We start from the raw sequence: 60,948 nt of genomic DNA, 5'->3' as shown, positions 1-60,948 counted from the left end.
CTTAGTATCAGGCAATGCATAGTGAAAGAGAGATTTTAATGGGAGAAGATTGTCACCAAGAGGTAACTACTCTACTACCCTGCTTCATCACCTGGGGATAGAGTTGGACTGTGTGTGCTGAAGAGGCCCTGGTGCGTTCCTGAGTGCCACTGGCACTGGTGATGTCAGAGAGTGGACAGGTGGAAATCATTCCTGAGACTGTTCCAGGAGGGAAAACAAGGCAGCACTTCCTTGCCTGTGCAGGAAGCAGCTCTCCTGCTGCTGAGAGGGAGCCTTTACAGTTTACCTGATTTGTGTGTGCACAAATGATGCTAAATGATGTTTAGATGCCCTAAATTGAGTCCTGTTTGCAGCAGTGGGGGTTTTGCATCTCTTGTGATTTCCAGATCACACATGGCCGTGTATGGGTTAATAATTTAAGTAAACTACCCACCAGCTCAGCCTGAGATTTAATGTAAACTGCAAAATTGCCAGTGGCAAAAGTTCAATAGATCAACTTTCCTCCTTGGTGACATCTTTACAGCCTATCTCTTGAACGCTCTTCTTTAACTGTGTGTAGGTGGCTGTGTAATTGGAAGTTTCTGTTGATGAAATGGAGGCATCTAGTTTAGTGCCTCTTTCTTTAAACCAACAATGCCAGCACAGCTGATAGGAATGAAAAAAGAAGCCATGAAAGGTAGCAAACAGGCTTTAAATACTCCAGGGAAGCCGATCTGGAGAAAAAGAAGCCCGGCTACAATCACTGCAGTAGCTGTTAGCCTCAAGAGCAACTTGACTATTCCTGGACTTTTCTGGTTCCTCACACGGAAAAGTTTTGCCTAATAGCCACCTTCCACACCCATCACCACAAAGGAAGAGAACGGAAAACACCACTTTGAACTTCAGAACAGTTATGTTGCATAAGAATTACTGACTGGCATTTTTATTTATTATGAAATGTTCAAGATACTTTAAAACAATCCCTAGTCACTAAGATAATCACAACTGGCTTTGCAAAGTGCTGCATCTCTTGGCACCCCGGGTTAATTTTCCTTGTGAGATGTCTTGTCCTGTGGTGCAGGATAGGGCTTCTCTAAGGCTGACAAGAGCAGGATTGCTTGAGAGGCTTTGCTGGGGGCTGTGGCTGTGGCTGCGCCACCATTCTTGCAGTTGGAGTTATAAGCAGAGAAATAGTTCATCCTGTAGAGCTCTGCTCGGCTCTTGCAGCAACCAAGCTTGCTCATCAGCAGAAAGAAATCCCTCCGAAACGCTTTGGTGAAAATCACATAGAGAAAGGGGTTTGCGCAGGAGTTGACGGGGTAAAATAAAACCAGCAGGATCTTGGAGTTGGTCACTGTGATGAGAGGAACTTTGAAGGCAGCGGATATGGCAAAAAAAGAGATGGGGGCCATGCAGGTGAAATCTGTGAAGATCAGAATTGCCATTCTCTTGGCGACCTTGGTGTCTTTATTGGCAGCTACCAGCTCCGGGTTCTGCACGGCGATGTAAATCTTGATGTAGCAAGCACAAATGACAATGAAGGCGACAACATTCAGCACCAAGATCAGCAGGATGTAGGCTTGGGACAGGCCCGTTTCGATATCCATGGGCAAACAGATGCTGACCTTCATGTAGCTGCTGACCCCGAAGAGAGGCAGCACGGCTATCCCGATGGAGAACAGCCAGCCCCCGAGCATGATGGGCACGGCGTGCCGCAGCCGCAGCTTGCGGTCCAGCTGCATGGCGTAGGTGATGGTGTGCCAGCGCTCCACGGTGATCACCGTCAGCGTGTACACCGACAGCTCGCTGGCAAACACCGTGAAGAACCCGGCGGTGCTGCAGCCGCTGCCCGTCTGCCAGTCGATGGCGTGGTTGTAGTACTGCCCGCTGGTCTGGGCGTCCACGGAGGCGATGAGCAGGAGGTACAGCCCCATGCAGAAGTCGGCGAAGGAGAGGTTGCACATGAGGAAGCGAGGGACGGTGAGCTTGTAGTGGCTGGTCAGGAGAACGAGGAGCACGGTGAAATTGCCGGCGATGGCGAGGATGTTTATAAACCAGATCAGCACTCTGAGGAAGCTGTATCCCAGGATGTCTTCGCAGGGATTAAAGGCATCTGGTTCTGGAGTGCACGTGAGGACTTTAGGCTGACAGAAGTCGTACTCAAAGTCAAAGCCGGCCATTTCGCTGTCATCGAAAATGGTTGAGTAGCTGTAGGGAGAACTTTCATCATCTGTCACAAAGGGGTGCGTGTTCCTCTCCACTGACCACAGCAATGTGTTGTTGGAGTCCTCTCTGTAACTGTGAAAAACCACCCCCCCCAAACAGAAGTGAATTATTTGTTACATGTTACTCGCATTCTTTTGCAAAAGGCAACAGATAACAGTTGTTTTAAAACAGTGACTTCCTCCATGTGTTTCCACAGAGTGTTTACAAATAACGAAGCCTTGTAAGAATGCTTTGTGTTTGTGAAGCAGCCTTGGAGAGCAGCAGGGGTCACAGTCCTATCCACAGAAATGCTCTCTTATACAACTTGCTTATTTGTAAGTACTTCACTTTTATTGCTTTGTGAAGGAGCCATCGTTCTCATGCTGCTGGTTGGCTGCAGTCCAAGCTACAGTAACACTTGGGCTGATGGATTACGGGTTTGATGCACAGAGGTTTCACAGGCAGTTGTAGAAGCCATACCAAAATAACCTATGGATTTTAACCGTGCACCTTTGCTCTCCTTACGAAAGGCACTTAGAAAATGAATTCCTGAGACTATGTATGGCCTGGGAGGTGCTGAGGAATTTGCTGTTCGCAGTGTTATAGGGCAAGGAGTGCATGGTTAACTAAATCACATTGACAGCTAGGAATTTATTAAATTTAGGCTGCACCCAGTGCCTAATAAAAAACGTTGTAGGTTTTTAAGATAGACTTCTAAAATCTCTAGGTCATCAAGAGTGTGATAAGCCTACCAAAGAAGAAATGTTTTAAAAGCAAACACTGTCTTTCCCTGCCATAACAGGTGCCTATTTCCCAACTTCCCAATCATCCTGACTGGGAGCGTTTGGTGGGAAAACAATCTGCAGTGTGAGTCCTGGAAAATATCTCTATTGAGGACAACTCTTGAGAAAACTGGTAGCTTTAGGATAATTTAAATACATGCTTAAGCTCTCACATCTACTGAAGCATGTCCATTAAATGATATTTCTGGAGTAGGGTCTTTACTGGCAAATGAAACTGAGCTGCTTTTCAGCTATTCCTGTGGGGCAAATAAAGTCCCAGACTTATTATCCTAACTCTTCTCTCTGTATATGGAAAACTGCCCAATGTATTGCATTTACTAGCCTGGCTCAAACTGGAAGAGCAGGGAATGCATTTGACTCTATTTACTTATAAAAATAATTGTGATTTTCTAAGAGGCTGTGTGGATGTGCTGCTATGTGAAAGTTGGATTTTTGTAGGTTTTTTTTAAACGAATAAGAACTTGGGACTTTCAGATGATTTCTGCTGTGGTTCTGTAGCCATTAGGCCCATGAACCATAACCTTCCTTTCACTTGCTTATTTTAATGCCTGCTCAGAGAATTGCTGGGATTGGGATTTGCCAAAGCAAAAAGCTTCAGGAGCCAATAGGCTGGGCAGACTATTTAATTCACAGCTGGAGTTCAACAGATGCTAATCCAAAACAGACAGATAAAACCAAATGGTTAAGTGTAGGAGGCCTCACCAACCAGCAAACAAAATAATGTCCAAGGAGGTAATTATTCCAATGAATCAATCACATCTCAGCTCTATTTAGCCATTGGAATTTTGTGACCATAACCTTGTTTCTTCTAGACTTTAGAATGCTTTGACGCCACGTCAGGGCTACTAAGAAGTCCCAAGATCTCCCATTTAGCAGCAGAGGGATGAAGAATAGCAAATCTTTAAACTTCTCTCTTAAAAGCTGAGTTAGAGCCTGTGTCATCCAGGGCAGCCAACCCAACAGTTTTGATATTAGCCTTTCTCATTGTCACACTGAACACTGTCAAGCAAAACTGTGATGATATGAAAAGACATGTTTAGACGGAGTAAACCACTGACACGGGGTCATCACACCTCCAGCTCAGGGACTCCATACTACCATGGAAAACTATTGGTATGCAGAGTTCTAATTACTCTTTCTATAGGAGGAAAAAAAAAGTTAGTAATAGCAGCTCTTGTTTGAATCACACCAACAAATGCATTTGTTTCGGGGAATGGAAAGTCTCCATGTAGGCCACCAACTTCTGTAAATATTCAATCTTTGTTTTGAAATCCTTTCAGAATTCAGGAGACAAACTGGAATGCATAAAGCTTGTGAAATCACAAGGGTTTTTTATTCCCCTTTCCTTTTGAACATCCAAATCTTGGTTTAATGATAGTAAAATTACCACTGTGCAACTTGTAGGGGTGACTGAACTGGCAGGCAAAGACCTGCCTATTAGAACAGCAGAAAGAGGACGAGGTCCGTATTTGCTACTTCCATAATCTCTGTGCAGAGAGGTACTTACAGCATTTCGTTAGTAGGTTTCCTCATGGTGCTTTCACACTCCTTGGAGAAGTTGTCAAAAATGGAAAGCAACAAATTCTGTCTGCAAGAAGGATGAGAAGAAAGTTAAGTTTCAGGCTGCATTTTGGCCAAAGCCTTGTCTTCTCTGCAAGTGATCTCCACAGATGTGTAAGGTAAGCCAGCGCTGGCCTCAAGGCAGCACAAACGTTCCTGCAGACACCTGGAAGTGGGAAGGAGAAGACTTCAAATGCTGTGAAAATAGGCAGTGTAAGGTGTGTAAGGATGGTCTTTCAGCTTGGTTGTTGTGTAGGTTGTATTTTTTTTTTTATAGTGAAATAACTTGAATTAAATGGTGCATTTTGAAATATTGAAGTGGCACACATTCTCCACCAGGATGAATGGAAGCAGTTTGGCTGGCTTTTGGAGAAGTGCCTATTAACAGCTGCTGGAAACTGGCCTGATACAGAACCACAGAATGGGTCAGATTGAAAGGGACCATGGTGGGGCATCTGGTCCAACCTCCCTGCATCATCCTGGAGCACATTCCAGACAGTTCTGGAATATCCCCAGTGAGGGAGACTCCACACCCTCTCTGTGCAACCTGTTCTAGGTTACCCTGCTTGGTTACCTGCACAGAAGGAAATTCTTCCTCATATTCAGTTGGAACTTCCTGTGCATCAGTTCCTGCCTGTTGCTTCTTGTCCTATTGCCCAGCACCACTGAGCAGAGCCTGGTCCAGCCTCTGACACCCTCCCTTCAGATGCTGACATCCATGAGGTTCCCTCTCAGGGCTGAACAGCCCCAGCTCCCTCAGCCTTTCCTCAGAAGGGAGATGCTCCAGTCCCTTGATCATCTTCATAGCCCTCCACTGGACCTGCTCCAGGAGCTCTGTGTCTCTCTTGTACTCAGGAGCCCAGAACTGGACACTCCAGATGCACCTCACCAGGGCTGAGCAGAGGTCCAGGACCACCTCCCTTGACTGCAATGCAGTTCCTAACACATCCCAGGACACCACTGGCCTGCTTGGCCACAAGGAAACACTGCTGGCTCAGGGACAGGTCCCTGGGTCCTCTGCAGAGCCATTTTCCACCAGCTCATCCCCATGCCCATACTGGTGCATGGCTTGAATCTTCCCCAGGTGTCCCTGTTTTAAAAACTGTCTGGGATCTGGAGGTGGACTTTGCATGCTTGAAGTAAAGCAGTTTGAATGGTACAGGTTTGAAAGATGATTCATTTGGCAAAATCTCTGTATCTGAGGCTTTGAAAGGAGCAGCCAGGTACTCTACCAGTATGAATGGAAATGGCTTTATCTCACCTCATTGCTGATGGCCTTGGTAGAGGAGCAATCATTTCCTAATTTGCATGGGATTTTCTCCCCAGCAATTCATTAGGAAAACAGTCACTTAATATAAGAAAGTGATTTACTAAGGCGCTGTTTTTATAAACCATGCTTATGATGCGAAGTCAAGCACCCAAAAAATAATACAGGGTTAGAAATATGGTTATCTTTACCAGAATATATACCTTATTTTCTCTGCTAGAGTTGCTTCTGCATTTAATACACTCAGAGATGTGATCTGTGACTGAATCAGTTCATTAGCAATGGAAATGATTGACAGTAGAATCTTTGTTCTGTTCTTGCTGAATCAAGAACCCCTTAGTAAAATGAGGTAGGCAGAAAAAGCATAGATTAACCCTGAATTTTACTGTAAAGAATTGGAATCTATTCCTGCCTTTTCAGGGCATCCCTGAAGCGAAGGCATGGGAGTGACAGCAATCAAGCCCCTCACAACTGCCTGCTCAGTGCATCATTTCTGTGGCCTTCATTTGAGATGGATGAGAAATAAGGCACCTTCATGGCTCAAACTAGACTCATTTGGGATTTCTTTGGCTGCCTTAAGCCAACTGGGGTTTGGTTTCTTTGAAACATAAATGCTGAAAAATGAGCTCCAGTTGTCTTGGATTAGCTGTCCCAAGTTTGTGGATGCAAAGCTCTCCCTGTTTCCAGTTGTGGGGAGAACAATACTGTCTATTGCTTGAAATGGTTGGAACTAAACCGTGTAACCTCTCTCTGTAGGCTTGTGGCAGGCCCTAATTTTGGTGGGTAATTGAAAGCTTGCCCTTTCTACTATGTCATCATATCATCTGTATTAATTAAGCTAAATGCTACAGGGGTTTAATTTTTTTTTTTTTTTTAATTAGGGCAATGAGCTATTGATAAAGGTCTGTCTTCTGTGTACCAGTAGGCTTTTAATTGAGGTTACAAGAAAAATATAAGCTTTAAGCAAACTTAGAATAATGTTTCTGCTGGCAGATCCAGGGCACAGGATGGGATCCATTTCTGCTCTAAAATAAATGGACATAATTTTCCTGGTCTTAGCAGAGATTTGCTGTTTCCTGCAAGGCCTTGCAATACACCACAGCTTCCCTGTAACTGGAATAAAAATAATCAAACCTTGTGAGCTGAATAAAGCAGAATTGCCATTTTGGAGCTTCTGAAGCACCGCAGTACAATAATGAGCAATTTGGACTTACTTTTCTGTCCTTAGATTTCGAAAAGCACAGCAGTGGCTGGGATATGTTAGGACAGCTTCCAGAAGACTGCTGAATTTATCCAGTGGTGGCAGCCTCTTTAACGAGTAAGATGACGTTGCATTTAAGACCTGAATGGCCTCAAGCCCGTAACTAGGCAGGGACTCCAGCGCTGTTGAAGAAATATCCCTGCAAAACAAAGAGAGCATTCATTTTTCTATTTATCCCTATAAAAATGCCACTGAAGCATGACAGTAGGTAGCAGCAACTGGTTTTTCACAAAGGTTGAGATCTACGAAGCCCCTTCGGCACCTGATGCCCAGCTCAGAGACATGGTCTGTGAAATTACAGAGCAGCGGGGTAAGAGCATCCCTGTGGCTCAGCAGTTCCAGCCAGGCCAGGAGCTCCCTTGGTCCTGGGGAAACTGAAACCCACCATGCCAGGGGCTCTGTCCTGGCCTTTCCATTTGAAATCCATGCTTGGGGTGAGGGATGCCTCTTTAAGCCAGAGACAGGGAGAGAAGAAGGTGGGCAACAGTGACTCTCCAGCCAGCTAACAGGTAGGACACCCTCCTTGGTCTGAAGCCTCTGAAGGGCTGTTCTAGGCGCTTTAATTAAATGGCTATTAATTAAAACCTCAAAATAATCTGTCATTCTTGCCAACACAAACTGAAGAAGTTTGGCCAACTTCAGAGGGGCTGTTTGTGTGAAGACAGTCCATCAGTGATTAAGGATTTTCAGAGTCAGGACATTAAACAAAGGAAAATAGGCCCACAGTTCTGAAAGTGATATCAGTAATGCCATGTTCCATAAAGCACCAATAAAAGGCACAAAAAAGGCACATGCAGCACAGAGTGCTATTTACAGAACCACACTGTGTTTTATTGCATGGAGTTAGAGCCAGGGCACCCCTCTAGTAAGTCCTTGATTAATAAATCATGAGGATGATAATAATGAGCTTTATTCAGCATGAGCTTACAGCAGGCAATCAACTAGCTCACTATTATAAACAAATTCTAAACCAATATATATTGCCAAAACATATCCATTCTACCAAAGGACAATGTTTACAATATCAGGAACAAGATCAGGAGAATCTTACACAAATAAAGCAAAAGCCAAAATGTCTAAGAGGTGGAGATCAATGCCAACACTGGAACTGATATGTGTTTGCCAGGGTGCAAACTCCTTCCATTTTGGCATCTTTCTAATTTCATGGCATGTTGTTGACACGTTTCCACTTTGTACACAGAGGGTAAGAGATCAAATCTCCTTCCAGCCTCGAAGCCTGTGTTTGCTGTGGTGACACAGCTCTGGTGGCACAGTGTTGTTCCCACAGGACACTCAGGTAATGGAGCTGTGGATACTTACAGGACATCTGGCCCTGTGGCCCCTCTCAGGGCATCGTTGTGTATCCGCCTGAGGTTCTTGTTGTCCTTCAGGATTCTGTGGAACCAAAAATGAACTCTCTTTACATGTCTATTTTAAAAATAGCTTTTTTAGTTTCTTCTTCACACCTGTTTCAATTCTTTCTCCCACCACAGCAGTGGTTGTTGCACTGCCTGGCTGGGGAGTACATGTATTTCCCATGTGACTTTTACTTCCTCCAATGCAATCAGATCATTATCATCTACACTTAAATCTGATAAATTCCAGATTCTTCTGACTTAAACCAGGAGAAACCAGGCTGATTCTTTCACTAGAGTAGCAAATATACATTTTGCCGAAACCAAAAGACTAGTCCACCAGCGTGTGAGAGGGATCAAAAACTATTGATATTTCCAGATATAAACTGTAGATTCCTTAGTCTGGGCTACTGATTCAAGTTTTACACTAAATTATGAAATCTTATTAAGAATGATGAGATTTTGTCACAAAAGCTATACTATTTTTAGGGATGTTGTTTCAGGAAAAGCAGTGAGAGCTGTAGGATTAACAACTGAGTCACAATGACACTGAAAGATGCAGTTTTCTTATGGGTATTGGGAAACAGAAGACACAGCTAGTTAAATGAAAGAACCTCTGATTGTATTTAAATTGTTATTTATTGTTTAAATTACTGAGGAGGGATAGCATACTCACAATTGATTCAGCTTTGTCCCGTTGAAGGCATGGCTGTGGATATCTTCAAATCCATTTTTATACAACTTGCTGGAGATTAAACATAGGGGAAGAAGATATGGAAAAGATGAGGTTATGTTATGTACTACAAGTTTCAAACCTCAGTGCTGCATTCATTTTAATGATTAGAGGCTCTGCTTATAAAGAATGAAGGTAACTATAGCTCTTAAATTAAGGAAGATGCAGTTTAAATTCTGTAAGCTCCTTGCTGTTTAGCTCTTGAAGCTCTTGAAGAGAACTTCTCTGAGGTACAGATCCCCCCCTGCTGGGGGGCTCACCTGTGCCTACCTGGGGCTGAGATCCAGAAAGAAGACATTAGTCCAGGTAAGCTCCTGGCACACACACAACAACCCAGAGGCAGAAGACCTGGATTTTGGGGTGTCAGTGGGTGCAGATGGAAGACTGCAAGCACTAGAGATATGTCAGGTGGAAAACAACTGTAAAGCCTGGAGGGAGCTGCTGGATTGCAGATCCTGTGTGGATGAGCAAATCTTTCAAAAGACAGCTTTGCAGAGAGGCAGGGGTGAGTTGTGCATCATCCAGCAGTCAGTGAGTTATCAGCTTCTCCAAAGTGCTGCTGCCAGGCTTAATTTGTGCTGTGGAATCCCTGCTGTCCCCTGCCCTGCACAGGGACACTGGATGCTACCCTATCTCCTGATTCCCTACCCTGGAGCCAGACACCTAAAGCCTGGCCTCTGCTACACCTCAGGTCTAGCTCTTTTCCTTCATTAGGAGATGTAACCTATGAGTCTATTAATATCCATTTGTGATATTAAGTTCATGTATCCAATAGAAATTAAATATAATCACCTGTATATATTATTCTTTCTTTAATATTAAGCCCTATTAGCAAATTTGGAACTGTTTATGAATTAAACAACATTTCTGTTGCTTTTCCACTTGCTTTTGGGATAGCACAAAACAGCCCTATGAAACCTGGTCCCAAGTGCTCAAGTGTGGGGAGCACCTGGCTCCATTTGATAGCTGGTGTCTACCTCAGCACAATGCTGAAACCAGTGATAGCCTTAAAGACCATGACAATATGTAGGATCAATTTCCCAATCCATAAGAAACATTAACTGCTGGAAAGGCTAAATTAGCTATTTGCAGTGCAAAGTATGACTGCAGGGTGACTTTACACCTCCATAGATTACTTGTGTTTCACCAGACCATCCTGTAGCAAGAGGAATTACTCCACCTAATTACAACTAACCACATGGGGTGGAGTTAACATGTAGCTCTACAATTAGGAAGCTGCTGATAAGATAATTCTTTTCTTTTTGTGGTGAGCTCCCAATCACAAAAGGATGGGAGAAAAATGACTGCTGACTGTTTCCTGGCTTAGACTCCCTCCCATTTAATACACTTTAGGGTTACAGTCAAGACTTTAAGCACCTTTCTCCATCTCTTTTATGTTCATTTTCTTGCACCATTAGCAGAATCATAATTTTGCTGAAGTTATTTTGAGAACTTGTTGGGAGGATAGAGGCTCATAAGATGAAATGATGCACTAATCCAAGCAATTTCTCCTCTTTAGCATCACGTAGGAGTAGCATTCAGTCACATTTATGCCCAGTTCCTCTCTCGTTTCCAGAAGGTATTGGTCAATACATAAAATCTGGGTTAAAGTTACTACCATGCTGGCACATCAGCCTGATGAAGAGTCCATCAGCTGCAGTTCTTGCTCATGTGCAGGGCTCCTTTGCAGGTGCAAATACCCATGGAGTTTTGGGCAGGATGTCCTGTTGGACACATCCTGTTGGATGTGTACTGGAGCCTGGCCCCCAAAGGCTGCCTTCACTGGGCTTCCCTGGGGCTTGTGGCCACCACACCAAGTGGGTGTGCCTGCTGCTGCTCTCTGTGGCTCAGAGGGTCCCACCTTGGGAAACCCAAATTTTGGCCACATCTTGCCGAGAGGCTCAGCTTGTGATTTCTCCTCTTCCAGCACTACTTTGTGGAAGTTGTTCTGCAGACAAGTGAGCTGTGAAATCCATACAGAGTTCTTGCTGTGCTGGCAGAGGGCATCTCACCTTGGCTCTCTGCTGCTTCCTGCATTCCTCAGGTGGGGCATCTCCTAGCATCAAACCACCCACCTCACAGGGGGCTGAAGCAATGAACCCACTGTTGGCTAAAAGGAAAGTCTTGGGTGTGGAGACTTATGGGGATCTTACAGGAAAGTAAGCTGAGGCAAAAGAAATCAGTGTAAGAAGTGGCATCGGTAATTTGTACCAATTTCTTCTGTGTCTCCAGCCCTCCTCTTCAGAGGGACCCTGTGCAGCTGAAGCTCAGCTCCCTCAGAATGCTTGGTCCCTGAAAGCACTGCTTCAAGAAACTGCATCCCTGAGGTAAGAACAGAGACTTTGGCCTCCAGTGCAGTTTTTTGTAGTTTATGTCCTGCTGATGGCATTTTTAAAAACATCGGATGGAAGATTTAGATCCCTGGTCCTGTTTTCCTTCCTAAGTGAAGTTATCTTTTGGATAAAACTCTGCTCTTCATCTTGAAGAACATCCCTATGTTTCTTAGGCATTTAAAATTCAACACACAATATGTATGTATATTTTATAGGGCTTAATGTCAAGATTTTCATGAAGTCAACACACTTTCCTCAAGCAGAAGTGTTATCCCTGCAGAAGGAACTGGAGCTAGGATTATTTTACTCACAGTGTCAGTGATTCATTGTTCATCCCTTGGAAAGCATTTTGTGGTATAATTGTCATACGCAAGTTATCACAGAGCTCCCTATGGAAGGAAAGAAAAAAGGCATTTTTGTCAGTGACTCTGGAACAAGATAGAAAACACTCACAGCTGGGTTAGGATGGGTCTCTACTTACAAAATAAAATGAGCTTCCAGTGAGAAGATTTGTGTCAAGTCTGGAAATTGTCTTATTCCAGTGTTACAAATGCTCCTAGAGAAAAGCATAATTTCTATTTATAGAAGAAAATATTACCAGAGTGGATGCAACAAGAAGCCAACTTGGTAGGTGTAGGTTTAACAGTGTTTTAAAAAGTGACTGACAAATATATATTTTTAAGTAGGCTCCAAAGGAGTTTCTAAGTCCTGTAAAAAGCAAGTTTTTTAGAATTCTCAAGCAGTGTCCTGAAGGAGCAGCATATGTTCTCACTACATTAGGCATGAGGGAGAGATTTTAGTTACATCTTTTGTTTAGTACCCTGTTAGTCTGAAAGCTTTATTCTAGAAATAAGCACTTACTAGAACTACTTTGCAGACTTCTGTTTTGTCCATCACTGCCCTGCCCTTGTACACTGAAAGACCTCACTATTGGCTAATTACAGATTAAAGCTAATGTAAACAACGTATGTACTTCTAGGATACTGTAATGCATGAAAAACCTTTTTCCTTACACTCCTTAATTTGAATTGTCTACTCCTTTGGAGAAAAGAATAAATAAAGCAGACAAATAAAGGAATAGAACTCTTTCTTACAAGTATTTTAGCCTTGGAAGATTCCTGAACGCTCCGTCCTCAATGTGCAACAGATTTTTTGTGTTCAGGATTAATCTGCAATGAGGGGAAAAATATTTTAGTATTACAATCACTATAGATTTGGGAGGGCCCTGAGTTTTGCTTGTGATTTACTTTCTCAGAAAACAGCCTGCAAATATGCTGCTGGATGCATTTTGAGGCACTGCTGGTAATAAAAATGGCCTGCAAGTTTTAGGCAGCCAACAAAAGATAACACTGCCTGAAATCTCATGGTTCTCTGAGCTGGTCCTGTTTGGATATCCTGGTCACAGGTGGGAGTTAGCACTTTGGGCTTGGACATGGGGCCAAGCCTGGACCTGAATGTGTGTGTGTGTGTGTGTGTGTGTGTGTGTGTGTGCCTGGTCCTTGCTCCACAATCATCAGATCCTTTCAAATCATCTGTCATTTCAATTACATTACAAATGTTCTTCCTAGCTGGGAAAGGCAGTTCCTCAGATAGGTTAACCTCTTAGGAACACCATGGACTTCCTTAGAGCAGTGGTTGGTAGGAGGGGATCAGCAGCAACTGGGAGAGAAGTGTGAGAGAAGTCCTGTTTGCTAGTGGTCACTCAAAAAGTGGGCAGATCTCTTCATCAAGGAGCACTCTCTGCAGCTGAACTGTCTGGTAAAGCTCTGTTTGCCCTAAAGGCCAGTAACTGTAGCCCAGCTCCCTCCCTGTGCATGACTTACAAAATACAAAGGTCTTAGCATGTGAAATGGCAGGAAAGCTGAATTTCAAGGATGCCATTGAACTCTACCCTGATCATCCATTGAATGTGGACTTGAGTGCAGCTTGGGACATCAAGCCCTTGCAGTGTGAGTCCTGTACAGCACTCAAGATTCAAGGAGGTTTTCTTTCCACCTTCCTGGAATTCCATTGATTAGCTCATTAATGGTCTTTCCTAGGTTTTGGGTTTTGGAAGACAGGCATAAGACAAGCTATCCATAAACTGCAGGTGAATGCATGGGTTCTTTAATTCCTTCCCTAAACACACCACTGATTCTAGTGGAAGTTGGACTCAATTAGAGGTTGACTAATCTGTATCCCTTACTTATGTGAGTAACTGGCTTCAGTGATGTTCACATATTAAAAAAAAAAAAAAAAAAAAAAAAAAAAGGATGAATTTGTCCTCACTCAGTTGCATAATTTTCAACCACTCAGTGGTCAAACTGTGCAAAAAGAGCAGTAGTGAGGTATTGAATCAGATTTAGAGTTTCCAGTTTCACTAAATATTTCAGAACATTCTGCTAGTCATTGCTTTTAACTCTCTCAGATGCCTGTGCTGTGCAGGTCAAGTTTAAAATCAGTGCGTGTTCTGTTTGAGTAATATTTTAGTGCTCCACAGAAGAGCTATGCATACTAAACAGCTTTATTTAAATAACATAGGGCTTTAAAAACGGCATGTTCAAAAAGAAAGATTTTTCTCATCTGTTGTCATCTCAAATTATTTTCCTGCTTAGAAAACCTGGCAGTGCCAGAGCTCCACTCCTGCCACTGAGCTCAGTGAAAGCAGTGGGACTCCGTGCAGGGATGTCTCGGCATGAGCTAGATCTTCAAGGCCAGGCCTTACAGAGTGCTCACTATTTTATACACTGCTTTGGAGAGAAATGTTTCTCATCAAAGATCTCAGTCAAAGTAACAGATTTGGTCCAGGAATACTTCTCTGCAGACGGTTTACTCCTCGATGATCCAAAACCACCACAGGAATGCCTTTTTTTAACAGGTGCTCACATTTCAGACAAGGTGGGAAGGCTGTCAAAGGCACTCGCTTCTATTCTCTCCAGGGAGTCGCTCTGAGAGATTTCACTACAATGAAAACAGCAGACACAAAGCAACACATTACCAGAAAAGACCCCAGCAATTGGCTTTCCACTTTGTATTTCCTCCTTTTATGCACACTTGTGCAACCCCTCCTATCAGTCTTGTCTGTGCCTCACCTCAGACATCCTGGCCAGTGGGGTTTCAGAGGGGATCAGCCTTTTTCTGTCTTGGCAAAAGGGAAAGCCAACCTTTAGGCATAAGTACTGCTGTAACAGCCAATCTCCATTTCCTCAGTGAATTGCAGGTAAGCAAGTTCTGAGGGCCAGAACTAATGTAGACAGAGTGAGCCCAAGCCTCGTGAGCCTTTTCTTCCCTCCCATCGTTGGTTCTGCTTAGTGAATTTATTTGTGGGGTGAGGACATGGAAAATGTTCATGGTGCTTCATATCATATCATCAAGTCAGAACTATGGTCATCTAAACCACAGATACAGAAATACACAGATAGGGATTCAGCATACTTTATGAACAATTTTTGGACCTAAATGTCATTTTCATTACACATATGCAAACTGCAAGGAAGTGGCTCTTTTCATCATGACACAGACCAACACGACTGTATTTGGTGCCACTCTTGGATTGTGATATACAGATGCTCCTATTCCACATGTGTACTCAAGATTAATTAATACTGACATAGAAAAACAAAATCCACTTTTCAGATGCTTGTTAAATGCTTGTTAGATTAAGATCTAGGAGGCTATGCAAAACTGAGTCCTGAAAGTAAATAGTGTACATATATGCATATATAAGGGAAAGATCTTCAAAATTTCTCATCAGAATTGACTAGAAGGGTACACAAAATAAACCTAAGATTATACACTCTCAAGAAAAAATATTTTCCAAACAACTGGAATGTATCTACACCATCAGGGTCAGTATTGTCACAGTCCTGAGTGTTAGCTTAATTCAATTACAATTATAAGAATACAACTCTATTGCCGATAAAAACTCTCTTAGACCAGTATGAATTCTGTACTTCATTTGTAGTGGCAAAGGGGGATGCACACTAAATAACACAGTTAATGTGTATGTGTGTCTTAAAGAATTATAAATTATTTTTTTCATCATCTTAATTCAATGAGAATGTTATTTTTGGTATTCCACTGGTTACTTTTAAATGAAAGATGGATGTAAAGTAAGTGGCATGCTGGGCAACTTATCCTCAGAGATTCACAGGCTGAGAGGGATCAGTGACTGCTCACAGAACTTTGAAACATGATTCTTCCATGGGATCCTCCCATGTGAGCCAGTTTTTCCATTTACATATGGATGACTTATGAATGACTTATGGCATGAGAATAATTTTTCGTCTTTCAGAGAGTGATGAGTTGCCAAATAGCTGACTCAGAGATTTATAATATAAAATAATAATTATAATTTTTTTTCAAAGTAGCACTAAATATCAATAAAATTATAAAGTGTTTTACAAAATAACTTCAGAAAAATACATTGATTATCACAGTTAATTTGGAGAGAGTCATTAGAAGCACACAAAAAGATCAATTACATTCTTGTTATGGAAGGGAAAATATCCAAGAAAAATCCATTCTTTGTGGAGAATATGACATGTGTACAGTTTGAGAAAGTGTAGCCTCAAGTCATGCAGGTAGGAGAAATTTTGTAGATTTAAGTTGGTCTCCAGTGTGGAAATGAGTAAATTCTCATTAAACATTCAGATGCAAGTGAATGCCAGAATACAACACCACTGGATTCTGCTTTAGTACTGTAGTGCAGTTGGATATGTGCAGCAGAGAGGTACAAAAAGTGCACCTTGAAAAGAAAGTAACATGTTCTGTGCTGCTGCTTAAGTTCTGAGGGAGGTCATTCCCCTGTTCTTCACTGCATTGCTGTGTCATCAGCTTTGTCCTTTAGAGGCCACTCAATGCAGACAAAATAAAAAATAATAAATAATGGAGACTCAAACATGCCATTTCAGCTGGAATAACAGCAGAAATGAGGGCAAGAAGGATGAGAAGAGCCTTGTGGTCTGAATCCTTGATGGAAAATAGGTACAATGCTGAGGGTCAAGAAGCAGCGCAGACCTGGAGTGCAAAATTACAGCATTTGCAAATGGAAAGATCAAAGGAAGGGCTCAGTCCTACTGATCCCCTGCCAAGCTTATCTCTCACTGCAGAGTGATGAAGAAATGTCTTATTTGGGTCTTCTATAAATGTATAACAGAGAGTGCCATGGCTGTTACTGCACAGGTAATGTCTGATGATAGAAATCCATCTCCTCTGCTAATCAAATGCTCCTCTCATCAGTTAGTAAGCTGTATCCAGTTCTCTCTGACATGATTAACATTTCATTATTTGATCTTTAAACAGCTGTTAAAAATCACACATTTTCAAAAGATCTTTTGTATACTGTTTACATGAAAAGGAATGCTATGTTTATCCTTCCCCTGTGTTTTTTTAATATCAGTAAAGTGTATTAGCCACACATTTTGACATTATTATAAAAGGATGATTTTTGTAAGAAATTAAGGAAAATCCTATAGAAAATATTGACAACTTACATGATGAAGGCATCTTGAAGTCCTTCAAATGCATGGGATGGGATTACTTTTACAGGGAGATGAGTAAATGATCTGAAAAAAAAGAAAAGAGGGAGGAAAAGGCTGTAAGGCATGGGGTTTCCTTGTTTATAATTGTACCATTATGGTAGGGAGAAAACCAATAAAATATAATACCACCCTATTTTTCCTGCAGTTCTCTGTACTCTGGGGCCTGATCCATTTGTCATTGATCTTAGTTAAATGGAGTTCAAAAGATATTGGGTCAGTTCCTCAACAGCATAAATTTGAGAGTAATCACCATCAAATCAATAATAATCATAACCTGTTAAGTAAATTTATAGCCTGATGAAAGCAGGCTGCTATGTTCACAGTTAAAGGAAGCTACAGGCTATTTAAAGTTAGATCCTCAGAAGAAGTGGCTTTCATATACAGCTTTCTGTATTAAAACAGTATCTTTGTGTTCAGTGCACTATGTTCTCCTCCCAGCAATATCCCTGTCATGTTGCAGTGTGGCATCATGAATGTGGCTGTGCACAAAGTGTAGAAGAACTTCAAATCAGGCTGGTGTAATGAAGTACTTTTTTTTAATAAATTGCATCAGTGTGGTTAGTTGATTCAAAGCAAGTGTGGATTTTAATTTTTAATTTTTTAATTTCTCTGATTGAGAAATTAACAATCAGTGGGAGACAGAGCCATATTTTACCGTTCTCCACATTGGAACCACAGTATTTTTACCAGCCAATTTATCTACCCATGACCACGCTCTCCCTGATAACGGCCATAGGAAAATATTTAACATATTTCAAAATGTTATCTCTGTGAAAACAGATAATTGTTCCATTTTGCTTTAGAATGACAAATATCTAGTCAGAGACATTTGTTTCCCATCCTTAAACTCACCCTCTCAAGGCTTTTTTGACTGAAATGTTTCTGCACTATTCACATAACCTGTTTTTCTAAATTGTTATCATAATCCTTTACATGAAGAAATATGTTTACTATCAATATTTATGTTAAATGTTCATCAAGTTTTATATATATATGTGTGTGTGTGTGTGTGTGTGTGTGTATATTTTTATATATTTAAAAAGATGTTATACCTGCACATTATAAAGGCAGGCTGTCATATATACTGTGTCTAGGGGTTACAAATCTGGATGTACCAAGGAGCCTGGGAGTCATTTTCTAGCAATATTCCAAAAAGTCTGGATGATTTGTGGCAAATAATCTAGTTCCCTTGGACCTTGTCTCCCTGTCAGTAAACTGGGAATAACAATGCTTCCCTACTTAACAAGGGTGATATAAGGATGTATGTTTGTCTTGCCATTGTGATTGGGTCATACCTGTCTCTAGATTGATGCTGGCATGTTTTGCTGTGTGTGAGGTTTGGTTAAATCAGAAATGAAACTAAGTCATGCAGCTTGAAGATTTTTTCCCTGAAGGGTAGCGACAGGTAGAAGTAATCTGATGTAGGTTTTAACACTCTGAACCAAAAGGAAAAGAACTTCAGGAAGAAACAAAAAGTACAAGCTGAGAAATTCCTTCTCTGTAACCCTATAACTGCACCACCAGCTCAGTCTGCTTGGAAAACAAAGCATACATTTTGTGAAACTGCTTGCAAAAACAAAGGAAATAGAAATGTGACTGAAGGTGCAAAAAATAAAACCAAATCTGGGTTTTCAATTACATCAGGCCATGAGCCTACTACCTCCCTGTGACATGCTGGTGGGTGAGCATGCTGGTTGTAATGGCCATGGCTTGACAGGTGATGATCTTCAAGGTCCTTTTCAACCCAAACCATTCTATGAGTCTATGAATATTTACTGAGCAATCCCAGCTCTCTCAGCCTGTCTCTTTAGGAGAGGTGCTTCAGCCCAGTGAGCATTTTTGTGGCCTCCTCTGGACTCACTCCAGAGAGGCCACATCCTTCTTATGCTGGAAGCCCTGTAGCTTGGATGCAGCTCTCCAGGTGAGTTCTCACAAGAGCAGAGTAGAAGGGCAGAATCTCCTCCCTCTCCCTGCTGCCTATGCTGCTTTGGATATACTTTATATATTTTGAATACCATTGGCTTTCTGGGCTACCATCAAACACTGATGGCTCATGTCCAACCTCTCACTCACCAGCACCCCCAAGTCCCTCTCAGGGCTGCCCTCAATCCATTCTTGGCCCAGCCTGTATCTGTGCTTGGGATTGCCCTGGCCCACATGCAGGACCTTGCACTTGGCCTTGCTGAACTCCATGAGGTTTGCACAGTCTCAAGGCCTCGAGCCTCTCCCACCTCTCAAGGTCCCTCAGCTCCAGCATGCTGATCCCACCACACAGCTTGGTGCCATCGCCAAACCTGCTGAGAATGAGCTCTGTCCCACCAGCCACGCTGCTGACAAGGATGGAAATCAGAGTTGGTCCCACCCAGTATGACCCCTGAGGAATGTCACTTGTCACTGCTCTCCACTCAGGCATCGAGCTAAGTGCCACCACCCAGCCAACTCCTTATCCACCAAGCTGGCCCACCCATCAAACCCACCTCTCTACAATTTTAACACAAGGATGTCGTGCAGGCAGTATCAAATGCTTTGCACAAGTCCAGTTAGATGATGTCAGTGGCTTTTTATCATCCACCGCTGCTGTAACCCCGTCCTAGAAGGACACCCATTTTTTCAGGCGTAAGATTTGCCCTTCACGAAGCCACATTGGGTGCCACCAATCACCTCCTTAGTTTCCAGGTGCCTTTGCATGGTTTCCAGGAGGATCTGCTCCAGGATCTTGCCAGGCATTAAGGTGAGACTGAGTGGCATGTATTTCTTTGGGTATTCCTTATTTCACTCCATAAAAATGGGGGTTATGTTTCCCCTTTTCTTAATTCTATCAGGGTGTTAGCTTTCCTAACCTGATCCCATCTACTTAATTTTTCTGTGTTCCTCCCAGGCTACCTGTACCTGCTTCCACCCTCTAGTCCTTCTTTTTGTGTTTGAGTTTGTCCAGGAGTTCCTCGTTCATCCATGCAGGCCTCCTGGTGGTTTTCCTGACTTCCTCTTGGTTGAGATGTATCACTCCAGAACCTGGAGCTGATCTTTGAATATCAGCCAGCTTTCTTGGTCCGCTTTTCCCTCCAGGGCTTTACCCCCTGTGACTCTGCTAAGCAGGTGCCTGAAAAGACCACAGGCTGCTGAAGTCAGGGATAACGAGTTTGCTGTGTGCCCTTCTCGCTGTCCTGAGGTCCTCCAACTCCATCATTTATGGTCCTGGCAGCAAAGGATGCTCTTGGGCTTCACATTCCTCACCAGCCCCTCCTTGTTGGTGAGAAAAAGGCTCCCACTGCACCTCTCCTCTTGGCTCCTTTATCACTTGGAGACAGAATTTATCATCAAAGGATTCCAGGAACCTCTTGGATTGCTTATGTCCTGCTGCAGTTGAAGAGCTCCTGAGGACCAGGAATTGTGAATGTGAGGCTGTTCCTCTCTGTCTGTAGATGTCTCATCTGCTCAGTCTTCCTGGTGGGGTGCAGGAAATCTGTTCAGATTTCTTTCTGACAGCACTCAGCACTCAGATATGGCCATTCAGCTGAGGAAGCTTTTGGCAAAAAATGTTTTGACAAAGCTACAAAGCTTTTATTCATCTAGCTTGCCCACACTGACTTCTGTAGCTCATAAAAGGATGGATGCACCCATCTTTAATACAAGTTGCCTGCACTGTTTTGAAGACTATTAAAGGATGAATGTTTGCACTTTTAAGAAAACCTGTGAAGTTTCTGTCATATCTAATGCATTGTAACTTGTATGGTTGTACTCATTGCTGTCATTCAGCACTAACAATGCTGCAGCTCCACAGAATTGCAGGACTTCTCATCCTTGGAAAAAAACAGAAAGAAGTGGAGAGCCAGACAGACTTCCTGGCATTCAGCAGCCCTTGGCATTTCTATGTTATCAAGATTGGTTTTCAGGTTACATAATTCTAGGCAGTAAGGTTTGAAATGGCCAAGCTAAATGCATTTAAGGCTATCCAGGAAGATTGGGAAAGACAGGAACTGCCACCACATAGACTTGAGCCCCAAGAAAAGCTTTTGAGAGCTCTGGATGCCCCAAGATCTCAGGACCACTTGCAGTCCTGCTGAGGAGGAGTCAAAGCCCAAGCCCACTCACACCACTGGAGGAAATTGCTGTATTACAGAACTGACCTTTTGCAAAAAGTGTTTAGTTGAACTGATCAAAAATAATAATAGCATAAAGGGCAGAGGTACAATAGCAATAGGTATGAATGAGTATGAGTTATGGTAGCTGGATTGGCTGCTATATTTTAATATGTCTATTTTATAGGATTACTTATATTTTTAATGCCCAGAAAGTGAATGCCTAAGGTAGACTCTTGCTGGCAAGCATTTCAATCTGTAGCATCCTTAAACTTGGGAGGATTTGGAATATTGATTGAAACTACGGCTGAAAACCCACTATTTTCCTAGGATTTTTATCAGCTTCTGGGGGGGGCAGTGTAAAGGGTTGGCATTGATTTTTAAAGCCCTGCATATTGGGCATTACCTACCTGAAATGTTAACTGAGATATCACACAGGCAGCCAAACAGCATTTGTCACTAGCTGATGATGGGTGATATAATCTCCTTTTATGGGAGACACTTTCTCCCTGAAACTGAATTCTTTTGACAAATATGCCCCAAGAAGACATGGTAGCACTGTCTGCTTCTTCAGGCTTTTGCCACAAAGTTTTGTATTTGATATTTTGTAATTTGTTGCCTCATCACATGTCAACTGCACCCAACTGCAGAAGCTCTGCACACAGGGGCACACATTCAGGTACAGCAAAGGAAACTTAACGTGAAGTTTTTGAAGGTGCAAAAAGTCTTAAGGTATCCAATGCCCATTGCTTCACAGCTGGAGTTGGGTGCCTATCCAACCAGACTTTGCTTAAAAACCCAAAAGTACATATGAGGTTTCAAAAGAAGGAAAATCGTGTTTTGTTTCAAAATATAATGGTGTATTAAAGATTATTTTTCTGCTGAGACTAAGAGGACATATAGCTGATGTAGCCAAAGGGCATTCAAAGGTGTCTGAATAGTGGAGGTTCTATATTGTTTGTGTAATGTCCAAACTAAGAACGGGAATTTGAGAAAAATGCAGTCAATTCAGGACTGTATAAATCCCATCATTCTGCAACCTGACAGAAGCCTAATAATTTTGAAAAAAGTTTTAAAGCAATAATGTGACATGGCAAGGATAACTCTGGTATAAAAAAGGGCTGAAATTTCCCTATGGGATATATACTATGGCTATAACAAAGTATCAAAAGTACATTTGGAAGCACAAATCATTACAGCGTCAGATTTTGCTCAGATATAGCTGGAGTTACATACTGGAGCTTATTTTCTTGACTGACCATACAATTAAGAAGGACTTTTCTGAGGTCTGGTTTCTGTGTTACAATGACACTGATGGAAGGATATGGGCATCCCAGGAATGGTGCTGGAACAATCTAAACCAGCATTTCCCCCCCACCAAATTATTAATGCACTCACAAACATCACACTGCCATTCCCCTGGTGCACATGGGTACAGATCTGGCTATGAGGGGACAAAATCAACATTCTCTTGCTTTCTCTCATACACAGAGCTGTGCAGGGCAAAAAGAGAGCTAGGAGGACAGGGAGAGTATGGAAAGAGAGGCAGCTGGCACTAACAGAGCTCCAAAAACTGTATGAATAAGAAAGAGGGGAAAGAGTAAGAGAGAGGGGAAGACAACAGCTAAATGGATAAGAAACTGGTATGAAAACCAAAGGCAGAGATGAAAGAAAAATAAAAGAGGTTGAATAACAACTGAACAAATGAGTGTATGCCCGTAAGGTCAGCGACTACATTCATATGTACAGCTTTGTAATTGTATGATGAATGCAAACTTTCTATTAAAAAAATACAAAGAAGTGGAAATTTTAATCAAATAGGTTCAGGTTCAATATAAATCAGGTTGGAAGCAGAAGGAGCTGAGTGTGTCTGTGAAAGACAGGTTTTTTTGGTTTTTTTTTACCTCTAAGTGTAAATATTTTCTCTGTAGGAGTATTGAGCTAAATCTTGGTTGAACTCTTTTCTGACTGTAAAGTTGGTTTCTACAGCCAGACTAATAGCGGGACTTTGTGTACAATCATCAGGATTAAATGTTCTATTGAAGGTGGAAAGGAAATGTTTTTCTCTTCTTTTTGTCCATTACCTAGCCCTGTTGCTCTCAGTGAGGCAGAACTGGCAGCAGCCATAAACCCATTATCTGTCCTAACATGATCACTGAGATTGAGATGTGGTTTCTTCCTGGGGTGACAGATGGAAAAAAGAGAAATAAAAGATGAAGCCAAAACAGAGAAAGAATAAAATCACGTACATTTAGGGCTCTTGATAACCTCTCTGGGCTGTGATGTGCATTGTTCTAATAACCATGCTTAGTCCACTGCCTGCTCTGTGTGGGCTGTGAATACTGGGGAAGAAATGTGATGGGAGAGTCTCCTGCTCCCATGGGCTCTGCTTTCTCTGACAGTAAGGTAACACAGGGAAATAGAGAGGGAACAAATCCAAGGCACAGATTTTTCTAAAATCTCTTCCTTTGGAAGAATGGTTTACATGGCTCTAGATTATTACAAATTAGGTTTTCTTGCTCCTATTCGTTCTTGAGCGAGGGAGAAAGGGGAGATCAGGGTTAGTATCATCCCTAGAGAATTTCAAGAGCAAGCTAAATTTACAAACAAGACAGATGAAAATGGAAAACACAGGCTTGTTACCAAAAGGGTCATAATGTGAAAACCCCAGCTCAACTCGTGCAGAGATAACCAAGGGATCCTGGAAATGGCAACCATCCTATCGGCTGCTCCTCTAATCCCATATTTTGACACCATGGTTGTTTAGATCAGGGCTGTAACTGAGCCCATAAACAACACAACACTTGAATACCTACATGTTTCAAATATTTGGTCTGGTCTCCTAGATCATGAGCTTGGACTATGGTGTGTGAGTGGGGAAAGGGAATGCCCAAGATGTCTTGTTATTTTAATTTAATCATAATTCTCAGAAAAGCATTAAGCAGAAGGTTATGATGGACCTCTCACCCCGCAGAGATCTAAACAGCTGTCAAACTCACAGCAGCTTTTTTACTAAAATAGGGGAAAAAGAAACTAGTCAATAACTTGTCAATGTGCTGAACCTCAAGAAGATGCAATGAACACAGTGGAAACGATTTTGACACTTTAGGATAGAGCAAAAATTAATCTTACAGACTTTGGGAGAAGAGGTTACAGGAAGTCCAACAGAGAAACAAAAAACCAAACCCTAGAACTGACAGAAGGCTCAAGGTGACTTCTCAAGATTTTAATCAGGTTTCTTTAAACCTAAGCATGGCAGCACAAGGCGTTAGGAAAGGCGGGTTACGCATCCTGCCACAGCGAGAGAGCACAGACAGCCCCGACACCTGCACCCCGCTCCTCTGTCACTGAGGCTACTGGAGCGTGAGACCGTTCGCCCCTTGACAAAAAGCCCCGAAAGGAAGCGCGTCTCCTTCCCAAGGGGAAAGCTCTGCCTCCGGGTTTGTCTGAACTTGGAAAGTTTGAAAACTTCATCCCCACGTCCCGCACCTCCGCGCGGCCAGGGATGCTCCAAGCTGTCAGGGCAGCCCCGTCCCCCCTGGGCGCTCCCATCCCAGCCCCCGCGGTACTTACGCGCGGGCGGGCGCGGGCAGCGCTCCGTGCGGCGGCGGCGGGCAGCGCAGCGCTCCGTGCGTGCAGGCACAGCGCAGCGGGCAGCGCCCGCCCGCCCGGCCCGCCCGGCCCGCCAGCAGCAGCAGCGGCAGCGGCAGCAGCAGCAGCGAGGGCACCATGGCCGGCCCCGCTCGCCTCCCGCCGCCTCTCGCTCGCCTCTGGCCGCCCGCAGCCCGCGGGACGCGGCCCCGCGCCCCCGCCTCCTCCGCCCGCCCCGGGGCGGGATCGCCGCCCGCCGCCGCGGGGATGCCGCGCTCCGGGCCCCGGCGAGCGCCCTTCCTCGGCTGCTCGGACTGGGAAAGTCGGCTGCAAAGCCTACAGGTGGCTGGCAGAAGGTTTCCGTGGATTTTCAGAAGTTCTGGTCCCCTCCGTCCTGCCTAGGAGGGACCGCGAGCGATGCTGCCCGTTCCTAGCGCAAAGGTCCCCAGTACCCCCCCTTCCTAGTGGGAAAGCTGTGAGGAGGTGTGGGCCTTGCGAACACCCATTTATCAGGCTGTGAACGTCTTTGAGAGTCCGTGCCTGGAGGAAAATATGCCGCATTTCCCTTAACGGGGTAAATACTTACTGTGCGGGTAGAGCAGCCTCGTTAGAAGATGGAAGTGGTTGGGATACAAATGTCCCAAGTGTCAAACGCTCTCGTACAGCTCCACACACGGTCCCTGTATCGCTGATGAAGGATTGTAATTTGCCTGCTGGGTGATCGGAGAGGCATTTCTGAGTGCGTGACTTGTTACTTTGTGATCGATTATACCTTTTGTGTGGAAGCAGCAATCATGTTCTCAGCACTACTTCTCTTCACAAAGGTCCATCCATTTTGTAAAGGACTGTTTTCCACGTAACTATCATTATTGCTGTTGTTGTTGTTATTGTTTATTGCTACAACTGTAGCTTCGAGAAGCTAGAAAGAAGCTAGTTAGAATCTAGTTAGAAATCAGGACTTTATTCTTATTTATGGCGAGTGATGGACCAAGCCACCAAAAAGATAATTGTTCCCCAGAGCAGGCTTTGTAAAATATGGTATGGGTACATCATCCTATCCCTCTCTTCAAGATTATCCAATAAAAGACAGAGTCAAGGAGGGAATGACCCAGCACCACAGGGGATTTGCCTGACAACAATTTTTCCAACTTTAAAATAATGTAATCAAATAATAAGGCCTATACATTTCAGGAATAAAATGTGAGAGAGGAAGGAGGCGTGAGACGTGTGTGGTTCAGGGCATCCCTGTGCTCTCAGCAGGGACTGAGTCGTGGGGAATAGTTAGCAAATGCTAAGAACTCGCCTGGACCGGCCTCAACAGCGTGACCTGTGTCCATCTGGACCAGGAGCCAGAACCAAATCTTGCACAGGAGGGTAGGGTGGCAAAGTCCTGCTTTGCTCTCCCTTCCAAGAGCCCCACCACCCACTCAACCCTCTTCCTTCAGTGTCATCTGCTCCACTTTAGCTGATAGGATGTTAGCTTTTATCCTGACCTTGCAATGGTTATGAAGTGCACTCTGACACTTTATTCCTCTATGCTTGGCACTCCCTTTCATCCAACACTGCAGAAGGCTTATTCTGATTAGCTTATTCTACCTAATTCTTAAGCTAGCACTTGCCTTTGTAATGATCTCTCCTCCACCTCCCCCCCACCTCCCCATCATCTTTGAAATCAGAGAAAGTGATGGGGTTGTGGAATCAAGGGATCAACTGAACTGTGCCAGCTGACAAATGTAGGATAGCGTTGTGCCCTTGTGAGGACCTGCAATTTCCTTGAGATCTGTCTGTGTGGCACTGCTGACCCTTTCCCCACACTCAGCTGCCAGGGCTGAAAGCAGCAGGTTTCTGGGTTCCTGAAGCTTGGTTTCCTACAGAAGGAATAATCCATGAGGAAAAATCTGGTTATACTCTTGCGTTATTTACATGTGCCCACATACATTGATTTGGGGAGGAGACAGTCAGGGGCAGGAAAGGAAGTCCCATCTCCAGACTTCTACCAAGTCTCTGGGTCCCAAGCTTGGTTACTGACTGACTGCACATGCACTTGATGTGAAGAAACAAACTCTCTTCTGCTGGACAGTTTGCTTGTCCACAAAACTGCCTATACTCTCAAAATCAGGCAAAGTAGTGCATCATCATAAAAAATACCCCAAACCCAACAAAATGAAAAAGAAAATTTGTTTGACAAGCCATCCTGGAAGAGCATGGGGCAGCAGCACGGCTGAGTGACACCTGCTGTCACTCTTTGCCTGGCAGGTGTCATGGGGCGTCCCCATTATGCACAACATTTGATGGTTTGCAGGGTTTCACTGGTGCTCAGATGCCTTTGAGGATATTTTGACCGAGGGTGTTAGAGCAGTGTGTGGTGTTTGAGGACATGACTACTTTCCTCAGCCGAGTCCCTGCCAGGAGAGGTGGCACTGCTGGGAGACAAGGCACTGTGAGTAGCCTCTGTGACCTTCAGGGCTTGCTGTTGGGTTGTGATGTGAGTTGTAGGGACAGCCTGGCCTCGCTGAGATGTAACCATTTTGGGCAAAGGTGGTTTTTTGTGCTGCAGCTGTATGAGAGCTGGTTAGCCCAAGCTGGCTCAGGTATGAGCTGCACCCTTGTGTTTGGCAACAATGCCAACGTAGCACAGGCTGCAGGGGAATTTCTCTGTCCTTACTTTCCTCTGTCCTAACTGTCCTTTCTTCTCTTTTGCCTTCAGTGTTTTGATCTCCAAATAAAGTGCCAGTGGCTGTGAGGTGTTTTGTAACGTAAGGCTCACTGAGGGCTGGGTTTGTGCTGATATCAAGACATTTCAGATCTCTGAGCCTCCTCCTGCCCATTCAGCAGGTTTGGCAGAGCACCACAATCAGCAGTGTAATTATAAATCTTGTATTTGTAATATATGTGTTGTTATGCCCATGTGTGTAAGAGTATATATCTTGTGATTAAATGCAAAAGCCATTTAATAATATAAAAAACATACTTAATTGCATTCGGCCCACTGACTTGCATTCATCCCACTTTTACCCCCTGAAAGTGCACCTATCCCTGGACACCGTGCCCCCTGAAACTGAGAAATGTTACCCATATATATCAAAATGTTCTGATGCCAATTTTTTTTTAACATATGTAAATTAGAATTGTAAGCAAAAACTTTATTTCTGATGGAAAGACACGATCATTAATCATGCTGTTTGCACATCTGTTCCTGAGCTAATATCTATTCAAGATGAGGCATGAGATTATCTGTAGTATAGGCATATGTTCATGTGTAGGTGTTCAGGTGTTCAACCTAAACTGACAGATTCAGGAGTAACAGCAGTTTATACGTGGAGGAGCCTTCTACAGCTCTGTAAACACTACAAAACTGCTACAAAGATTTTCACACCTACATTCTTACATGGCTATATAATCATAATGAATGGCAATATATGTATTTTATAGTTCAAGGAACCATCTTTATTCTGGCAGTACTTAAGTGGGAGCTTGAGTTCGATGGGTTGAAGATTCACTGAAGTTACAGGGAATTAAAGATATGCCTGATGTTATTCTTCTGCTCAAGTGCTGGCAGAGGCAGGGATTGCTTTACACATGTTGGAGTGCTCTCCCGGATCCTTGCCTCAAGGCCGCTGTGCAGAAGTGTACGTGAGCCTTTCTGCACAGAGGAATGGTAGGAGTGATAACAGCTGCCAGAGCTGCAGCTGTAGGTTGTAGGTTTTCTCTGCACAGGCAAAAAATGCAAACAGGAAAACCCCCTCAGCCCATACTCCTTTGGATCTGCCTCTGACCTGAAATGTGGGGTTGATGGAGTAAGGACTGGCAGATCCGGCTTGGAGGAGCTGCTTCAAGGTGTCTCACTCAGGGCTGCAATCTGTCAGCTCACTTTGTTCATGAGTAACCCAGACCTTGCAGTCATTGTAGACCCAGTTTAGGCCAGTTATTCTAATTTACTATCTTTCCTTCTCTTTCCTCATTTATTAACCATAACATGCCTTTTTACAGTTCCTCAGAGAAGTGGTGCCAGTGGAATACTCCTGTGCAGAAAAAATTGCTTCTGAGGTACAGAACACAGCTAATTACAGTGCTACAATTAGCTGAATGCCCTTAACAGAGTCCAAGGGGGGAAATCATAGTGCAGCATCTGCTGTAACATATGCTTTTCTAGTTTCCAGAAGATAACAGTGAGCGTGTAGGCTGCCACGGACTGTGCTTTCTGCCTGAAAAGCTGAGCAGCCCGCAGATGCTCCAGTATTTCTTCTACCCAGACTCTGTTAGAGACGTCTGATGCTGAGTACATCTGTCAGGAGGAATTATGGTGGGTTTTTTTGGCTTCAGTCTCCTCCATGCAGACAGACCTATGAAGATGCAGTGGTGATTCAGATCCCATCGTTCCTGAGTGCACACTTCATCCTAAGGGCCGGTGTCACACCAAGAGCAGCACAAAGGTAACAGGCAGCGTGGCACATCACAGGAGTTTGTGCTCACTGCTTTCTGTGTGAAGCTCTGTTTTTTCACTGTGGTGCTGGAAAGATGAAGTGCTTTCCTGTGTACTGTTTAGTGAAATAAACCTAAAGTGCCTCATTATTTTCTATCCTATAGATTAACTTGGCCAGAATAGTTGATAAAGCGCTGCTAAAATACCACTCAATGTGCTGAGCTGTGTTAATTACAGGTGAATTAGAGCTGACAATGATTGAGCCAGCCTAGTAAAGTACTGCTTCCCATTTAACACAAACCTTCAGCTCCTTTCCATTACTTGATTTTTTTTTATCACATTTTTAACAATTCACTGTCTTTTGCTTTAACCAGGCCCAGAACTACAAAAAGAAACGCATTTGTAAAGGTGCTGTTAAAAATATGTCATTGCAGTCACAAAGCAGCAAGCAGTAAGTAACTTTGGACCACATCCATCCTCCTGAGTACTGATTAATAGGAGGGTTTGTTTACAGAAAGTGGGTCTCTGTTATTTAGCCAATTACTTAATGATCGACTCCTTCTTCCCGGTTTGTCTGGCAGCATTGAGCAGTGATTTGTGGCATTTCCCTACCAAAATAATATTGAATTTTTGGGAAGGGCTTTGGCCTGGGTATGTAAATCAGTGATTTACCCCCAGTAAAGGCTGGAGGAAGGATGCTGAGAGAGAAAGAAGCCTGTGGCTCGTCTATAAGCAGTTGGAAAATAATCTGAATCTGGTCAGGTCTCTGTGTACAATTGTTACTGTGCCTCAGGGCTTCACTGTGTGTGCTTGCAGTGTAATGCCAGAGCTGTCGGTTCTTCATGAATATGATGACAGGATTAGTGCTCATGTCTTTATGAATTAGGGGACTGTGACTATTTTGTGGGTGTTCTGCATCCTTCTGTGGAGGCTGTGTTACTGGGGAAAAAACCCTGGGCTCTCAGCAGTGGGACCAGCTCTGCAGGGGAGGGTAAATAACAGAGTCAGGGGAGTGGGGTTCTTCCCACTTGGGCCCTAGTATTGGTCCTCTGACTGACCCATCAGTTAAGTCTGGCTTTGCTGGAACTGTGTGTGAGCTACACTTACAGGTGTTGAGGCCAGTGGGGCTCCTCGTCTGCACCAATGTCTGAGTGCCTGAAAGGGGCACTGAACAGAAAGGGCAGGCTGTGAATTCATACAGGTACAGTTACACAGCAAAGCCTAAAGGCTGGGTAAGCTTTGAAGCAGGATGAGTTGTAAGCTTTATTCACTAGATGACAAACCCCCAGGTCTTTGATCCGGTAATCCATGTGTCAGTTGGATGATAAATCCAATAATTATGGCCAGCATAGTCTTACAGACTCTTCCTAAGACTTTCTTTCACCTTTTTATTTATTTTTTTGTCTGCTATCTCAAAATGTCAAAAGGGGGTGGTACAGCCTTTTGCAGAGGTTCAAGCCATTCACAGTGAGGTCTGAGCTTGATTCTTCTGTCACTTTTAGCACATAATATGCACTGATCTAAAGACTATTTTAAAATAAATTAAAGCCATCATGAGAAATTAAGGGAGCCATGCTCTTTCTGGGTTGTGTTTGATGCTTACCTTGTTGCATTCAGGAAGAAGGAATTATGAAAGACATGAAAGCTGTCTCTGTATCAGGAGCTTAAAAACACTGCAAGGGAAACAAAATCTGTTGTGCTTAGCTGCTGTAATTTAAGAGCCAAATTCTGCTCATGTTTGTAATGGCATAAATTTGAATTTGATTGAACTCTGGATTACCATTGCTGCAAATGAAATGAAAAAAGTTCATGAGGTAAGAAGGAAGTTTTGCACCCAACCTTGTTAATCTTACATATGTAAGCTCTGTGCTGTGGGATGCCACCTTGGACAAAAATACCTGTGGCACATTTGATCTCTTTTTAATGTTCCTAGTCAGAAAGGGTGTTTTTTATTCTATCAGTAGATGTGACCAGATTGGTAAAATTCCACTGAGTTACTTTGCCATTCTCATGATATTTGGATACTGAATGAAAAAAAAAAAAATGGCATGCTGCCTAGATCCTGAGATTTTGGTTCAAGTATTTCATGGACTTTCAGGTTCAAAAGGGCTGCAATTACATTGTGTTTCAATTTCTACATAAGGCAGGCCAGCTTGTGAGATTCTGACAGTGCAGAGATGGACAGGGGACAGTCCAAAAAGACTGCAGTGATTTCAATAATTAAATATTGGTTTAATAGTCAATACAAGTTCATTACATAAAAATAATAGCTCAAAAACTGTTGATAAAAATCAAAATGCCTGTACTGTATTGATTAAAAAAAAATTTCTTTTTGGTAATATTGTTAAATGGTTTGGAAAGCAGTTAACACTTCTGTTTTTCCTGGGACTTCATTAAAGTAGAAGTTCTTGAGTTAGGCAAAGATATGTAGACTTACAAAGGAGAATAATTTCAAGTCTTGGTGCTCATTTCAAAAAGTAGTTGTGTTACCCATCTTCAGCTTAACTTTCTTACCTCTTCCCCTGACATCCAAGAGGGTTACATTATTTCAAGGTCAGTATTTCCAAGGGTGATCCTCTCCAAGGGTGCAGGACCTTGTGTAATTGGCCATCAGTCAGAAAATGCATTAATAATGATACAGCATGTAGGAATGATTTCTGCTTGCCCTTATATAACTTACAAAGCATACAGCTCTTTTTTCCCCAACTCAGTGTCAAATTAATGGAGTCTGTCAGCTGTTTAGGTAATGAGCTAGAGCAGATATTATGTTTTTGGAGGAGATGTGTGTGTTGTATTGTCGGGCCAGAATCCAGAAAGATTAATGCTTTCAACCATCTTGTCAACCAGATTATCTCCCTGAATATAAGCCCAGTAGCCCTAAAGAAAGACTATTCTGTAAAACCTTTTAATGATTACTGGCAGAGATTCAAGAAGAAGACATTTTGATTTACACCAACATGAAGTGAGATAGAAATCAAGATCTAAATGATAGGAACTTTTGGTTTGCTTGTGATTAGCCTCATATGCCTCTTTTTTTTCTATTCATTTATTTCTTTTTTTCTTTTCAGTAATGTTTCACTGGTGTGGATAAGGAGTAATGCTTGGGAACAGCCCCAGGAGATGACTGACCCCAATTATTTCATTTCATACCTGGGCTTAGCTGTGATGTGTTTTTGCAGAAGACAACAGCAACCTGAGGCTGAAGAGCTGGGGCTGATACCGAAAGTCTCTGCCCTGGCTATTACCTCTCCAACCACTGCAGCATCAGCTCCCATCTCCAAGGTTTGGTCTGTAACCGTCTTGGTAAAGCTCATGGAGGGAATGCAATCCCACCAAAAAAGCAATCCCAAGTCATGCAAACTGTATAAGGAGCCATCCAGGTCAGCCAGGGAGCTCTGGGCAGGGACAGGAATATGAAGCCCAGCTCACCCTGGAGCTGGGCTCCTGGAGGCAAACAGCTGCATCCATTCAGGATGCAGAGCTGCAAAGCACTACACCTATCATTTGGGAGGAGAAAATCCTTGCAAACTCATCCTTGTCTTTTAAAGAGCTTCCACAAAGGGCAGAAATGTTGCTGCCTGGAAGGGGAAGGGAGCCTGGGTTTGGTGCCTTTCCTGATCAGAGGGGGCTTGGATTTGTGCCTGCCACCTTCCAGATGAGTGGTGCAGCTCTTGGTTGGGGCTTGAGCACCTTCATGCTGCTGCCTGGAGTAAAGGAAGGTAAGAGGTAGTTTTTCTTATGTTTTATAGTTTGCTATAACTTTTGCTTGCTTTTTTTTTTTCTCTACAATTTCTGATTCAGATTAACTGAGAGGTCTTTGCTGCTGTGGCTTTATTGTGTTTCTCTGTTCTGTACTGTAATTGCTAATGTCCTTCTGAGATGTGTTCTCTACCTGCTGTCTCTGGAACACTTCTTGACTTTCCCATCAGAACACACTCTTGCTCTCCCACTGAGCTTAGCCTACTGTGGATGAAAGGAAGTGTTTTGTCAGGCTCACCAGGGCCAGTCTTGTTTGAATACCAGCCAAAGGAGATTGAAATCGAGTCCTCAGATGGTGGCTCACATCACCAAAGCCCAGTGAGGTGGGGAAGGGCCACAGAGGTTCAGTGCTTCTGATTATTTACTTGTTTGGATTTGGAGTAATTGTCTACTTCTGTAAGTTAATTTGGGATGTCCCACTGCCATTCTGGAGCTGTGTTCTCCCATGTACAGCCTCTCAGCAGCATATTCCCTAATGTGCTTCAGATCCCATCCCTTGGCCTCCTCTGGGTGGTAAGAGCTTCCTGCTCTCCCAAAAGGCATTTGTACCAGCAGAGCAAGCCTTGGTACACTTCAGCTCTCTCCAGGCCCACTGCTCCTGCCCTGGCCCTGCCAGCCCAAGGTGACCAGAGGAGCAGATCCCTAAGGCTCAGGGAGCTCTCCCCGTATGTTCACTGCCTGGATAACAGGCACTGCCATCCTGAGACATGTAGGGGACTAGATTTTTCCTCCCTATTTCCAGCTCCCACACAGCATCCTTTCCTACTCCTTTCATTGTTGCTCTGTTCACACTCTCCTACCTCCCCACACCAGCCCAAGAAGCCAGAGGTGTTGCCAGCTGTAGGTTTGGTGCTGCCCTTGCTGGCTCCCCTGAGCACAGATGGAGGCTGTGTGTGAAGGGGAGCTGGAAAGAGCTCTGGCTTAGGCAGCCAGCAGTTGCTGCATGCCCAGATCACACAGTAAGCACCCTTTGGCTCAACTCTCCTGTCTCCAGCTCGTTCCTTTTGGCTCAGAGTAAGTGTGGGATTGTGTACATGGCTGCCAGAGGAGAGTGTTTTCCAGATAAAATGAGGCAGAAGAATATGGGTGGGATAAATATCAGAAAGATGTTTCATGGATATGCCCCTACTTTCATTTTTCTCTTCTTTCTCAGCGTTCTATGTGCCTTTGCCAAGGGCAGGCTGGCCACAGGATCCTAATCTTTCTTTGCTGTCATGGGGGCAGTCCTTGGTGTAGCTGCTGAGAATGGGGCCAGGTTGTATCAGTGTGGGATGTTGCTTTAAGCCTCCACTTCAGCTGCTTTGGGGTCAAATAAATGGGAACAGAGCACACTTCTTGTGAGTTCATATGTAATTGCTGCAGCTCCATGGATGAAATTTGTTCAGCACATCTCTTGGTTGTGAAAAATGTAGAGGTCAAGATAGTCCCTTTTCACACCTTTCCTCATTACTTTTTGACACGTGTCTTGTTTAGATGAGCAACTGAGAAACTTGAAAAAAATAAGCAAATATTCTCTTTTTTTAAAAAAATAAAGTTCTGTTGCTTTGATCTTTATTAAGTAGGTATTTAATTGATTATCAAATCCTAAAAGGCTGAGGGAGCTTCAATGCTCCTTATGTGTCCATGAAACCTTTGTACAGATTTGTGCTCTGCTAAGGGGAGTAAAGGGCTCAGAACGAAAATAAAAGCAAACATATTAATTTGTGACAAATAAAAACTAAAGGAAATGAGTAATTTTTTAATTCTATACCTTTTAAATTTGTAAGCATGTGTGAAGAGTGAAGTACTTGTAATAACAACAAGTTATTTTCTTTTTTTTTTATTTGTCTCTGATGTCTGGGATGTCTTTCAGTTATTGAAATTGCATGGGTGTGAGCAATCTCATGAAAAGCAAGTTGAGCACATTCATAAGACTGAAGTTAGTTGTGTGCATTAATCCCCCACTGAGTTTAATGAATGGTGAAGGTACAGCTACCTGTGGATCCTCTTGTCCTGAAAAGGTCAGCTAAAAAGGTAAATACTTGCTGAAGCTGCCACGGGAGGCAGGTGTGTATCCCATCCTCGATCTCTCCAGAGGAAGCAGTGAAACCAAACTTTTACTACCCAGTCCATTTTTCTATGTTCAGTTACTCCAAGTTCATGTAGTTGTGACAGGGTGGAGTTTGTCCCAGGGTGTAGTTGTACATCTGTCTTTAGATGTGACTTCTATATAGTAACTAATGCAATTTAGGTGTGCAAAAGAAACCTGAATTATGGATGGTCCAGGAAAGTGCCTTTTGGGCAGACCAATTTTTGAGACAGCACTGGTTTAATGAACCGGCTTGGTGCCAACCCAGACCTAACCAGATTATCCTCATGCCAAAGTCGAGGCAGATGGCTTGTGAGAAATGGCTTGCAGAATGGAAAAAGAACAGCAGGAAGTTTTCACTAGTTTGGAAAGGCTCACTCTTGATTCAGGAATTGTGTTCCAGAAGAAAAGCACAAGCTGGTTGGGTGACAAAGATAGGTCTGAGGCTCTCCCATCCCCTCTGCCTCAGGCTTGGGTTGTCATGGGAGAGCTGCACCTCAGCACAGGGGGTTCAAAAGTGACATTATTTCACTTGTTCCACATACCAAAAGGGCAAAGTGAAGATCCCTCTGTCACCTCTCAAATTTGGCTGACCCAACCTGATCCATTTCCCTAAGGACTTTTTCATGGGAAAGCAATGTTAGTGTGGATGACAAGCCATTGCAGAGGGCAGTGTGGCCAGATCTGTGGCATGACTGGAGTGTGGAACCCCTCGTGCATCCAGTCATGGTCTGACTGAGTGATGAGTGTTGAGAGGCACAGCTCATTGTCACTGAAATCAAAAGTGCTTGGTACCAGGCCAAGATGTATCTGAAATGGAAAAATCTTTTGAAATCACATAACAGTTACAGCCCATCCAAATGAAAATTAGCTCTAAGTTCAATCCTTAATTACCCCTGCTCTTTCTTTGCTCATTAACACTTAAGCTGTACACAAATGTATATACTCTGTGTGGCTTGAGGCCAGCCTTTAGATATGTTAAACCTTGCAAAGGGTGAGAAATGCACAGGGCAGAAATGTGAAGATGTGATGTAAAATGCGAATAACTACCAGTAACTTGCACCATTCCCTGTCACCCCGCTGCCATTCAAATTAGCACTCACAAGACTGAGTAGGGATTCCATTTCCATAGTTTAACATCAAGGTGTTCCTGAATACAGAACTTCCCAGGGTGGATCTACTATTTCCACAATGCTGTTGGGATAATCCAACATAATCAATACCTAAATAGATTGGAAAACAATAGCAAACTTTTACACAGTGCTTTTATATTAAGCTCTTTCCAGTCCTTCAAGCATCCCTCTTCACAGGCCAGTGTTACAGAAAGTTAAGAGCTGAAGCATCTGGAAGCCAACTGACTCATCAGTGGCATCTGGGGACTTCAAGTCATATTTTAATCCCTGGTCCTTCCTTATTTTGCAGGGGTAAATAGTGATTTCTGTGTGAGCTGGTACTTTGGATGCTCAGCTCTTCTGCAGGCTCAGATGTGATGCAACTAGGAGCACATCCACAGCTGGATCTGCTGCAGCCCATTCAAGTCTCCAGAGTAGCCCATTGATTCATCTGGCTCTCACTTCCTCAATTTCCCAGATTGTTTTTTGTGTTAAGAACCTGGTGCTTAGATATCTCTAGTAATTTCCTGCCCAGTAGGCCAGGTATTTAAATCCCTACTCAGAGACATTGATATTTGTATTTCTGCACAGGAGAAACACCCACTGATGCAAAGGAAATTTTCCCAGATAAATTAAAGGATCAGCTTTGTTTGTTTTTTACAGTGCTAGTTGCTCACAAACTCTCCTGTGTCTGTACATCTGCACATTCTGTAAGGACTAATTCTGCACCTTTGCATCCTCAGTGAGTTTCCTTCATGCCTGCCACTGAAATACATTAAAGCACAAGTGAGATCACTCCTATATGCTGTGATGTCATGTTACTACTCTTGCTCCAAGAAAAACCCAATGCAGTAATCTTGAGAAAACATTTATGATGTATACAAGTTTAAATGCATCTAAATCCATTCTATTTTCTGCTACAAGGAAGTTGTGATTTTCTTGTTTTTTGTTTTTGATCTCATTGACTTGATTTTTTCCCTTTTGTTTTCAGATCTTGTCACAATACAAAAGTTGCAAATGAAGGCACAAGTCTTACAGTTTTGTCTTTTCAGATTTATTTTTTTTTTTTTTTGCATAGAGACCCCACAGTGTAATGTGCCTTAATTAACAGAAAGCAAGAATGGATTGCATAAACTCCCAGTGAATATTGTCTTAGCAAATTAAATCTGATTTAATGCTTTAAGCTGAAGACATATTTGCATAGCTAATGAAACTGATTAACTTGGAATTAATTTGCAATGTTTAGTCATAAGGCTTAAAACTAAAGTGATGTTAGTAATGTGTTGATTATTATTAGTACTCAAGATAATCAGGCTTGCTGGATGATTAAATGTAAATACATAGTAAAAAAATTGGTTCAGGTTAATAAACAATTTCAAATAGAAAAATGCCCCATGATGATAAAGTGAAATGAAAGAGTGTTAATTGTACAAGCAGAAGTTAGGAAAGCTCGAGTTCCCTCTTGTCTGCTGGAAGTGGGTGAAAAGCTGCTTCTTTTTAGCTTCCCAGTGATTTGATAATGATTTCTTTGTGGTCTGTGTTACACTTGTGCCTGGGAACACTCAGTATGGGCCATGGACCTGACGTACCCAAGTGCTGTACAAACAGATCTCGGTGAGCTCAGGGAAGTGTGGGCAGCAACTAATGGGTGGAGGAAATGGTTTTGTGCATGGACAGCAGGGACCTTGGTTTGCCAGAAGCTTCACTGCAGCTGTGATTTTTCTTTTTTTTTTTTTTTTTTCTCTTAGTTCTGCCAGCTTTGTAGGAAAATTTTGGGATGGCTTTGCAAGGAGGACAATGTAGAGGCTTTCAGAGATGTATAGGGAAATTCCCCTTTAAGATAAGGTGACTATGGGACAAAGCATGGAAGTGCATGCTTAAAAATGAAGTGTTGGTTGTGCTAAGAGGTGGTACTGCTGACTTGTAAGGATGCAGAGGTTGCCAGTCCCTTTGCATAAAATTGGCTATTTAAATAGGAGTTTCTGCTGTGCTTTAAATTTTCGTAGTGTGAGAGTCAGATCAGAGTCAACTAGACAATTTCTTCACTTGGTTGCACTAATTTAAATACCAATTAAATGGATGTACAAATTTGTTTTTATACAGCTGTGAGCAGAATTTGACCCAGAGGATCATCCTTTGACCCCACATTAGCACAGTCTTATGCTTTTTCTATAAATCAGGTGGAAGAAGTATAGATCAAATCAACTTTTGCTCATCAAGAAGAGCTGTTATTCTGTTTGAGTTCTCTCAGATTCTTTCTCAGACTGGAGTGTTCACAGAGCTTTTAATGAACGAAGATAATGTTGGGGGATGGCAGATATCCTCTTCTGGGTCTGATAAACATGCCAGTTTGGGCCAGCTGACTGTTGTGGCCAATGTGCTGGAGTCAGGATAAAAGATCAGGTATGCTTTCCTCATCCACTTCATTGTGAACTCTTCAGTAAGCTTTACCTATGTGTCCAAAGCAAAACTAATGGTTGTATGATCATTTTTGTTTCAGAAAGTGCTGTGGAAACTTGCAGCAGAAGGGTAGCAACAAGCATGTGGTGATGCACATGTGGTGGTTGTTGGAAGCAGAGAAAGAGATGGAAAATACAAAACTACCTGTTCCACGTCCCACTGCATCCTCATCACGTCTCCTTTACACTTCAGTGGCTGGGTCTCATCCCTCTATGACTCTCTCCTTCCCAAGGACCAAAGATATTTGTGCTATGAATTTTTTGTTTTCTATTTTGCTCTCCTTCCTTCCTACCACTAGATTTTGGTTCAGATCATTTTGACCTAATTCTCTCCTTTGACTCCTTAAGATGAAGTTTTGCAATGCCTTTGGCTTATAATCCTATCTCTGTTATGGCTGGTGAAGTCTGGATAGCCACAAGAAAAAAAGCTAAATTTAACTGAGCTGAGAAATCCTTCCTGCACAGTATCACAGTGTGCTGTCACTCATTCTGATATCTCAGGAGGCCTTCCCTAGAGGATATCATTCCTAAGCCCCCAAAATTCTCTAGGATCCCCAGCTGTCAGTAGTTAAACAGCATAAACATGAGTTTTTGGGGCTGAGCAGTAACAGTGTGCAGCTCTGTCATCTCTGTAATTTAGCAGGGCTCTGGTCACATCCACACCATACAGATCCACTTCTTGTTCCCTACATCACTCTTTAGAGGTGACAGCTCTACCCTCCTGGATAATGTGAATGCATTCATGGCATGTTTCAGGAGCTGATGTTTGTGTTTGCTGTGGCATTTTAAGTAAGTCAAGAGTGACTCAGAGCTGGATAAGGATAGGGAGACGTGTCCTGATGCGAAGGCAGATGACCCAGGTTGTGTGGGCACGTCATGTGGCTCTGCCAGATGCTTCTGTGTGGTCATCTTTGAGTCTGTCAGCTGAATTCTTCCTCTCCATCAAATGCTGGTAATACCTCTTCCTTCGTGACGTTGTCTCCAGGGGTTTTGTGTTATGATTTTAAAGTAGCTGCCACGATAGCGCCCTGGCCTCTGGCTGGATGTTCGAGGTCCTGCTGTAATAAAATTTAATAAAATAATATGGCTTTCATGCATCATTCACAAGTCCCACCAGTTTCTCTATATCCAGGGAGCCCTGGAGGGGCTACCATGGGTGGTAACCTTGTTCCATGGAAGGTTATCAGGTTTGTAATAGTGTCCAAATTCTGCTACAATATAACCCACACGTACACACATGGATGGAGCTCCCAAGGGGTGCTCAAATTTTCTTGTTGTAGCAAAAATTGAAAGGAACTGTGGTGAAAACCACTTAATTCAGGGCAGAATCAAACCCATTGTGAGCTTCAAGACGTTGTCATATTTAGGATAGTTCTGTACACTGATAATGTTATTAGAAAAAACTGCCTCTATTGCCTCCATTACTGCATAAAATATCTAACTTTGCACTGTGTATAATGCATGAGAACAATGTTTACAGTACGAGTTTTCTGCTTATAATGTGATAGTGTTCTTGGTCAGCATCCCTTGATGTTTTACAACCAAATTGTAAGTCCATTTAAATGATTTAGTACGGCACAGCCTGGTTAGTAAGCACAGGTAAACAAGTTCTCTGGGAAGATTTAAACTGTAAGGACAGTCACTATAAAGTCTATCAGAAATTCATTGCACTTCACAGATGGAACAGATAAAAAAAGGCCTTAACTGCAGACAGCAGGGAAAGAAAGTCCTAAATTATCAAGATGCAATGAAATCTTCTTGCAGGGTGCAAATTGTTGGCGAACAATTTTTATCTACTATTTAAAAGAGATGAGGAAAACTGGTCTTGGTGGTGAGCTATTTTATAAATTTCCAGATGACCTGTCCCCTGGTGGGGGGTTATGTTTGGGTGGACAGTGAAGGGGAACTTATTGTAATGACTTTTTGTGCTGCCAAAACCTGACACCCATCTACAGACTGAGAAGTATCTGTTCTGATAGCCCAAAACATTTAAAAATCACATGTAGTTTCATGCAAACCAATCCACCATGAAAAAGAGTAAATGTCAGGATTTTTAATTTTGTTTCCCATTGTTTGGCTTTTAGGGGTTGCTCTTTTCCTGCTCTCCCAAGTTCTGTCTGTGACCTTGAGCGTCAGATGCTTATTTTGTGCATGGTGAAAAACACATCAGCTATTGAAAGATTTGCCATTTAGTCAATCAAGATGACAACACTAAATTGAAAAGGAGCAACAACCACAGTTGCTGGCTATGAGCATGGACTAGAAAATTTAGAGTAAGTGATAGTTTTCAGAGCTGTGAGGTGCCAACAAAGTATAGAAAAGCAGGACAGAGCCAGCAGAGAGGCTCAGAGCTGGAGGGAAGGAGCATCTGTGAAATGGCTGTCAAAGCCACAAGTTTGAAATTTTTGGAAGTCTGTAAAGCTACAGTTAGGAAAGCTTTTCCTGTTAATGCTGGATCAAGATCTTAGTTGTCCTCCTTAAACAGGAATTCCTCTCCTTACAGACTGGCTAAACTGAAGCAGTGAACTTGTTCTTGGTGCAAATTTATTGTGGTGGCCCAGAGTGATTCACTGGAGTCAATGAAGTTGGTGTCTGAAATCAGTGCTGAGCAGTATCTCATTCAGAGCTGTTGGCTTCATCCTCCAGTTTTGTTGCAAGCCAGATTTTGAGAGACAGGGAAATGGAGTAACATGCTTAACATAATTTAAAAAAATTTAAAAATTTTAATAGTTTTTAATAAATTTAATAATTAAAAAAACTATTTTTGTCCTTTAATCATGAAGAATTTCTGGTTTTACTATTTTGCACTAAAGAATTTTACTAAGACATAATTAAATTACTCCAATACCATCATGCTTGCAGGGAATTTTAATAGCCTCCCAAGCTGTACTGTGTTTAAAGGAGAAACTTTGCTTTGCTGAATTTGTGATCCTTTAACATTGATCTTGCTCTGGGAATATGGGAACTAAAGTGCCACCTACTATCAGTTTTCCCTCACCCTTTATACAAATACATATCAAGTCCTTCTTCTGTAAAGAGACTTTCTCTAACTTAGTAACTGCTTATACAGGGATGAAATGAGAGGCTGAAATATTTTTTTTTTATATTCCTGACCCCATCACTTGCCTGAAAAGAAAGCAAACCATTTCCCAGTGTCCTTTCATCTTTCTTCTGCTACACCCAGACAATGGATGGACATGTTCTGTTGAGTTCTGGGCAGGTCTCACCCACTGTGAAAATGTATATAATGATCAAATAGATCAGGTTACTGACAATAGGTGTTAAATGGTGTCTGAATTCTGACTGTTGGCTGGCTGGGTATTGACTCTGTGCAAATAAACAAAAGGCTCTTCCCCCAATCTTCCTGTCAGTCATTTGTAGTGCACCATTGCATCTGCTGCAGGAGTCCTTATGTGGACATATATTGCACATGCCATGCAGGAATATTTAGTCTGAATTCCTCCTGAAGCTGCAATTTGAAGTAAAGTTGTTTTAGGATGGCAAATGTAAAGAGATCTTTGACTCTGTAAAGAGATCTGAGAGCTTAGGTCAGTGTTTGTATGATACTTGCAAAAAAAAGGCCTTTTACTTTCAAAAAGAGAGCACAGGAAAGGTAACAGTGACTAATAATTAAATATTAATTATTAATATTTAATTATTAAATATTAAATATATAGGATTTTGTCATATTTATATATGTCTTATTGTCATTTTCAGTTAAAACAAATTGCATTTTCATTTCAAAAGTCTATTACTGATGATGAAATCAATTTATGCCCTCACTAAAGATCCATACACCAATCCTGACCCTCCTGCCAACACCTGCTGCCTGAAGCCCATGACACATCAAAGCAGTGCATCTTTTTGAAGTCTGCAGTCATGCATTTGCTTGGCTGCTCTTACTTCCAAGGGAATGTGCTGCAGGGACAGTGGGAAAGTTCTGGCTTTGCTGCTGCAGACTAACACAATTTGTGCAGGGCACGAAAATTAACTGGCTAAGCAAGCTGAGACAATATTTTTTTCCCTACTGAAAGGAGGGATATAAAATTTCATGCTTGTATTTGTAGGCTTTGTAGATGTGGAGGTTCTGTCAGCTAAAATTAAAAAAAAAAAAAATAAGATAAGACATTACTAGACAGGTGATGTGGCTGGATCTTGTTTTTACAAAGCTGTTGATTCTCCTAATGCAGTAGAAGTTATGTAGCCATCTCATAACCATTTGTTTTTGGTGGTCCAGATCTTTTCCACTGTGAAGTTTAGATGGTGTTCAGCAAGAGAAGGTGGTGATTTCTACAGTGACTGCTCCTTTACATAGGAATGTAAATTGCTGATAAAAATATTCCTCACCTGCTGAGCCTGTGCTGGGTTCCCAGTGGCCCAGGGTCCTGCTCAAGACCCACAGCCTGCAAACCTTCCTCTCCCTCTCTCCCTGCACGTGGCAGGCTGGAGGATGGCAGGGCTGTTTGCTGCCTGGATGGTGCTTTTGGTAAAGACACAGACGGCATCTGTTTCCAAAATATTTTCTTCCTTTCACCATTCCCCTCCAATCCACGCCCCTTTTCTTCCAGGGTAGCATACAAGGAGTTTTACTTTGCCAAAAAGCAAAGTACACATGTGCAAACTTATTTATTTTGTCCTTTTGGGTCAGCTGAAGCATGCAGGGGCGAGCTTCACTCACCACTTCTACAGAAAATGTGTAGAACTGACTGCTGTAGGAATTGCCTACAGTCAGATTTAAGGAAAAAGAATAACTCCTGAATGTCTGATGCCCATAATATGCTGGAACTGGATTGGGAGAGCAACAGTTCATATTTCAATCTGTGAAGTGATATGCTTTGGTATCAAATCTAGGAGAGTGGAATTCATGGTTCGTGTATTAAATCAGGTTTATGCTTATGTCATGCCAGTGTCCCTTTGAGGATAACCAGAGCACAGTTCTTGCTCAATAATAAAGGTGTAACTAGAGAATCTGGTCCCTTACAAGTGGTATTCATTTTGCTTTTGAACATTTTACCATTTCCACTGCTAAGGTTGGGATAGCAGATGAAAGAGTTCAGCAAACCTTATTTCTCAGTGATGTCTTTTCTAAGTAAGCACAGCATTTCAGTTTGATTTACTGCCATTTTTTTTTTCTCCCATGGAAAGATTATAAACTAGAGAGCATACTGACTGGAAGAAAATGGCTGCTAATCTTCTGAAACTAATGTTTAATCAGTGATGGAAAGAAAATAAGTAACTAAAAAGCTTCATCCAGCTAATTAAATAAAGCTGGTTATTCTGCTGGAAACAGTTAATGAACCTCAAGTAATATAATTATTTTCAGAATATTAAAGCAGGAAAAAAGTGATTACTTATTTAAGACTAAATAATTACAATGTATTCTTCACTATAAGAGGTTATAGATGCCAAAGACTAAATAACCACCGTGCTTCTGATTCTCCATAAAAGGGTGTTTCTCAGGAGTTATTACATCTTGTGTCGAACTTGTACTGAATTTTCTTCTCTTAAGATAATCTCCAATGATCTCTAAGGGAATTTGCTTCCCTTGGTGCCTGTTATTATTCTCATTTTTAGGGACTGGCTGTATTAGATTGCCTTTAAAAAGCGCTGAGATTGTATTAACTGTGCAGAAGGGATGGGGTGCAGTGGCTCTGACCGCAGCAGGAACAGCTCTGAGGCGAGCCCTGGGTTCTGCTCCGCGGCTCAAACACCGCTGGGACAGCCGAGTTCCTCCTCACGGGCTCAAATCCTCCCTCAGCTGGAGCTCAGCTTGTCTCTGAAATGCTGCACATCCCTTCTGTTCCGAGATTACAGATAAAGGGGAATTTCTCTTAGAAAGGCAGGCTGCAGCCTAATTACCCCTGAAAATGCTGGGAGCTTCCATTTTGGGACAAGAGTCTGCTTAATGCTGGGGGCTTTGGAAAAAATCCTGCCTGGCTCTGTCCTAATAATCACTGTAATTTTTTTTCCTTTTAGCATCTGAGAGCTGGTACGTGAGGTGGTTAAAGAAACCAAACTCCAGAACCCCCGAGCTAGGAGGGGGAAGCTCATGCAAAGCTGCCATCCCAGCCAGCTCCAGACAAATGACTTTTATTTATGAGGCACATCCCTGAGGATGGGGCAGTTCAGAACAGCCTGTCCTGGGATGCATCCCTGTAGGAAAGCGTTCTGTGCCTGCTCTGCTCCCATGCTGGCATTGCCTGCACCCTTCTCAGTCCTCCTTGTGGATTTAAGAGCTGCCTCTGCTCCCTGCTGCAGGCAGGTAAAGCCCAGCCCCTGCACCACACCAGTGATGGGTTTCTCTGTTTGTAAAGGCTGTTTGCTGAGGTGGAAAGCTCCCTGGTGGTCCAGCTCTCCCCTGTTCATCTCTGCAGGGCTCAGGCTCAGTTTGGGGGTGTGGAAGGCCAGAAAGCTGTGCACATTGTGGGGGAATGGGACCGGGTTTCCACCTGCGTCCCTAAGCCTGCCTCAGCGCCCTTTCCCATCCAGGCACATCAGATAAAACCCACCAAGGGCAAAACATGTCCTCTGGTTCCCACTCCCTCCCCTTTTCTGAGTTGTATGCAGTGCCCCACACCACACATGCCCTTACTGACTGCTCCATCCGCTTGGCCAGGAGCAACCACCTAAAATGTGGATCCGGCTCATGTGATCACGGAAATAAACATCTCAGCCATTTAAAATTATATCTTACACTTGAGAGACACATGCTGAGGACATAGAGAAACAATAGATTTAATTAGGCTTTTAAAATGTGACACATCTATTATATGTTCCATTACAGCTTTAAAAAAGTCTCAGTTTCTGTATAATAAATCTTGCTGGAGTACTACCATTTAATTAAATGGGAGTCAGCTCTGGGAACAATTAAAATGAGTTTATGCACTTTCAGGGAAACCCTATAGCAAGATGAGCAAAATAGCATACAATAAAATGAAAAATTAAGCCCTTAGTGGGTTTGAGCTGCTGCATATAAGAAATTTGATAAAAGGCATTTTAAGAAAGTAGGCAATTTTACAGAGTGGCAAATAGTCTGTTCTGCCTCAAAGGTACCAGCCCATGTCCCTTGGATTTTTTGTCATTGGCAAAAGACTCCAGTGGACATATGCATCAATACTAATAAGTGAAATTCATCCCTGAGAAAAAAAAAAAATTCTTTGAAGCCCTGAATAGGAGTGGATGTAATCTAGCAGAAAATATGCATAAATAGGTGAAAAAGAGAACTCTGTTGTGAATAGTTTTTGAGTTGTTTCAATCAAGAGTTTCTCTGCTTATGGGATTTAGTGAAGGCAAATTTAATTTTTACGATATCTATTGTACAGGAACATATGTAAGCAAATCGTGATGCTCTCTTAACTAGAACATGATATATACATTTTATTGCATATTAAAATCCATTTCAACATTGCATTCAGCCCAGAGTTTTGTGTTTCCCCCTCTCTGCCTCAGTATAAACAAGCAGCCTTGAAATCAAAACTAAATGGCATTGAATATAATGAAGCCACATTGAGTCTAATGAAGCAGAATTGCTATGTAAACAGGGATGCTTTTATCTCATTGGAATTTTTATGTCCTTGCATGTCTCTCAGCTACATTTTTGTAACCTGATTCTTAGGAAATGTCTGATATCTCTTTATGATTGTTAACAGAGACCCAGACAGCGCTGTAATGTGTGCTCAGCTGAGTGGTGTGAAAGTACCACATCCAGTTTGTTGCTTCAGAAGCAAAATGTTCATCGCCCTCTTCTTGTTACAGGGGACTGGCTGTGAAACTTGGTAACCTCTAAGTGTGAATAGCCCTGCTTGGAAAGGCAGGCTGCAGACACCCAGTGGTTGGGTGAAAGTGCCACTTGGAATCTCCCTGCCTTGTGAGCATTCCAGCCTTTTCCTTGTCTGTTAACTCCTTTGTGAAGGCACAGGCAGTAATAACACAAGCAATAACACCAAACCCTGTAAATCTTTGGGCTGAGAACCGTGCCTTCCACTGTCTTGCTGTAACATAAGCCTTAGCAGGACATAAGCTGACCTTCCTCTGCCAGGGAAGAGTGAAACACCCAGCTACCTGCTCTTTGTCACCTTGGGCTGTTGCAGTAGCTCTGAGAAAGTCTGTGCTTCCTCCATTGCAAATTAAAATACTTGTAAAGACCTCCCTCAAATGCACTTTTTATTCTCACCTTCTTTGATTCTGCACTTGGAAGTCACGCTCTTTAATACGCATTGGCTTGCACCTGAATGTCTCCCACTTCCTCACAGAAATGAACTTTTTGCTCTTTTGGACAGCAGCTCCAAATTCAGCATTTCAAATTAATCTGCTGAAGCTCCTCATATAAGAGCTGGGTTGAGCAGAAGCAGGTGAATAAATGCTGCTATTTGGCAGTGTTGGACATGGAAGTATTTGTCAGAGTACACTGATATACAATGCCCTTTCACATTTTCCACAGACCACTTCAACTTAAAAAAAAAATATGATGGCAAAGTAAATGAATGGAATCTTGTCTGAAATGTAGTCACTAGAAGAAAGAAAAGGAAAGCTCTGTGATATCTACTGCTGTAAACTGTCCTGTTCTGCAATAGCTACTTCATCTAAAATACCATCAACACTGCCAAATCTTGCAGCTGTTCTTAAACCTCTGGTGCCTGGAAGTTTATGTAGGTTTTTTTGTGGCTTTTATTTGTTTGTTTTCTTTGCCTTTTTTCTGAAAATTTCAGTTTCACTAAAAATTCTTTCTAGATCTTTGACCTGTTGCATTTCTCTGTGTGCTGCCTTTTAGTGTGCACAGTGCTTAGAAGAGCTTTGGTATAAGATTCTCCATATCTGTGCATTTACACAGGCTGAGAACCTGAGTCTTGAAATGTATTCCTCTCCACGGGTTGTTAAGTCTGCAGTCAGAAATTTAGGAGAATGGCTAGCTGGCCCAGCTTCCAAATATTGAAAAACCTCAAAGTAATGTAGCCCATAACTGAAATCACATAAAGTTTGGGTATGGGGAATGAAGCTTCTGGCACCTCATTTTCATTATGAAGATGGCAACAAGAATGGAAAATGTCACAGGAATAATTCACATGTGTTTGGTCTTTAGTACTATAATTAGTACTAGACCTTCTTGCTTTGGGCTCCCCTTTTTCCACATAGCGTTGGGGAAGGGTGGGTTTGGTTTTTAATGGCCTAATAAATACAAGTAAGAGCTTGTGATTTGTTTAATATTTTGAACTGAAAGGTCAAGGGTAGGAAGATTAAAAAGTCATTGGGGGAAATGCTCTCAGTAAAAGCCATCTCTTGCTGGAAGTAACACAGCCTTTTAAGAAAGCATAAAATCATTTTAAGGCAGCTCCAAGCCCAAATTAAAGCAGAAAGGAGAATAATGTTAGTGTATAGATACTACCAGCTATAGAAGGGTAAGTGAAATGAAAAACCAGACAGGGAAATCATCCTTAGTATCCCCTATAGGGTCTCTGCTGCAGTAATTATAATATTTTTGTTGGATTTCTGAGCATGTGCATCTGTCTGAAAGTCTGGGAATCTGAAATAATGACTGAAGTGTTCTTGAGTCTCTCCTCTGCTTGCAAAGCCTCAGATGGGACTGAGTCATGGAGCATTTTACAGAAAGCTACCTGCTGCCAAACAACTGTCTTAAATTCCAGCATCTGCCCACAGCCCATCTCCTCCCCCATCTCTGAGCAACCCCTTCCCTTCACTTTTGAATGTGGGAGAGATGGGGGAGAAATTAAAGGACTCTTTTGCAGCAACTTTTTTCCCTGCTCAGTTATGGAGCCTTGCCCCACTTCTCTCCTCAGCAGTGCTGCAGCATGAGTGATGCAGTAAAGCAGCTCCGATGATTCAAGGCTGCTTCTGGAAGTGTTATTTGTGCACTGTGAGAAATGGAGACCTGAGACAGATGGGTCCTTTTCTTTTCTCAAGGATACTTTGGAGGGTTTGCACATTTTCCTGGAGCCCCAGGCAAGTGCACTGCTTGCTTTCCTCCAAAATAGGCTCTTTCCATCACAGAAAATGGGATTGTGCCTGCAAAGATCTTGAAATACGCTGTTAATTTTGCATATTTGTTCTGAGTGACAGTGTGGGAGCCTTTTCTCTGGAATATATTTTCATTAAAGAGAACAGGCTGAACAGATACATGATGGGGGTGTCTAGTTGCGTATTTGGTAGGTAGAAGTCAGGCTCTTCATCATTTTGGTGAAAAGAGGCGAGGATCTGGGGCATTGTTAGGAATTCATTGTGCATTTGAGGATACCTGCATTTTTTATAATACAGCACTGTTGTAGCTCTGGTGAATGTGGAAGCACAGCTCAGCTGTACGGGGCTGAGAGCCCAGGTAAGGGCTGCCTTCACCACTGCCACAGGTCTGCTGGTCCCAGTGAAAGACCCTGGGGGCCACACACACAACTGCTTGGTGCTGAAGGTGTGATTAATACCAAGTGTGGTATTTTCTCTTAGCACTGGAGGTGGAAATGTACCTGTAATTATCATCCTCTAAGTTAAAAATGTTACCGCAACAGCGCTAGGTCATCCTGACCTTCCGCGGTGGAAAGAGAAAACACTATTTAGTACTTCTTTTATAGTTTTTTAAGAGCACCTATTTTTCCCTGGGATGTTCTGAACAGTTAAAGCCAGCCCTCCCACAGAGTAGGATCATGCTCTTCTTATTTAGTTGCAGAAAACGTTTACCATATACTACGGCAAATCACACAATCAATCTTCATGCTAATCATTCTCTGCTGGAAGCTATTTACTACAAAAACTTCTGAAATTTTCTTACTAGCTGGAGAGCTGACTGTCACAGCCAAAAGAGTGATTCATTTATGTGGGTTTTTTTTATTTTTTTAAATAGAACCAAAATTGAATACTTTGAAATAGGCTTGAGTATTTCAGATTAGATGGGTAAAGGCTGAACAAAGAGACACTCGGAAATTGTCTTCTTCAGTAGGGCTTCTCTTTTAATCCTCCCAGATCTAATTCTAGCTAGTCACTTGCCTCAACCTTTATTTGCTCCCATGCTGCCATTTAAATGACAGGCCTCTGGTGATGTGCATTCGTTCTGTGGCAGTGATTTCCTTAGTGCTAACTCTGATTTGCACCAGCAGCTGAGGCCATGCCGGGCTGTGCAGTTCCCTTCGTGCCCAGAGCAAAGCCTCCAGAGAAGGTTTCTGTATCATACTGCCTCTCAGCACTGTGGCAAGTTCTGCCTCTCATGCACAGCTACAGAGCTGCCAGCTGGTTATGTGATTTAGAGATGAAAATGTTCTGCTGAGCCCCCAAAAGCTGCTGTTTCTGGTTTTTATTTTGTATGAAGCACACTATCCTAGTCTCTTGTATATTGCTGAATTCAGTTCTGAGATGCAAATGCTTCGATTCCTGTTTCTGGTTCATAGAGTCATAGAATGGTTTGGGTTGGAAAGGACCTTAAATAGCTTCTAGTTCCAACCCCTCTGCCATGGGCAGGAAAACCTTCTACTAAACCAAGTGGTCTAATCCTGAAAGCCTCATCCAGCCTGGCTTTATACACCCCCAAGGGCACCCACAACTTCTCTGTCAGACTGTTCCAATGCCACCCTCACAGTAAAGAGTTGTGGCACATACCCTTCTTCTAGAATATTTCTCCTCCTGATGAAAGCAGAGAGCTTTGGTCTACTCACAAAATCTCTGGTGCCTGTCTCTGATGTTCCACTGCTTCCCCAGAACATTTCAGTTTGCAGATGGGGGAAAAATTATATACCCCCAAATGGCTGCTGGGATCCAGCCTGGTTAATTGTGTAACAGATCTGCAAAGCAAATTGTTACCAAAAAGAAAAATCATCACTGTCTGCAACTTACTTGTTCACCTGCATGACAACACATGGCAGCAGAGGGACTGATGGGGTGGGATACATCAGTGTCCAGCTTGTAGGAAACCTGCTACATGTGCGAAAACCTCAGGGGCCAAGTGAGGTTTTGTGCTCTTTTTGCAGCGCTAAGGAGGAACACCTCCTGTATATGAGAGCTGAGACCTCTTGCTGTGCTTTGTGGCTATTCTGGTTGTGTTTATGCATAGAAAGGATAGGGACACTCATACCATTTTGGCTCTGAGGGAGTTGGAAGTGTCAGTGATTCACAGAAGTAAAAGAAAAGAAAGAAATGGCAGGCATGTGAAGCTATTGGATGTCTGAGGTAGGTCCCTTCAGAAAGGAAGTGTATGGATACAACAGAACTGAACGGGGATTTGAGTTGTTCTGGAAGGGAAACAGAGAAATTTGCTTTTAAATGTCTCTGGTACAGAGCTGTAGCATTCCTCACCCTCTGCTGCACTGTATATTTGATTTGCTTTCCAAAATCAAACAGCTTAAGGTTTGAGTCACCCTCCATTAAGTTGAACAAAATGAAAATGCCAACACTTTTGGAACGTGTTGGTGTGGGCTTTAAATTGGAAAACAAACATAGCATTGAGCTACCCTTCCCAGTGCAAATAGAGAGAAAGAAGCTATTTAGTCAAGTGTGGAATTTGGAGGACTGGGTTTTTGCATTGCTCCCTGTGTTGGGGAAAAGCACTGGACAACAGAGTACTTCAGTCTTTGTTGAATGAGATCTGCTTCTCTACAGGTTTCTGACATTACTGTTCTTGCTTGCTTCTTTCTTATCTTGTCTGCTACTCAAAAGCTGATTCACAGGAGGAGGTCTGATAACTTAGAGCAGAATTATCTGGGACATCAGTGAGAACAGTTCAGCCCCCAGTGTGGGGGTGTGGGTTTCAGCCTCTCTCACCATCTGAGTGCAGCTTTTCTGGTAGGAGATGGAAGGGAGGTGGGAGAAGGTTTGTCCTAAAGTGTTAGAGAGTGCAGCATGGAGCAGAGGGTGTTATGGCAGGTGCTACACCTGCAGGCTCACCATTACCCATTATTGGATTCCCTCCTCCTCCCCAGCTCTGCAGATGGCCACAGCAGAGCACGCAGGCAGTAGGAGTAGGAGGTCTGCCCATTAGAAGGCATCTGGGAGGCTAATGCTGCAGGAAAATGATATTACATTGTGAATCTGGAGGTGTCTGGTCAAAAAAGCACTAGAGGCTACAGGTGAGCCCTGAGCTACATGGGGGAAGAGTGAGGGGGATGTCAGCAGGTGCATGCAGTGCTGGGTTTTCCAAGGGGGATGAGGTACCTCACATAATCCTTGGTGCAAATCGGGCTCAATACTGTTTCAGCAGGGTTGTGATTCCCAGCATAATGAATTTAAGAGCCATGGAGACTGACTCTGAAAGTAGCTATCAGTTCTCTCCTGTGCAAACAGGAGTGCAGGCAGCACCTGAGCTGCAGTGTGGTCACACTCAGGGCACCTCTCTGAGTGATCCAGTGTGACCAGAGCACCTCGTGGCTGTGACATGACCACGTTTTCTTTGAATGGTGGCACAAGGCAGGAACTCCTGTAAGCCTCAGGGGCATGGTGATGGGACAGGTGAGCCCTCCATGGGTTCAGACAGACCCCTTCTCAGGTGAGGTGGGAAAACAGCTTGTACTTTGTCTATTTTCTTGTGTCCCACCCTTTCTTTCTGCAGGATGAAGAGGAACAGTGATGGAAAGTCACTGCAGCCTGATGGAGTCATGGACACAGGAGTAGATCTCTGCTCTGATTAATGATTTCTATCACTTAAAAAAGGGCATTTTAATGTTTAAACTACCCATTTCATAATGATCAGAGTTTTCAGGTTGTACCAAAGGGCTGATTAATGCTCACCTCAGGTGTGCCAGAGGCTCACGTTTATTACACACGCTGCACACCCATTAATCGGCAGCGCAGTGTGGGCTGTCATCCTGGATTGCTTAATTACATTGTCTCCCCCTGCCCAGGGCTTATGTGTGTTGTGCAAGGCCATAAATACTCCAAGAGCCCCATTTCCACTGAAATCAATAGGAATTTTGCCATTGTTCTGCAATGAGAGCTGTGAAAGCAAAATAATGCAGATAACTGTGACTTTCAAGTGGGAAGAGGGGCAGCAAAGGACACATGAATTATGAAAGATTGAACTTAGAGGTGATCTGAAAAAATTACAAGATAAACTGGAAAATGTTAAAGGAGCCATAAGAGTGGGAAAGATAGAAGACAGAATGAAAATTGGACAAGAAGTAAAAATAAATATGAGGGATTTCAAGTGGATAAAGAATAAGAAGTGAATGAGGCAACGGGGATTCTGCAAAATGGAAAGGGTAATTTTGCAGCAGAAGCATCAGACATTGTTGAATAAATAAATGAATTATGTGTCTCTTTTCACAGAGGAGAGTGGGAAAATTCAATGTGTCAAAAGCAGGAAGGTTCCAAGGCAGAGGACATCCGTGTGGAACGAGAGGTGAAGAACAGGAGTGAGCTGACTGCTGAGACAAGCACTGGACACCATGGCTCCATCACTGATTCTCCTGGGAATTCCCTCTGTGGAGCATAACTGGTCTGCTTATCTCTCTGTACTTCATCCAAGGTGCTGCTCTTTTTGTCCAGTGTTTTGGTGGGAGGCAGGATCTGTCTGAGTGCCTGTTCTGCTTCTGCAGCACTGCTGACCACCAAGAAACTGCATTAGAATAACCGAGTAACACAGCTTAGACTGAAAATTTAGGCAAAAGAAAATAATTTAACTTTTGGCGGCCATGCCTTTTGTTTTTATCTTATAGGATGATTTGTCATGACGGATATTTGACAGTGTTTAAGTCAGTCCAGCCCTAGGTGTTTATCAGCTGTTCATCAGAGAGATCTGTTTGTTTGTATAACAGCAAAAGAAAAATCTATTGAAAATTGCTTTGGTGGCTAAATTAGCACTTGGTCAGTTTACAAACACAGCAGCTGGCAGGATTTGGAAGTATATTGGTCATTTGACTTTCTTTAGTCACAAATATGTTTTAAGTGCAGCAGGATAAAGAAGGACACATCAGATCTGAATGGGTATAAAAATTTAACTCGAGCAGTCTGTAAAAAACAGACTAAACTTCAAGGTGTGTTACCTTGTATCAGTAAAGGGCTGCTCAATATTGTCATTACTTTTGCCACCGAGTTAGAACAAGGAAGAAATGTGAAAACATGAGGAAGTATCCTTAAGGAATTTACCTGAGAACCGAATGATGTGATAGCTGGAGAATTCAAATATTCATATCTAGATTAAAGAAATAAAAATATCCTTAAGGATTATAGGTTAATATAGCAAGTTTCAAAAATTAGTTTGACAAGGATACTAAGTATCTCTTATTCCATGTAAATCAAAGGTAAATAACTAGGCAGGCAATCCTGGAAGGGTTTCAAGAGAATAAATGAACATTTGTTGGGAGGGAATGAAAAGATACATGAAAAGAAAAGCAACAAAAAACAAAAAACAAAAAACAAAAAAAATAAAAGGCAAAATCCAAGATTTACAGGCTGTTGCTTGCTTGTAGTTGGAGCAAAAACACAGTGCAAGGATAAAAATGGAAGATGAGCCCAGGAACTATTCAGCTTTAGAGCCTTGTTGCCAGAATATTTTAGGACCACATTACCCTCTCCTTTTAACCAGTGTTAAAATAATGTGAGAAGCTTGATGCAGAGCCCTGTCTGACCGTGGCTGAAGAGGGGCAGTTCTGGCTCATGCCAGGGAAGGAACAGGGGCTGAGTGCAATGAGCCCGGGGAGCTGCAGCTCCTGCTGGACAGGCTGGGATTGAGCCCTGGGAGAAGAGGGGCTGGTCGCAGGGATGGGGACACTCCTGGACAGAGACAGCAGCTCCAGAGGTGGCAGAGAGCTCCATGTGAGGCAGAAGTATGAAGTGAGCTGTTACAACCACATCCCTGCAGCCTAGAGAGACAAATTCAGGTGCTCTGGACACTTGGACATTGCATCCCTGGGACACTGATAAGGCTGTTAGCATTTTTTCTCTGTTGAGTTTTTCTTTCACTGTGGATGAGGAAGTATTAAACCAAACCATGCTATTTATCTGTTTAAAAAAGCTGTTTTGACAAAGACCTGCTTACAGCACTAAGGATACATTTTCTTTCTCCTTTCCAATAATAAATCTTTCACAAAATTAAGGCATTGACATTATATCTCTGTTAGGGTAATTTACTCCCCACAGTAATTTTGACTTAGTTTGTTCTACATGGAGTGATATTTTAATCATCCTTTCAGTGCTTATTGATGAGGGTTTTCTGCAAAAGATGAGAAGATTAGTTTAAAATTATCCCTTGTGAATTTAAAACAATAACAAGGAAGTGAACACAGTCTAAAACAAATTAAGAAATGTAATAGACTTAATAAAAGGCCAATATTTTATTCAATGTAAAACAATGACTGCAAGACTTGCTGTGGTGGGGCTGCACATACTCTTATCATACTGTGTTCTTTTGTTTCTTTTTAATTGAACAGGCACAGCTATCCCCCTCTCTAAAGGTGAGTGATGAATGAAATAAGTGGTTTATATTTTGTCCAATAATAAAAAAGTATTACCTTAACCAGGCATCATATATAACCTGTTCCTCATTCCTTTACCCATCACCTGGGAATAATTTGCATTTCCTCACCCAGCAGGAGGACTCTGGTTTCAAAGCTTTGTCCTCATCAACTCTTGGCTCTTCCTCAGTATGTGAGGGGATAGATTTCTTCAAAGATTAATTAACTGCCAGGTCAGAGGGAGTGGAATATCTTCCTTGAACACTGGGATCCCTGCAATGCTGCAAGGATACCGAAGGGCATCCTTAAAGGCTGAAATTACAGCTTCAAACGTTTTATCTTTTTTCTTTAACTAAACATGACACAGCCTCCACAATCTCCACAGTCTCCAGCACCGATGTTAAGTGGTAATCAGCCAGATTAAAAAAGTCATGGTACCAGAGTCCTTGGATGGCTGAACTATCTCAGAGGTTCGAGACCTTAGCTAGTCTCTACCCAGTGAGAAGTCTAGTAATCAGAAGCTAAAAAAAAATATCACAGGGTAGTTTTTGCCAGTCTTTCCCAGGCGCTGTAGAAAATGTGTTTTTTTAAGAAAGAATATTCCAGTTAAAAATCTTTTCCCAAGGTGGGAACTGATTAGTTGCATGGACTTAATCTTCAAGAAGATTGGTGACAGGAGAAGCTGAGATTTTGAGTGTGTCTGCTCTGAGGAGCAGCAGAGAGCCAGGCATGGTTGCCAGATTCCTTCTTGCACTGTGTTGCTGAATGCCTGGATGGGGATGGAGGTTTCGTGTGGGATTGTTCTACTCTTTTTGTCTTACATCGTGGCTGCATCTTGCAGTGTCTTGCTAAACCACAGCTGTCCATGTCTGTGCATGCACCTGTACCTATATAAATATACACAAACTTGGCACAAACTGTTCTGGGTCTCCTGGGGTCACTCTTGCTTTGCCAAGTTACAAACGCTGTCACTTTGGCTCACTGCATGATTTGTGAGTTTTGCTGAATTCTTCAGAACTGCTTGGGATTTAAGGCCCTATTTGAGCGTAAAATGTGATTAGCTACAGTGAAGTGACTTTTTATCTGGCTGATACACCTTTCTTTCAATTTAGTTGATGAATGTGCAGTGTTAGCCTGGTCACAGGCGTTTCACTTGTGATCCTAGGGAAGCAGCTGGTGGGACTTTTGATGCCGATATAAAATGACTCGCTCTTTCTGCTGGCTACTGACCATGTGGTTGCTGATTTGTACTAAGCAAAGGTGTGAAGAGGCATGGTCTTTGGACAGCAGCAGTGGTGAGAGGTCTCACTCCTCACACTCAGAACACCAGCTTGATGTTTTGGCTGGGGAAGAATGCTCATCAGCGGATGAGTGGCAATATCTTCAGTGTGCCCCGTTCGATCTGCAGGAGAAAATATTTTGCTGTGCCCTTTGCATCTGAGTTTAGTAATGAAGCCTTGCATTGGTTTAATTATACCTATTTACTTCAAGTGGGCACTGCAAGGCTTAATTAAACCTTTATGTGTATGCTTTGAGAGGCTCGTATAGAAAGCAATGCAAAATTGCTGCATGTTAATCCTTCCATTGCTTCACGTTATCGAGCCCTGGCGTGCTGAGCTTTATCATATGGGGGCTCATTGAAATGAAAGAAAATACTGGTGCTTGTCAGATGGCTAAACAGCACCCAAGTGTAATGTCCAGCAGGTGTAAGGTCCAGCAACCTGGGCCTCTGTGGGCTACAATATACGATATTGTAGTTACCCAAATCCTTCCCTCCATCCGCTTTTCCAGACTAATGGACAGCAAGGAAATATTTACCAGATATTCTACGTGCTACTTCAATTTAATTATGTCTTCTCTGTTTTGAACAGAAGGCGTATAAAGCATGCCTATGTACTTCTGTGGAAGTCTTAAACAGGAGGAATGGGTTTTGCCTGATTTGCACAGCCTGTCGGGGACGGACCTCAGTGTACATATGTTGACAGCAATAAGACGATCGTTATCCAGCCCATGCCTCCTCTGTAGGTAGAGAGGTAGGGATGCCCCGAGGGTTTAATTCCCAAACTTTCATTTCCTTCCTCTATTTTCAGCTGCTATTAACTTTAAAAGCATTTTTTTTTTTGCACGTGGAAGGATTATGCACAGCACTGACACCTTATTACTCAGCTGGGTTCGCCTATTGGCTGAAACTCAAAAGTCTTTACTAGTTAGGCTAAAACATTAAAAATGTCTTTTGATAAATGATCTGAAGGGAAAATCAAGCAGATGGCTTTTAGGCCCATCTCACAATGCAACTTTGCAGGGAAATAATAGTTTCAGTAATGGGTTATAGAGCTTTATTTAAATCACTATACTATTTTAGTGGAGAGGGGTGAGTCATTTAGGCTTTTTTGGGGGTGGCTTTTTCTTCCCTTCTGTTTTTTCAGATTTCTCTCCTTGAAATGAACTGAAGCACACTTTGAAGTGCTGTGAAGTTATTCTTTCTTCACTTTTTGTAATTGCTCCATCGGTTTTCTGCTGCTGTCTCAGATTTTTTATGGGTGATATCCCCTGACTTTCCACAGCCTGCTTCCTGATGGATTCATTTACTGTGTGTGTTGCAGGGGCAGGATTTATGTGCCTCAACCTGCTGCCTGCAGCTAGAGATCTCCTCTATTATACTGGGTTTATAGGGTGAATTACAGCTTCTGGGAGGCTTTGTGGAAAATTGTAGGAAAGTTCTAACCAGCTTGTTTGGCCTCCAGAGAGATTAGGCAGATGCAGCTGGGATGGGCAGGTCTGCTGTGTGTGTGCTGGGAGGGCAGGGCTCCCTTCTGCAGGGCACCAAGCTGCCCAGCATTGGTCTGTAGGCATAAATATCAACCCCATGGTTTAGCTCTATAAGCAGGGGTGCAGTTGTGGTGTAACTGGGAATTTGTGGTTGTTGTATGAGACACCAGGGCCAAGCTTTTGGAAGGACAGGAGCTGCTTTATGCAGTGCAGATGAAGAGACGTGTTAGAAGAGCTGTATTTTTGACAAGTATTTCATCACCCAGTCTCTGAGGAGCAAAGCCCTTTAACCTGTTTCCAGCTGAGCATTCTAGAAATCAAATGTCAAAGATCCTTAGCTGCTTCTGAACATCTAAGCCAAAGAAATGCTGGACCTGTAGACAAGTGTATAATCCTGGGGATAGCACTTTCCTCTTTGAAACATCCACTCAGTCCAGCACTCTTTTTTTAGATATTAGTAAAATCTTTGGAATAAATACTGGATGTAATTCTGCTTTTAGCATAAAAAAATGACACATTTAATATGGCTTTTTTTTTTTTTTTTTCCAATTCAAAAAAAGAGAAGTAAAGGTGTGTTTACTCTAGCATGGTTCTGATTCAGTGTGAGCTAGAGGACAGATAATGGGTATGCTCCATGCTCCAGCACACTAAATGCTTGAGATGATGTCTTTGTTACTGTCTTTTCATAAATCAATGCAGCACCCTGTTGAGAACTGGATGTAGAAACATGAAAGTGGCTTACTCTGGGTAAGAGAGCTGTAGGCCTGTAGTGTTTCTAGGAGTCTGAAATAAGAAAGACTAAAAATAGGCTCCAAGCTACCAGCAGTTTGTTGTCTTGGGGCCATTGGCTTTTTTGCAGAACCCTGTCTCATTCGGGGTCAAGGCTTCTTGTGGGAGCTGGTCCTGCATCTGCTGGACCACAGTGCCTCTCCCTGGCTGCCTCAGCAGAACCAAAGGAATCTGTGCTAAATCAAATGTGGAGGAGAAAGAAAGAACATGAAACCTGAAGGGATGTTTTGTAGGGGGTAGGGAAGGAATGTATTGTAGGGGGTCAGTCAAAGCTGTCATAGTTGTCCAAAATGTGCTGGTAGAAAGAGTAAAGATAAGAGGATTTTGTTAAGTCTTGTAATATTACAGCATAGAATAAAATGTAAGTTGCCTCTCATCTCTGCTCTGCCAGGAACTGAGAGGAAAAATACTCCTGAAGAAGAAGTACAGGTGAAATGGTGAATGTGATGTCCTTTGCCAAAACACGGTCCAAACATGACCATTAGTCATTATGGTCTTCAGTAAAAGGAGTTTTCTCCTGAAAGATGTGAGCTTAAAATATAAGGTCTTAATCTTTAATTCGAATCCCTCTGGGCAGACCTTTCTGTCAGCCTGAACTCTTTTGATTTCAATAACCCTTTGTGGTGCTGGACACACCAGTCTAGCTGGGGGGGAGGTTTTGATTCTTACTACACACTGGTATAGTAGCTTTTCATACGTTTTGATTAAAATCCCTGAAACTCTTAACCTCAGATAATATGGGGTCTTTGTTTTGGTTTTTTTTTTTTTTTTTCTCCCCATAGTCCACTCCTTTGTGTAGTCCTTGGTCCCAGTCTTTCTGTTTTTTTCAGGTGGTTGCAGGAGCTGACATTTTATTTTTGGATCATGTAACAGAGATAAATACAACAGGGTGGTAAATTAAACTTCACAGGTAATTTCAGACTGGAGACTCCAGTCAGCACCTCTTCTTTTGAGGGTATAGCTCCACTTGACCCATGAGGGCATCTCATTCTGTGTCTATAGAGGATGGCAGCTTGGCCAGACATGGAGCATCCCATGGCACTTAGCACCTGGAAATATCCCGTGCAATGGAGGGTTGCTTCTGTAGCGCAATCACACGCCTTGCCTTGTAAGGCTGATAGAAAGTCCTTGGGAATGATAACTCCAGTGAGCAGCAAACTTTGGAGATAAATGGTACATTGACTTTGCCATTTGCATTTACTGTGCAGCTTAGATGACTTTTAATTATTCAAAAGAGGCAGAATGTTAGTCACATCTATCTTAGTTCCTCCCCGTAAAGCAAACCCACTCTATAAATTTTCCTGTGACCATTATACCAATATTTCCCCACTACCGCTCCTTTGACTTTCACCTCATTTTTATTCCTTTCCTTTGTATTTTTTTGTTAGGTGTTTGAGATGCAACAGAATTCAGCTACACTGAGATTTTTCTTATCAGCTAACTCAGAGCAGATTGATCAAGTCTATTCATGCAGGGAACAAGCAGAGGAACATAAACACTTTGCAGTGCTACAGGCACATATCTAGGAAAACAATGTAGCGGTGAAACAGCCTTGTCAGCATGAACATTGAAAACCCTCCATCATATTTATTCATGTTGGGAAGAAGTGGGCACTCGGGGTCAGCCTGCACACACATACCTGGCAAGGGGGATGGGAGGGAAGGTAATTCAGTGTTTTTAGAGACAGGATCTCTCTAGCTCTTCCCTTTGGCATCCACTGCTGCCATCAGCATGGGCACCTTCTTTCTTTTCTTTGTAAGACCAGACATGTTGTTTGTTGCAATATTAGCCAATTCTTTTGGAAAATGCACTGTGAGAAATACGTAAAGCACAAGGGGACTGAGTGTTCTTGATGTTGGATTACAAATGTTTGTGGCTAGTCCATTTAAGCACAGAACAGCATTTGTTTGAGGAGCTTTGAAGGAAATAATGGAAACCAGACAACTCTATGAGAGAATTCAGTTTTTAATTGCTCAGGAGTGAGGTATTGCATCTTGCATGTGTTCCACAAAGGAAATGGTTTAAAATATTTATTTCATGTCTGTGAAAAATCCTTCCCCCACCAATAAAAAAAAAAAAAAAAAGAAAAAAAGAAAAAAGAAAAAAATTAAAAAAAGAAAAGATAGGAAAGAAAAAAAAAACCCTACAATTTTTAACAGGAGTTTTAAACACTGCAAACCATGTGGTGGTGCTAAAGTTACAAAAGAAGGATCCTTGCAGACACACTCTGACAAAATGTGCAGAATGTGTCCAGATGAGATATGACAACAAGTACAAATTATAGCAGTGGCAAACCAGTAAACATGGAAATCTGAGTAAATCAGTCATTTCAAATCTATTTGCCAAATTGCGTTTATCCTTTGCAAAACCTCACCATCTCCACAGGAAGCACTTCAGAGCAATCTCTGCAGGGCATTTGCTGGGTGGAGTAAGGATCAGGATATTCCACAGCAGTCTTTTTCCGGACATTACAGCTGATCTTTCAGCCTAATTGAAATGAAC

At 42.6% G+C, this 60,948-nt stretch overlaps 1 protein-coding gene and 1 long non-coding RNA gene across 3 annotated transcripts; one reads left to right on the top strand and one right to left on the bottom strand.

The window, feature by feature from the left end:
* Positions 1–873: 873 nt before the first annotated feature.
* LOC111926318 (lutropin-choriogonadotropic hormone receptor) lies at positions 874–24,871 on the bottom strand. Of its 2 annotated transcripts, XM_086878993.1 has the most exons (11): positions 24,671–24,871; positions 16,971–17,042; positions 14,362–14,436; positions 12,591–12,665; positions 11,978–12,052; positions 11,808–11,885; positions 9,107–9,175; positions 8,396–8,470; positions 7,029–7,214; positions 4,495–4,575; positions 874–2,277 (listed from the first exon to the last, which is right to left on the bottom strand). In XM_086878993.1, exons 1-11 carry the CDS (start codon positions 24,826–24,828, stop codon positions 1,023–1,025), a joined length of 2,199 nt encoding a protein of 732 aa, XP_086735119.1. In that variant the 5' UTR covers positions 24,829–24,871; the 3' UTR covers positions 874–1,022. The 2 variants fall into 2 exon arrangements, with proteins under 2 accessions (XP_086735119.1, XP_086735120.1); XM_086878994.1 differs by lacking the exon at positions 12,591–12,665 and having other exon boundaries at positions 24,671–24,863.
* A 7,628-nt stretch (positions 24,872–32,499) lies between these two features.
* Positions 32,500–54,805, top strand: LOC147655102 (uncharacterized). Its single transcript, XR_015283798.1, has 2 exons — positions 32,500–32,830; positions 52,763–54,805. It is a non-coding gene; the product is annotated as an uncharacterized LOC147655102 (long non-coding RNA).
* Positions 54,806–60,948: the final 6,143 nt, after the last annotated feature.

Source organism: Cyanistes caeruleus, chromosome 2, assembly GCF_971803275.1.
Source record: "Cyanistes caeruleus chromosome 2, bCyaCae1.hap1.1, whole genome shotgun sequence".
NCBI lineage: Eukaryota > Metazoa > Chordata > Aves > Passeriformes > Paridae > Cyanistes > Cyanistes caeruleus.
This window is presented reverse-complemented; position numbering and strand designations above follow the sequence as displayed.

What these genes read in the sequence shown, in the direction of transcription:
- LOC111926318 (XM_086878993.1), bottom strand. Translation starts at nt 24,828, where the DNA reads ATGGTGCCCTCGCTGCTGCTGCTGCCGCTGCCGCTGCTGCTGCTGGCG. An exon ending in CTTCAAGATGCCTTCATCAT is followed by an intron (nt 14,437 to 16,970) that starts GTAAGTTGTCAA and finishes TTTTCATTGTAG; the next exon opens with TGAAATCTCTCAGAGCGACT. An exon ending in AACAATGAATCACTGACACT is followed by an intron (nt 9,176 to 11,807) that starts GTGAGTAAAATA and finishes TTTAATCTCCAG; the next exon opens with CAAGTTGTATAAAAATGGAT.